This window comes from Paramormyrops kingsleyae, chromosome 21, assembly GCF_048594095.1.
Source record: "Paramormyrops kingsleyae isolate MSU_618 chromosome 21, PKINGS_0.4, whole genome shotgun sequence".
NCBI classification, from domain to species: domain Eukaryota; kingdom Metazoa; phylum Chordata; class Actinopteri; order Osteoglossiformes; family Mormyridae; genus Paramormyrops; species Paramormyrops kingsleyae.
In genome coordinates, this window is record NC_132817.1 from 13,225,637 (window position 1) to 13,293,428 (window position 67,792).

General features: G+C 48.3%; 8 protein-coding genes across 14 annotated transcripts in view; 3 read left to right on the top strand and 5 right to left on the bottom strand.

The window, feature by feature from the left end:
- Positions 1-518: 518 nt before the first annotated feature.
- On the bottom strand, positions 519-2,420 carry ndufa11 (NADH:ubiquinone oxidoreductase subunit A11). Its single transcript, XM_023818969.2, has 4 exons — positions 2,242-2,420; positions 1,513-1,605; positions 803-925; positions 519-717 (listed from the first exon to the last, which is right to left on the bottom strand). The coding sequence occupies exons 1-4, from the start codon at positions 2,318-2,320 to the stop codon at positions 605-607; spliced, it is 408 nt and encodes a 135-aa protein (XP_023674737.1). The 5' UTR covers positions 2,321-2,420; the 3' UTR covers positions 519-604.
- Positions 2,421-2,765: 345 nt separating this feature from the next.
- larp6b (La ribonucleoprotein 6, translational regulator b) lies at positions 2,766-5,585 on the bottom strand. Its single transcript, XM_023818914.2, has 4 exons — positions 4,619-5,585; positions 4,402-4,512; positions 4,107-4,320; positions 2,766-4,009 (listed from the first exon to the last, which is right to left on the bottom strand). The coding sequence occupies exons 1-4, from the start codon at positions 4,651-4,653 to the stop codon at positions 2,921-2,923; spliced, it is 1,449 nt and encodes a 482-aa protein (XP_023674682.1). The 5' UTR covers positions 4,654-5,585; the 3' UTR covers positions 2,766-2,920.
- A 301-nt stretch (positions 5,586-5,886) lies between these two features.
- lonp1 (lon peptidase 1, mitochondrial) lies at positions 5,887-13,610 on the top strand. The gene is made up of 18 exons (XM_023818856.2): positions 5,887-6,498; positions 7,006-7,094; positions 7,235-7,354; positions 7,439-7,691; positions 7,814-7,875; positions 8,015-8,144; positions 8,243-8,326; positions 9,685-9,905; positions 10,002-10,140; positions 10,241-10,419; positions 10,493-10,580; positions 10,658-10,780; positions 10,861-10,977; positions 11,079-11,219; positions 11,668-11,833; positions 11,932-12,152; positions 12,853-13,017; positions 13,097-13,610. The coding sequence occupies exons 1-18, from the start codon at positions 5,944-5,946 to the stop codon at positions 13,244-13,246; spliced, it is 3,003 nt and encodes a 1,000-aa protein (XP_023674624.2). The 5' UTR covers positions 5,887-5,943; the 3' UTR covers positions 13,247-13,610.
- A 677-nt stretch (positions 13,611-14,287) lies between these two features.
- LOC111847589 (protein ABHD8-like) lies at positions 14,288-19,019 on the bottom strand. Of its 6 annotated transcripts, none has more exons than XM_023818924.2 (7): positions 18,628-19,019; positions 17,980-18,079; positions 17,733-17,825; positions 16,808-17,517; positions 16,550-16,720; positions 16,240-16,456; positions 14,288-15,679 (listed from the first exon to the last, which is right to left on the bottom strand). In XM_023818924.2, exons 4-7 carry the CDS (start codon positions 17,506-17,508, stop codon positions 15,482-15,484), a joined length of 1,287 nt encoding a protein of 428 aa, XP_023674692.1. In that variant the 5' UTR covers positions 17,509-17,517; positions 17,733-17,825; positions 17,980-18,079; positions 18,628-19,019; the 3' UTR covers positions 14,288-15,481. The 6 variants fall into 6 exon arrangements, with proteins under 6 accessions (XP_023674692.1, XP_023674690.1, XP_023674691.1 ...); XM_023818922.2 differs by having other exon boundaries at positions 17,743-17,825; positions 17,957-18,079; XM_023818923.2 differs by having other exon boundaries at positions 17,957-18,079.
- A 2,871-nt stretch (positions 19,020-21,890) lies between these two features.
- On the top strand, positions 21,891-24,277 carry LOC111847617 (DET1- and DDB1-associated protein 1). Its single transcript, XM_023818972.2, has 5 exons — positions 21,891-22,259; positions 23,064-23,144; positions 23,331-23,382; positions 23,582-23,643; positions 23,734-24,277. The coding sequence occupies exons 1-5, from the start codon at positions 22,251-22,253 to the stop codon at positions 23,836-23,838; spliced, it is 309 nt and encodes a 102-aa protein (XP_023674740.1). The 5' UTR covers positions 21,891-22,250; the 3' UTR covers positions 23,839-24,277.
- Positions 24,278-34,081: 9,804 nt separating this feature from the next.
- LOC111847586 (uncharacterized) lies at positions 34,082-36,412 on the bottom strand. The gene is made up of 5 exons (XM_023818916.2): positions 35,912-36,412; positions 35,457-35,532; positions 34,549-35,301; positions 34,418-34,467; positions 34,082-34,317 (listed from the first exon to the last, which is right to left on the bottom strand). The coding sequence occupies exons 1-4, from the start codon at positions 36,293-36,295 to the stop codon at positions 34,418-34,420; spliced, it is 1,263 nt and encodes a 420-aa protein (XP_023674684.1). The 5' UTR covers positions 36,296-36,412; the 3' UTR covers positions 34,082-34,317.
- Positions 36,413-42,538: 6,126 nt separating this feature from the next.
- On the top strand, positions 42,539-48,445 carry LOC111847591 (nuclear receptor subfamily 2 group F member 6-like). 2 transcript variants are annotated; one of them, XM_023818929.2, is made up of 4 exons: positions 42,539-44,241; positions 44,336-44,430; positions 45,566-46,117; positions 47,144-48,445. In XM_023818929.2, the coding sequence occupies exons 1-4, from the start codon at positions 43,973-43,975 to the stop codon at positions 47,416-47,418; spliced, it is 1,191 nt and encodes a 396-aa protein (XP_023674697.1). In that variant the 5' UTR covers positions 42,539-43,972; the 3' UTR covers positions 47,419-48,445. The 2 variants fall into 2 exon arrangements, with proteins under 2 accessions (XP_023674697.1, XP_023674695.1); XM_023818927.2 differs by having other exon boundaries at positions 42,540-44,241; positions 45,563-46,117.
- Positions 48,446-53,186: 4,741 nt separating this feature from the next.
- The window catches only part of LOC111847687 (uncharacterized), a 16,918-nt gene continuing 2,312 nt past the window's right edge, over positions 53,187-67,792 (bottom strand). The window contains exons 3-13 of the mRNA XM_023819096.2: positions 67,076-67,290; positions 66,759-66,930; positions 66,074-66,124; positions 65,673-65,774; positions 60,083-60,808; positions 59,535-59,696; positions 57,446-57,582; positions 57,091-57,288; positions 56,784-56,955; positions 56,340-56,381; positions 53,187-56,180 (exon numbers count right to left, since the gene is read on the bottom strand). Of these exons, the coding sequence (XP_023674864.2) occupies positions 56,082-56,180; positions 56,340-56,381; positions 56,784-56,955; positions 57,091-57,288; positions 57,446-57,582; positions 59,535-59,696; positions 60,083-60,808; positions 65,673-65,774; positions 66,074-66,124; positions 66,759-66,930; positions 67,076-67,290 (2,076 nt within the window). The 3' untranslated portion in view covers positions 53,187-56,081. The remainder of the gene's footprint in view (positions 56,181-56,339; positions 56,382-56,783; positions 56,956-57,090; positions 57,289-57,445; positions 57,583-59,534; positions 59,697-60,082; positions 60,809-65,672; positions 65,775-66,073; positions 66,125-66,758; positions 66,931-67,075; positions 67,291-67,792) is intronic.

Below are 67,792 nucleotides of genomic sequence, written 5' to 3' on the forward strand. Positions count from 1 at the left end.
GCAGGAAAGAGGATCTTTCCTCTATTTACACTCAACAAGACACTGAAAGGCACATGATCAAGCATGGATGAATCAATGTCATGGTTTGGGATACTTTTCTGGTGACAGATTGTGATCTTTGCCGAATTCATAGCAATGGCAGCAAGGGCACAGTAGCCCTTTGGGATTATGACAGATTGGACAGCCCTTTATTATTCAAAATGATAACAACCCAAAACAATGCAAAATTGTTCCAGAACTATGTGGTGAACCTCTGCAGAAGAGCCTGGAAAACACGGCAAAAGATTTCCCGGTGAAACTCTTTAGCCTTTTTATGCTTTGTGATTGTATTTATGGAAAACAGTGGCTATTTTTAGGAACACGACATATGGAAACCATTTTCAGTTTTCGCGAACGCCGATTTAGTTTTTGTGCATATGTGGTTTCACTTAAGTATTTACAGAAAAAAACATTATGAATAAACCATTTAGGTAGCACTGTATTTGTGTGGTTAGTAAGAACCACGCGGAACGCAGCCATTAACACAATATGTATTTAAATATGTTTATTATTCTACATTGTACAAGTAGCGCTGTGGTCCAGGACATCAGCAAGTCACAGGGGGTCACAGCTTGGGGGCGCCGGAGAATCTCCATCCTTCCTTCTTGCCCACCTTGGTAAGCATGGCCACGGTGCCAAGCCCCAGGCAGGCCGTCGTCCCCGTCATGGCGCTATGAGCTACGTGGCAAACACGGGGCAGTCAAGACAGGCGATACCGGGCCGAGCTTTAATGGGAACCCCTCCCCCCGGCGGCCAGACTCACTGCGAGCTCCCAGAAAGACTCCTGAGGCACAGCCGCCGATGAAGTAGTTCAGGGGATCGTCAGGGGCCTCCCTCAACTGGGCGCTCAGGCAGGTGGTCATGCCGAAGATGGCCCCTAGGGATGCTGGGAAAACGGACAGCAGAGTTTTAGACCCAACAGTAATGCTGTCTTAACAGTGAAGAAAGGCATATCACTTCCAGTTAGTGACTGAGGCCTTTATTCAAAGAGACTGATGGGCTTTACCTGCTTATACCATAAAGCTGCTTCTTTTACCAGGTTAGTCAAGGTGATCTAGGGCAGTGGTTCTCAACTGGCCCACTAGGGGGCTTCAGTGAGGAACGGGGGGGGGGGGGGGGGGCGCACAATATATTTGAAAAGTGTGTAAAAAACGATGACACTGCTTTAGGGCTGGGCAGTATCCTTTATCGAATTTTGCTGTATATGGATATATTTTTGAAAGAGACATCGGATGTCAGTATAGCTTACGTTGATATACTTTCATTGCGTGTTCAAGCTAAGGTTTTATTAAAGATTTTTAATAGCAACCAACAGTATTTCTTCTAGGTTGTAAACAGCACGACAGTTTCAGTCGTAATGTTACACAGAATCCCTGAATTCACAGCTAAAATCAAATCATTCAGTTAGTGTCCCTGCTGGAGGGGAAAAGTGAGGAAACACGGGTTCCTGCAGGCAGATGAGTGCCCACTCACCCATGGTCACTGTACCGGCTGTGGCTCTCTGAATGGCCTGCATGGCAGAATCTGGCTGAAAGGCCACAATGTGGTAGGCTGAACCCACCAGACCTGCAGGAAGAAATCAGTGTGTGTAAAACAGTAAGGAGATGGAAGAAAACACTATTTAAATGCATTTATAGACTATATTCAACATCTCTAAAGGTGTGATGGCTTTGACATCTGGACCACACAGAAGATGGTACCATCAATTAAAGCAGAACTTATGTAGGAATCATGTGTTTCGGCAAATAGGGTTATTGGTATTATTTCCTTTGAAGGGAAGACGCACGTGAGTTAGTAACGATATTAAACGCAAAACCTCCACTAGATTTCAGTGCATACGTGTTAGGTATACAAGTTTAGGGTTGTATAGGGCCACTTATCTGCACCGCACAGCCTACTGAAACAGCCTTTGCTGTGTTTATGTTGTCCTGTTTATGTTGCGGAAACCTTGCACTGATAGCTTCTCCTTTCCGGCTTCAGTGCTACTCCTGCTCAGCCTCCGCTAGCTTCTATTTATCTTCCTTAATGTTATTTAGCAAGCACAGCGGTTTTAAAGAAACCCACGTAGCTGGGTAAAACACAGACACCGGTGCGAATAGGCGCTTGAGACGGCAAACAGGAGGGTACTGTATGTACAGATGTCGGACGTGTGCCCGGGTCCGATGGCGAAATTAAAATGAAAAGAGAGATGTCCTGACCCACCAAGCGCGGTGCCCAGTTTCGTGGTAATCCATGTCTTTTCTATGCAGTCCTTCCCTTCTTCTAAATCCCAATAACCCATCTTGAGTCCGACAGCAAGGGCAAAGAAATCCGAATTATCGCGCGATTGTGCGAGAACAAGAGCTCTTCTTCTGTGCGTTTGAGCAGTTTGCCATAGAAAGGTGAACATCGCCCCCTGTTGCGCTGGAGTGGGAAAAAATGGTGTTTATATAAAAGACAAGGTCGTCGTACCCGTATGTGGAATTTAATGTAATTAACAATTCGGCAGTGTTAACAAGGAGCTACTCTCGCGGGCACAAGGGTCCATTTGCAAAGCACTTACTTGACTGTATGGCCCTCTGCTATGGCGCAGAACAAACCATTTAAACTAGCAGTTAAGCAAACTGTTGCCGTCCATGAATGGTAGAAGCAAAAAAAATATGCGTAGCAGTGTGAAAAGATGGTTTGAGGTATTAAGTATGGTTGGCCTGATGGGGGGGGGGGGGGGGGGAAGCACAGAAACTCAATTTTGGAGTACAAAAGTTTATTATTTTTTTAAATTTTCATTACAATGCTCTTTGAAATTTCACACATCTTATTCCAAGATTTACACCACTGAGTGCCTGAAGTGCCACCTGGCTTCCGGCATGCCGCAGGCTGATGGACAGTCACCCAGTGTCCCTCATGGGCGCAGCTGCAGCTTCCCCCTCCCCAGGCAGTTGTAGAAGCCCTTCGTACCATCTGGACCCTGGGGCTGGCGCAGCACCACCACCCCTGGCCACTGCTTCCTGGGCTGGCCGCCCACCACAGAGGGAGATCCCTCCATCAGGCAGGGGGTCTGGGCGGCTGCCGTCCTGCGGCGCTGCACCCAAGGACTGCCGCCGCCATCCTGGCTGCAGTCTCCCATGCATCTGCTCCTGACCGCGCTGCCAGCCAGCACGGGGCTGCTTCCCAGCTCCGGAACCACCAGCGGGGATGGGGTGTGGCTCCCTACAGAGAAGAGCCTGCGGGGGAGCAGCGGACTGCCTATGGGACTGGTTAAGGGGTTGCTGAATGGGTCGCCGTGGAAGGAGGCGTGGGGGATTCCGAATGGGCTGCCATACAAAGACGGCGGCCGGGTCATGCGACGGACAGGCTTGGGAGACCCCGGGGCGAAGTCAGACTCTGAAGAACTATAGAGGGCGGAGTCTTCCAGTGTGCGTCGGGCCCTACGGATTGGCCTCCTGGGGGCTCCCTGACTGGGTCGGCCCTCCGGCTCGGCCGCGCAGTCTTGGCCATAGCTTGGCTTCCGTGTCCCACGGCTGCCCAGCATCGCCACCCGCGTGTCCCTACCCGGCGCCCCGGGCTGGGCCTCCGCTGCCCGCAGTGCCTCGTAGGCGCGGCGCGCCGCCTCCAGCTGCTCATACTCCACCACGGCGCAGACCTTGCGGCCCAGCTCCGCGTACCTCTTGGCGTACCGCCTCAGCTCCACCGGCAGCTCCTTCCCCGGCCGCAGGATGCGCAAGGAGGCGATGGCACCGTACGAGCCGAACAGCTTCATGGCTCTCTCCATCAGGCCCGGTGGCTCCAGACCCAGCGCTGCTCGCTCCTCCGCCCCCACGTCCCCCAGGAGGTTCCAGGCTAGCAGCAGCTTACTGGTGGGGATGCATAGCAGCCACTCAGGCACCGGGTCCCGTCGCCGCACCTTGGTACCCTCCTCATTCACCTGCAGCAGGCGGGAGCAGTGAGCCGCCGCCAGCGTGGTCCGCCAGTCCCGCGTCAACTCCCGCACCTTCGCCAAGCAATCCAAGATAAGCCACAAAGAAACCATCCGTCACAGCGCCACAAAATGGAGATCTCACCTACGGTCTTGTGAGCCGCTGTATTACCTTCTTAAAAGACGTCAATAACTTGAGGCTAACGTAACCCATCCTGTTCTTCTGGATGTGTTTCAGCAGGAAGGCATCTTCGGTGAGGTTCTCATCAGAGAGGTAGTATTCCAACTGGGCCGCCACCTTCAGACGCAGCTCGAGCAGCGGTGGACTCCACGGCTCACCCTCAAAGAAGTCATCCTCAAAAACGTCAGTCAGCTCAGCGGAGCTCCTGCGGACCCGAACAAGCGCTGCACTCAGAGCCGCATGGGACGGCACAGAGCTGCCCAGCCGTACTGGCCTTCAAGCTTACCCGTCCAGGGTATCATACAGCCCGTCCTCCGTGGACAGAGTGTGCACATCTGAGGACTCCTCTGAGAAGCTCAGCTTGCGGCACAGGAACTCCATTAGGGGAGACGACATGCTGTACAAGAAATTAAAGCACATTCAGAAGGGGGGAACATGGTCAACATGAAATGTGTTGATTTATAAAATTAAAGTTTTAATTTCACGAATGTGTTTAGAATAACCTGAGCGCCCGTGCCGCTTCCTCATAACCCTGCATTAGGCAGCTGGAGCGCGGTAACTTAAAGGTTACGGTTCTGCCTTCCAAGCAAACGGTGAACGAGGTTCAGCTGTTTCTCCTGATGAGCAGGGGAAGCCCCGGCTGACATGGGCTACCCAGGATCAATCACCGTCTCTTGTAGACCCACTGCAGTGCCCCTATTTCTTGTTAACCGATTGAATAGGGATTTAATGTTTCGACTTAAGTTCATAAAAGCATTGCATATTTATTTACTGATAGTAATTCTTACATTTAATATATAAGCCGTAAGTTGAATTTAAGTAGCCTATTGAGAGGCGAAAAATATATATACATTTGCCCCCTCGCACATTTTTTTTATACTCATTTTATACTTTTAGGAATATGTAGGACATAATAGAATGCATATATTTCCAGCAAAACACTCACGCACCAATATAGGGCAGCTTCAGTTGTAACAACGATGTTAAAGATTAAGATCTGTGATATTAAAGATGACAGAGTTCCGCATAAGTGCACGCATATCGAGCAGGTACATTTAACGAGAAGATTAAGAATACTGACTGCGATAAATTAATTTTATGAATTGAGAAAACAACCGAATAAGGAAAAGATAAACTTTCTTGAAACCAGTGCGAAATTCTAGTCCTACAGCAGTAAGGCTGGTAAAGTTCACACAAACAAATTTATTAAGTAAAAAGACAGAATTCACAGCGCAGAATATCATCAAAATATTCCAGAAATTAAAATAAATTAATGGATGGTGCGTGTGCATTTAAGAAACATAATGGATGCTTTCCTGACGCGATACGGCGGGTGGACAACAAACTGCTGAGAACAGCCCTTGAAAATAATTGAAGAGGCTGATCCTAATGGTCAGGGATGAAAGTCACACTCCGCGTTTTGCCAGTAAAATCCCTTCACCGGCGTTTCACGCTGCGGGAAATTCCCTGCGGCGCCGTGTTGCCAAAGTGACAGCGGGGTAGCGCGTCGGGGGCGGGGCTTCGCCTCCGTCATAAGGCTGTCAGAATACATTTTTTTTGGGGGTGATGATTGCATTATAACTGCGCAGATGACTAAATCGCAAATAGTACACCAACAGGGTAAATGTATACCACAAAATGCAGTTTTCAACACATAAGATAACATGCTTCTGATATATCTTATTTAATTTATTACCATGAGTTATACATTTCTGCACACTTCATTTAAGTTAACGGTCCATCCAGAACCTTCGGGATCCAAATGGTTCGCGCAGTTGCGCGCAGACGTGACGCCCCTTTCCCCACAACGGAAAGCTCGAGATTCAATATGGCCGCCTACATGAAAATGTGGGCTGCTTGGAGGCAAAGCAGCAAAATTGAGATCGTTTGTCAGAGAAGTAAAACTCCGACTTTATGTAGGAATTACAAATTTGCTAGACCTTGTGGAAGCTGTCCATTAGCGGCTCAGCGCATGTACTCAACAAATGGCTTTTTTGCTCATTTACCCGTGAGCCAAGCTAGGTCTGGGTTTACTTCAACTTCTTGGGCTGCGAGGTCAGCGCATCTGAGACCGTGGACTAGGGTCGCTGGTGCTTTTAGCGGGGTCTGGAACACTGTTAGTACTCGGGATGCGGTCATCTACACCCAGACACGGAGCCTTTTCGGTAACCGGGGAAGCAGTTTCTCTGGGAACGACGGGGCAGAGAGCAGCGACTCCGGAGTCGGAGATGAGTCTGGGGACGGGGGCGATGGAGGTGCCGCGTACAGCCCCCCGCAGATGACAGCCCTGACACCCATGCTGGTACCTGAAGTTTTCCCAAACGTGCCGCTGATCGCCGTCAGTAGGAACCCGGTCTTCCCCCGGTTCATCAAAATAATCGAGGTAAGCAACTTCTTAACAGCCTTGGGGTGAACTTAATAAAAGTCGCTAAAATGAAAATAGATATTACCGACGTAGAAGTATCAAATGTTAAACATGTTTTATGCTAATCATAGTTTCTACTTCTGCTTTTCTGGAAAAAAAAACGGATTTTATTGATGCTGGTGTAATCTTCATGTCGATTTCATCATGCATCCATTTTAATAACACTGTTGTCCTTGATGGCTCGCTGTTGGTTTTACTCCAACCCAAACACAACCTTGAGGGGCGACTAATCGCAAATGGCTCTTGTTTCATTTTATTTGAAATAACGATGACCTTCTTGTCAGCTTTGACAGGCATCTTGAATTAATTATTTTATCAACGAATGTATTGGCCCGATTTTGATTGGTCATTACAAGTTTGATGATCTGAGCTGTTTTTTTTTTTTAACCAGTATTTTGCCATATACTTTCAGCTCTGGACTGGCCATGATTTAAATTCTGGGTCCTGACTGGATATTTCTTTCAGATAAAAAATAAGCAGCTGGTGGACCTTCTGAGGAGAAAGGTCAGCCTAGCCCAGCCATACGCGGGAGTGTTCCTCAAGAAGGATGACGGGTGAGGTTCGGTGACTAGGAGGCCAGATGTGCTACCCCAATTCTGCCTCAGTGTTGCCCCTGGAGGCCGTAGCTCCGTGCTCTGGGCTTGGAGTGCCGGCGTTCCCTGTTCCCATGTCTTCTGGTTTCCCCTGTGTGCAGCAACGAGTCGGATGTGGTGGAGAATCTGGATGCTGTTTACAGCACCGGGACCTTTGTGCAGATTCATGAGATGCAGGACTTGGGTGACAAGCTGCGTATGATAGTCATGGGACACCGGCGGTAGGCCTCCTTTTTCCCAGCATTCCCAGTTTATTTGCCTCTGAATGTATGCCTGTGATGCTGAAAGGTAATTTTCCCTACCAGGATTCGAATCACCAGGCAGCTGGATGTTGAAACGGAAGGACAGGAAGGCAAGGAAACTCCCAAAGCTCCGGGCCGCAAGCGGAGGGCCACCCGTAAGGAGGGCAACGCGCTGGGCGAGACCATGGAGGAGCGCGTGCAGAAGGCGGATCTCACGGTTGAGCCGGTTACAGTGCCCCCTGCCTCCTCGGAGCTACTCATGGTGGAGGTGGAGAATGTGGTTCACGAGGACTTTCAGGTCACGGAGGAGGTCAAGGTAAACCTGTGCCATCTAATGGTTTATTATTGGTAATGCATAAGCACAGTGTAGAAAAACTGGTCTGTCGTTTAAACATGGTGATTAGTGTCAATGTTAAAGCTTTTTTTATCATCCCAAAGGCCCTGACTGCAGAAATAGTGAAGACCATCCGTGATATCATTGCTCTTAATCCACTCTACAGGTACGGATACAGTTAAATACTCGATATGTCTCACGGTGCAAGCATACCCGATGGGTATAATCGATGACATGACCAATTGCAATATTAGCGCAGTAGGTCCTCCAGGTCACTTGAGGGTGCTGTCTTTTCTGCCTTGTAGAGAGTCTGTTCTCCAGATGATGCAGGCAGGCCAGAGGGTGGTGGACAACCCGATCTACCTGAGTGACATGGGCGCTGCTCTTACCGGAGCAGAGTCACATGAGCTGCAAGACGTCCTGGAGGAGACCAATGTAAGTGGGGTCTGAAGAATTGCTGCATCCTGTGTCTTGTGTACTTTTATACATTTGTGAAGTGGTTGAGTGTTTTGGTCGTTTTGTTACACTTGCAGATTCCCAAGCGTCTGTACAAAGCCCTCTCTTTACTGAAGAAAGAGTTCGAGCTCAGCAAACTGCAGCAGCGTCTTGGAAGGGAGGTAAGAACAGCCCCCAACCTTACCTTGCTGCCAGATAACTGTTATCAGGCTGTTATCTCAGTCTTGGTGCCCTCTGCTGGCCAGTTTTTGCCATGCGCTTATTAATGCAGTACCCAAAAGGGTCCAACTGCAGACCTCACCTGTGAGTAATCCTCCTCGATCAGTAATTCTCTTCTGAGCGTAAGGAAATGATGTAAATGATGTATGTGGAAGAGGAGGAGATTTCATTTTGTTAAATATGTTTTAATTAGCATGATGATGAAAGTGGCACTGATGTGACAAATTATAACTGATATGACCTTAATGTTTGCTAACATTCGATTTTACAATTAGCCGTAGATTCTGTCTATCAGAAACAGGCTTCTTTTTCATCACATGTGTGCCCTGTGCTCAGATGTGGTGTTAAAACAAGTGGGTTTATGTTCATTTTATCGAACAAAGTAAACATACACACATTTTATTAGTATGTTTTACACAAAAAGTATGTACTTAAGTCACATTTAATGTAACTTCTATTTTTCTGAATTTTTAAAATATATTTTTATCTTTTTACCAAAATATTAGTAAAAAAATAACCCAACTATTTACACAATAAAGGGATGATAATCCATACAAATGCAAAATAATATCCATAATCACCATCATCATCAAAATTAAATTACTTCAGACAGAATCAGAGGTGGACAGGTCATTAGATTCAACACTAGAACGTTTAGTAATTTTGTATTTCTACAAAATAGGACCTCAAGGGTTTAATATATTTTGCCCATTTAGACCAGTATTTAACAAATTTAGACACCCTTAGCTGAAGGGAGAATGTTATTTTTTCCATTTACATATATATTGTTTATTGTATTGATCCAATCAAACAACCAATTCTTGTTGGTAGATGAGGGAGGACCCCCTCTTTCGGTGAGGCCTGTGGTCTGTGGTTGCAAACGGGAGAATACCTAGCAGATATCTTGCTATAAAAGATATGAAGGGGTTAAATTCCATTTTGCTATGTCAGCTATGTCAAATTTTTGGGTCCATAATTTATTGCTGATAAGGTTGTAATATCTTTTGGCAAATTGACTCCTAAGTATTTCAATGACTTCTGATTCCATCTTTCAGTCGATTTTGGGACTTAATGATTAAAAGTTATAGCCTGGGATTTTTGAAAGTGGAACTTAAATGGTGGAAAGTTCAGGTCCATAAAGTACAAATCCAGACCACGGTTTTCTTTCCACTCGGACCCTTCTCTCAGTATCTGGGAATGAATGTTAGCTGATATCAGCTTACATAACTGTGATGGCCAGACATCCTCCGATGTCATCACTGGAGTAGGTGTAAGCTTTGCTTGTCGCGTTCTGGCCAAGGTGGAGGAGAAGATCAAGCAGACCCACAGGAAGTACCTCCTCCAGGAGCAGCTGAAGATCATCAAGAAGGAGCTGGGGCTTGAGAAGGAGGACAAGGATGCTATCGAGGAGAAGTTCCGGGAACGTCTGAAGGACCTTACGGTCCCACAGCACGTGATGGATGTCATTGATGAGGAGCTCAACAAGCTCAGCCTGCTGGACAACCACTCCTCTGAATTCAAGTCAGCGTCTCCCGACCCCTGACCCCTGACCTTACCCTTGGCTTGTGTGTCTCCTCTGACTGTGCGTTATTACTCTTGGTTGATCGTTTCATTCAGTGTGACCCGAAACTACCTGGACTGGCTGACCTCAATGCCCTGGGGCAAGAACAGCGAGGAGAATCTTCAGCTGAACCGGGCCAAGGAGGTGCTGGAGGAGGATCATTATGGGATGGACGATGTCAAGAAGAGAATACTGGTGAGCACATTTTGGGTTTGAGGGCTCTTAGTGGTCTCAGTCAGATTAATAGTGCTTCACCCTCTCACCAAATCCTTTGCTGCATTTGCCCCCCCCCCAGGAGTTCATTGCAGTGAGTCAGCTGCGAAGCTCCACTCAGGGCAAGATACTGTGTTTCTACGGCCCCCCTGGTGTGGGCAAAACCAGCATAGCCCGCTCCATTGCCCGCGCGCTCAACCGCGAGTATTTCCGGTTCAGCGTGGGCGGGATGACGGACGTGGCCGAGATTAAGGGCCACAGGTACGCCCCTGTCCGGATCCGAGCGCCCCCCCCCCTCACCATGTCCCTCACCATGTGCCTTTGTGTCACACAGGCGGACGTACGTGGGGGCCATGCCTGGCAAGATCATTCAGTGTCTGAAGAAGACGAAGAGTGAGAATCCCTTGGTTCTGATTGATGAGGTACTCAGTCATAAGGCATTGTGGGTAACCAGGTGGCTAATGTGTTTGTGACTTTTTAACATACTTTCTTTTTAAAGGTTGATAAGATTGGCAGAGGTTACCAGGGCGACCCATCCTCGGCTCTGCTGGAGCTTCTGGACCCAGAGCAGAACTCTAACTTCCTGGATCACTACCTGGATGTGCCGGTCGACCTGTCCAAGGTTGGTGCTCCTTAACCCTCCCCCTCCACTGGGCTCTGTGGTGTCTCTAAATGGGTTCTGACTGCTCTCTTGCCCTCCAGGTGCTGTTCATCTGCACAGCCAACGTGCTGGACACCATTCCAGAGCCACTGAGGGACCGAATGGAGATGATCAACGTGTCTGGATACGTGGCCCAGGAGAAGCTAGCCATTGCCGAGGTGGGGAGAGGCGTCATTTTGATATAATGATGGCAGGCAGGTTCTGGTGAGTGGGTCATGTGACTCTTCCCCGTGACAGCCTCTCTCTGTGCACCCCGCAGCGGTACCTGGTGCCCCAGCTGCGGGCTCTGTGCGGGCTGGACGAGCAGAAGGCCACCATCTCCTCAGAGGCCCTGAGTGCCCTCATCAGGCAGTACTGCAGGGAGAGCGGAGTCCGGAACCTGCAGAAGCAGGTGGAGAAGGTGAGAATGGGCAGTGCTGGGAGCGTTGGGCAGTGCTGGGAGCGTTGGGCAGTGCTGGGAGCGTTGGGCAGGCTGCTCGGCTCCATACCAGCACGTTCCGCTCCAAGCGACTCTTCCTCAAGACTGACTGACCCTAGTGAAGTTTAATCCAGTCCCTCAGTCATTAAAATATCGAGGTTTCATACGGTGACCACCATCTGGCTCAGTGGGCTAACTGTCTTATGATCAGAAGGTCGCTGGTTCAAGCCCGGCCGTGGCACACTGCAGGTCCTTGAGCGAGGTCCTTAACCCCCAGCCCCAACGTGCGGCTGCCCTTAGTGGCCAGCTTGCTCTCCCCAACAGAGAGCAAGTTGGGGGAGGCGTAAAGTATCAGTTATTTAACCCGACACAAGGGGGCGCTGTAGGGACCGTGGGGTGATGGATGTGGCGATGACTCTTCTGCCCACAGGTGTTCCGGAAGGTGGCGTTTCGCATCGTAAGCGAGGAGGAGAGCTCCGTGCAGATCACCGCTGACAATCTGCAGGATTACGTGGGGAAACCCATTTTCACCGTGGACAGGATGTACGACACCACCCCCCCGGGAGTGGTCATGGGGCTGGCATGGACGGCCATGGGTGAGTTGGGGGGGTCTCTCAAGGGTCATGTGACATACAGCACACACACACACACACCTGATTGTTTTTAGTTCTCACCCGCCCGTGACCTCCCACAGGAGGGTCCACGCTCTTCATTGAGACGTCGCTACGGCGACCGAGGGAGGCACCGAGTAAAGAGGGACCTCGTGAGGGCTCGCTGGAGGTGACGGGCCAGCTGGGTGATGTGATGAAGGAGAGCGCCAGGATCGCCTACACCTTTGCCCGGGCCTTCCTCATGCAGGAGCAACCCCACAGCGACTTTCTGGTGACCTCACACCTCCACCTGCACGTGCCAGAGGTAAGAGGGAGGAGCTGCTGACAGGGGGGCCACTGACTGCTGGATCTGAGGTAGTTGAGCTGCCTGGGCAGGCTGGGTGGGGGGAGTGAAGCACACTGACTGCTGATCTGAGGTAGTTGAGCTGCCTGGGCAGGCTGGGTGGGGGGAGTGAAGCACACTGACTGCTGGATCTGAGGTAGTTGAGCTGCCTGGGCAGGCTGGGTGGGGGGAGTGAAGCACACTGACTGCTGGATCTGAGGTGGTTGAGCTGCCTGGGCAGGCTGGGTGGGGGGAGTGAAGCACACTGACTGCTGGATCTGAGGTAGTTGAGCTGCCTGGGCAGGCTGGGTGGGGGGAGTGAAGCACACTGACTGCTGGATCTGAGGTGGTTGAGCTGCCTGGGCAGGCTGGGTGGGGGGAGTGAAGCACACTGACTGCTGATCTGAGGTAGTTGAGCTGCCTGGGCAGGCTGGGTGGGGGGAGTGAAGCACACTGACTGCTGATCTGAGGTAGTTGAGCTGCCTGGGCAGGCTGGGTGGGGGGAGTGAAGCACACTGACTGCTGATCTGAGGTAGTTGAGCTGCCTGGGCAGGCTGGGTGGGGGGAGTGAAGCACACTGACTGCTGATCTGAGGTAGTTGAGCTGCCTGGGCAGGCTGGGTGGGGGGAGTGAAGCACACTGACTGCTGGATCTGAGGTGGATGGCATCCTGTTGCCCGCAGGGGGCCACGCCCAAGGACGGGCCGAGTGCTGGCTGCACCATCGTTACGGCACTGCTGTCGCTGGCCACTGGCACCCCTGCCCGCCAGAATGTGGCCATGACCGGGGAGGTGTCCCTGACGGGCAAGATCCTGCCCGTGGGCGGCATCAAGGAAAAGACCATCGCCGTGAGTGTCTGTCCGTCCGCGACCTGAAGTCCGTCCCCAGCCTTTCGGTTCTGCCCCCCTGACCCTCTGTCCCCCGCAGGCCAAGCGCGCTGGTGTCACCTGCATCATCCTTCCCTCGGAGAACAGGAAGGATTACTCGGACCTGCCTGACTACATCACTGAGGGCCTGGAGGTGCACTTTGTTGAGCACTACAGGCAGATCTACGACGTCGTCTTCCCCAGGCAGTGACATGCCTCCCCGTCCTGGGAGGACCACCGGTCCTGACTCGAGTCCCAGAGACTCAAACTGAGGCAGTAAGCCCAAGCTAGTTAGCTCTTTAGGCCATGGACCCGCTGAGGTTTGGCCTGTGAAGTGCTTCTGTGAACCGACAGTGAGCGTGGGCTTCGTTTTTTGTGTGGTCGGGATGACCGCCAATCAAAGCAGACCATGGGAGGGGGCGGAGCCAAGGGCCGTCTCTGAAGACTGACCTTCCCCTCCCGCCTTCCGTACAGTCGCTGTTATGATTCCCGTTATAATTTATATGTATGTGCAAAGTGGCACTTTTACACAATGTATTCTGTCAAGACAGAAATAAATATAAATCTTTATGCTAGTCTCTGTTCTATGTGTCATCTCCACCCACAGGATTCAGTAAGACTGTCAGATGCTTATGGTGTAACAAAACAGCCATTTTAGGTGTGAGTCATATAATGAGGTCTGTCATCTAAGGTCATGAACTTGTGTTAAATGTATCTTTAGTTCCTATAACTCAACCAACCATGGAAAGGTCCAACAGGGCTTCACCTGCTCTGGAGGACATCCAGTTAAGTTATACTGCTCATCGTGGGGGAATACACCATTTAGGACCTGCAGATGTAAGCCAGTGTCTCTGTTGTACCTTTGAGTAAGGGAGGGTTAATCTGCGTCTCTAAGATGACTACCATATATTGGGGGTTGCGTGTGACGTTACCTCAGCTGCAGCAGCATATGATTGTCAGTCACTTCCTGTCGGCCTGCTGGACCGACTGGGATTTGGCCATGGGTTCGAGGGGCCCCACAGACACCCTCTGTCACGGCCCCCTGTGGTACCCGGGGCAGCCTTTCTGGGGGAATCGGGGAGTTTCTTCATGCCATCACATGGGCCATCCATGATGCGAGGAAGACTCTTGGCGGTGCAGCGAAAGTCCAGAGGCCTCAGTCAGAACTGGACCCAGCAGGGTGAGGTAAGCAGCCGTACCTGCGTGTGTGTGTGTGGGCTTGCGCACATGGAAAGACAGGCACCTCAGAAGGCAGCATTTAAAAACCACGTTTATTCTTCACGCTGTTTTCACATTCACCATTAAGACAGGGAGACACGGACGTCCAGGGTTTCTCAGCTGCACATCAGACTTAATGGACATTGTGCGGGGTCATTGGTGTTGAGTAATGTGCTGCACAATGTGACATTTACACCAAAACACGGCACAGAGACACACAGTCACGGTGACATGAGGGGGAGGCATCTCCTGTCCTTATTCTCCTCCTGAGCCCAAACCACTAAAGGGACACATACACATGCATCTGCCGGCAGACCATGTGAACATGGCAGGTAGGAAGCAGGGGAGGAGGGAGTCAGAGCAACTGAGGTCGTGTGCACAATGATTTCCCATAATGCACCTGTGAAGGGATGGGCATCCTGAAGTGGACCACATGCCCAAACCTTTGGTCAGATAAATTGCTTTAAGGACAGGAGGCCCCCCCTGTCAGAGGAGCTAAGAACAACACTGCTGAGGCTGTAGCTGAACACAAGGGGGCACTACAGCACAAAGCACACATACAGTGCCTCACAAAAGGAGACGAGATGATTTAAGTCTGTACACGTGGACTTCACTGCTTACAATGTTACACTCAAGCAAGTAATAACATTTCACAAAGTGCTACTGTATTTAACCTGGTAAGTAGACTCAGAGTGGGGTTTCAGGCAGATTGAAATGCCTGCAGTAACGGACACACACACAGCACACGCATGTTCCCCAGCTTCTGGTTCTCTCCCGCAGCTGATTGGCTGGCTCACATGGTCTCTGTCACATATACCCAATCCTGTGACACTAATTCCTCACTGAGAAGCTCCCAGCACTTTTCTGCGCCTCCTTTGCCCTCTCCTCACCAAGGGTGGGGGGGGGGGGGGGGTTCTGGGTGGGATAGGTGGAGTGATCGGTGGGTGGGGTGTGCGGCAGTGATGCACTTCCCTCTCTGAAATATCTAGATTTTCCCCTTATGTGTTCCTTGACATCTTCTACCTCCTCTCCAACTCTCCCCCAGTTTCTCTCCTGCTCTCCCTGTCCTCCCCATCTCTCACATCCTCTCCTCCACTCCATTCTCCTTGGCCCTGGAACAGATATGCTCATATCAGCCTGCTGTGCACAAGCTCACAAATCGCTCTGCTCTCACCAGCATCGAGGACTCTCATTGGTTACACTCTCTGGAATCTCAGATTCCCATTGGTTATTTTCTTTTGGTGTTTCTTGCTGCAGGGGCTGGAGTGGCCTGCTCGGCATCGGGCTTGGTGGGAGGCTGTCTGGCCGCTGTGTCGGGCTCCCAGAGGAAGAATTCGTGCAGGACCGTGTTGACTGTCTCTGGACACTCCATCATCACCATGTGACTGCCCTCCTCGATGACTTTCAGGTAGCCAATCAGCAGGATCTAAGGGATCAAACCACAGGGCTGGTCAGGAACATGGCAGTTGGAGACACTGAGGTTGTGACAGACTAAGGGTGGAGCACTGAGGTCAGGTGACTGTGAGTGACAGACTGTGGTTGGTGTACTGAGGACAGGTGACTGTGAGTGACAGACTGTGACTGGAGTACTGAGGTCAGGTGGCTATGAGGGAGAGACTGAGATTGGAGCACTGAGGTCAAGTGACTGACTGAAAGACTCTCATTGGAGCACTGAGGTCAGGTGGCTGTGAGGGACAGACTGTGGTTGGTGTACTGAGGACAGGTGACTGTGAGTGACAGACTGACTGGAGTACTGAGGTCAGGTGGCTATGAGGGAGAGACTGAGATTGGAGCACTGAGGTCAAGTGACTGACTGAAAGACTCTCATTGGAGAACTGAGGTCAGGTGGCTGTGAGGGACAGACTGTGGTTGGTGTACTGAGGTCAGGTGACAGTGACAGACCGTGATTAGAGGACTGGTGGCTGTGAGTGACAGAATGAGGTTAGAGCACTTGGGTCAGGTGGCTGAGTGAGAGACTCTGGGCACCTCTGCCATGCGCTGGTCCTCCTCGATCGGCACGAACTTGTCACACATGCCATGTAGCAGCAGGGTGGGCACGGTGAGCTCCGCGTGGTACACTTCATCGCCCTCAGGCCAGTACTGGCCGCTCATGGTGGCCCGCAGCACGAAGGGCGACACGTTGAAGGCATTGTTCTCTCTCAGCAGCTGCTTCTCCTTGGCCCCTTGGCGGGCGAAGCCGGCCCTGTGGGGAGCAACAAAGAGCAGGAGTATATCACAGCCAGGGCTCCATTCCGCATCGCGTGTACTTCGGAGGGCCACGGACTGACGGGCTTACTTGAGGAAGCTCCAGGCCAGGAAGGGCGTGAGACAGTGTAGCATGCAGGAGGGCAGGTTGAAGATGGAGCAGAGGCTGGGCTCCAGGGCTGTTGGACCACCGCCGTTGATCATCACCACCTTGTGCACCTGCTCCGGGTATTCATGTGCTAGGAAGGTGCAGAATGATACCCTGCAATGACACAGAGAGCTTCAGGACCATGGAGGCAACCCACGGTCTGGGGGTGGCGACGGCAGACTCGTGGACGGAGGCTCTGACCCGTAAGAGTGGCCGATGAGGATGTTACGTCGCCGCGCAAATTTCTTGAAGACGGCTCGCAGGTCCTCCGCCAGAGCGTAGAAGGTGTAGGCGGCAGGGAACTCGGGCGCTGAACTGGCCCCGTGGCCCAGCAGGTCAGGGGCGATCACCTCGTAGCCGAGGTGTGAGAAGAAATCGAGCTGATTGGCCCAGATATCTGAGGACCCACCCACCCCGTGGAGGAAGAACAGCGCCACGTCCGCCTGGCTGCCCTTGCAGCTGGAGATTCGCTGCTCCATGTCGATCAGCACCGTGCGTTTGGGCCTGCGTCGCCGGCGGCTTGTGGGAGGTGTAGTCCCAGGCCCTGCAGATAGGGCGGCGCCCATCTCCACCTCCAGCGTGGCGCTAACCTCGGTAGTGTTCCCGTCCTGGCAGTGCAGGATCTCGGAGCGGGGCACTTCGGCCAGGTTCTCAATGAGCAGCTGCCCGCCGCGATACACGACGATCTTCCGCTTGCAGCGAACGCTTACCCCTGGTGGCACATCCACCTCCTCGCCAGCCGGCCGCTCGGGAACGACGTGGCGCACTCGCAGCACCCGGCCCGGCTTCACCTCCACGAACTCGAAGCCGTCGCTGGTGTCTGGGGCTCGGAGACGCACTGGCGCGTTACTGTACTTCGCCGTCAAGCAGCACAGCAGACCCTCTACAATGCCCATCAGCATAGTGCCCGCCTGCAGACACACAGAAATATCACATGCTTAGCCCATGTTTCTGTGACATTCAATTGATTCAGAATCGCTAGCTGACCTAAGGAATACATCCTCACACAGCAGCGAATGAGTGGAGGGCAGCTGGCCCTAGCCTGAATGCCATCATTAGTCTCTTGGAAGCATGACAAGATGATGCTGAATTGCTGACCGAGGTCAACGGTCGGACATGCAGTTACCAAAGCGCACCAGCAGAGGCAGCGCTGAAGCACGACATGCAGCCAATCCCTGCTGGCTTCTCCTCTCACATTCACCTGCTTCCTTTACTCTCTCTAAGGCCAAAACAACAGCACCCTCAATAAGTTATTATGTACTGATGCCACCACATCAGTACTTATTATTATTATTACTACAACAACAACAGTAACTTCAATCCAATAGACTGGGCTCTCCTCTAACTGACCTCTATATAGCACTCAGATTCACCTAGGGATCAGCTACAGCAGGATGCTTCTCTGCAGTAAGTTTTCTGTGCACCCAGTGGCTGTAGCAGATCCTCCCAGTCCCAGTCGTCACCTCAGTGTGGCTGGGACCAGCCCGGTCAGCACGCACAGGCAAACACAGAGATGGAACCCGGGTTACTGGCACTCCAGGACAGTTCCGTGGCTCTACTATTCTACGCCTATCGCATTACGGTTGTGCAGACGGTCTTTGTAAAGGACACGCAGGAAGGTCATTTTTAAGCGTTGGCCCTAAGAGCTACCATACACCGACTTAATCATTATTTTGTGCATCATTAATTGCCCTGATAAAAAGCGCTAAGTCCCAGGATCAACACAAGGTAATACGGTGCCTGTAATGCGGGCATATTGCAATAACAAGACCCGTCCAGCAGGCTGAGGGCTGCACGGCAGTCCGCTTCTGCAGTAGACATCTCACTGCTGCGGCACCCACTTGCCAGCGCTGCCGCAGCATCCCCTTTGCGCAATGGATAGCCTGAACCCGCTGGCCAGAACACAAAACTAAAAACCTCCGATGAAGACACGGCACTAGAAAACCGCGCCGCAAACGCATATTAAAGCCTGATGGAGGGGGACACGTGACAGGTGTCAAAAATCCCGAGGGAGATCTTACCTGATTCACCGACGTTTCCAGCAGAAGTGGAAAAAATGACAGATGACGAACGAAGTTTCCTTTATTTTCTCAAACGCCCACAAAACCGCAGCCAATCCAATACTCAAATTTTACTGGAATCTGCTGCATTTAAACTGGTTCTCAGGTCCCCGTTGGGAGTTTACCTGTTAGTATGGAAATTAGTTGTAAATGGTGGCGAACCGGGGTGCGCAGGTGCCGCTGCGCCATTGACCCCCTGCGGAGCCATTGGCAGGATGATCATGCGGTGAATCAAAGCACCCATCAGCCGGGTTGGACAGACCCGGACTGATTCCCCCTCTTTCATCGCCTCTACACGCCGCATCGGCGAAGCCCCGCCGCTCCTTGTGATTTACAGCGGTGTTGGCCAATCAGTTGCCGCTATCAGTACAGAGTCTGCCAATGAGGCGTCTGCAGTCTCTGTTACCGAGGCAGGTGGAGGGACGACCGGGCACAGCGAGACTCTTCCACTCGGAATGTACCATCCCCAGGCTGACCCAGATTAGTCGCCTACGCGCATCGATTGTTCTATATCTTACTTGCAGTTCTTATGCAAATCTGTTTCTGTACGACCCGTCCTACGGTTATTCGTGTTTCTTTGCACTGTTTAGAAACAAAATTTATCATTCACGCCGGTTTATCCAAATATTCTTAATTTTTTTTAATTAATAACATTTATACTTATGTATATTGTTGAATCAAAATACATTTTCTGTACCACAACCGCAGTGAGTGCTCTAGTTGCTAAGCAACTGTCTCCAAGAGATTTTGTTAGACTATGTTTACGTCTTGCATACACAACACAAATAAATTTAATAATGTTGTATAACCATGCATATGCAAAAAGAAAAAAAAAAAAAAAAAACCATGCATATGCAACATTTTATCATTAAATAAACGGCCTTGTAAATGAGCATCATGTCCATTTTTATTTGAAAACAATCATGTTTGACATAATTAAACAATAATATATTTAGTCGATGACTATGGTTCTTTTTAGAACGATAGTCACAGGCGACAACAGTGTTTCACCAGTGGTACAGAAACCATTTCCACAAACACCACAAGCAAATATGCCGCACCACCTTCTATAATAGAACACCGTTTTACGCATGCGCAGATACACTCGGACGGCTCTGTTCTAGGACCAGTTTTCTCTGCTAGCAATCCTCAATTAACCTTGCTACGAGGAGCCACGACTGATCCCAGATCGGTGGTAAATTTCGACCTTGGTGGCGGAAGGACGTCCGTGACTAACTTCCTGTTCTTATTGCCCTGATCGAGATACAGCCGTAGCTGCAAGCGTAAGGAATAGAATAACAGAAATAGTCATGAAAGTAGAATGAGCAAGTTAGCCACTGTCCAATAATAAAAACGAAGTTAAACAAAAATGAATGTACTAAGACCAGCAGCCCGCCTGCTGTCTGGAATTGGATGGACGCCAATCAGGTACATTTACTTTAGTTTAGTAGATGGCCCACCATGGCGTGGACCTGGGAGTGTGTATCTTTAGTTTTCTGTATAAATCAGTGTTTATTGGTCTTGGGTGAATTGTCGTGTAAAGGGACCGGTCTTTTTTTTTTTCTACAGGACCCCGCTTATGCAGTTGCTTGATTCCGGCGCTTCACATACTCGGGCAGTTAGCAGCTGGGTACCATTCGGGACTGCAGCTCAGCGTCTAGGTGGCGTGTTCCAGTCTCTGCCTTGGGCTTGCCAGCAGGTACGGACAGTCAAGCGCGGCACCGAGTACCAGCCCAAGAACATCAAACGAAAGAGAACCCATGGCTGGCTGAAGAGGATCAGCACTCGTGGCGGCATCGAGGTGATTCTAAGAAGAATGCTCAAAGGACGGAAATCTTTGACGCACTGATCAGGCCCTGTTGTGTGTCAGACTATGTGGGACATCTTATCTGTGGGTTTGGACCTGCAGATGTGAAGTAACTCCGCGGAAAAGCAACCCTCCGAGACATTATTAACTTAATGGAGTGAGGCTTGCCCTGGGACTCATTCTTCATATTGTGTCGATAAATAAAGTTAAGCTCAATCCAGATGAATGGTTTTCGAGTTTGTCTATATTTCTCAGTTTGGTAAACATTTATAACTGGTTTGGCGTAACTGGTTTACTGTTGCCTATGTATACTAAATTGCCAGTATTAAGATGTCCTGTATAAGTATTAGGACAGTGTTGGCTAGGTAAGTAAACACAAACACAAAAATGGAGGTGGTAGGTTTAGGTACTCAACATGTACACAAGTTTCTTATACGCTTACATCTCGCTCATGTCATTTTGAAAAGCATTTATAGAATTAACATCTGTATTCGGTGCAGATATGTTGCCTTTGATAAAACATCTGTATGCATGTTGGATTACAACGACACCTATAGGTGCGGTAAAACGAACTTTAAAAATGTAGAAAGTATGAAGGTATAATATGTTCTGTCATTCACACCAAGGAAAACGGTAATGATATTTATAATATTTGGGTGTGACCCAATAGGATATTATATACAGTGCTTGGTATACGAACTTTGTTTGAAATACGACTTGCGTGCTAGAATTTCTATGGGTCAAAATGACTCACGGCACCGCGCGCTACCCTTGTTTACCTCAATCGAGACAAAGCCACGACTGCCCACGAGCGTTAGTACGCCAGTTGCTACCATTCAGTGAACCCGTGCTATAACTCTTTTCATTTATTTAATCTAATTGCTTTTGTATTTTAGTATTAAGCAGTGTTTGATCTGGAACGGATTAAGGACGTATACCGAGGTACCACTGTAATTGCAAAAAGATATTATTGGACCCGATGTGAGTTAACCAGTATTTAATTTACTAAAAGAAACTTTCATAATACTCATCAAGTACAGTTGCAGCCGACAAGGAATCTAATAAAAGTTAGCAGGATCAAATCCGAAGCTTAACTCGGCAAATATATTCATAATATAAATACTCAGAGGCAACCTTTATATAGGGAGCTCTCAGAGACTCGTTTCATTGCCTGCAACTACTGCCGAATGCGGTACTGTTGTGCATTTGATAAACTTTGATTTGATTTGGACTTCACAAGTTAATCAACACGTTAATCAACTAGTGCCGAACTTCCGCACACGTGACTCATAGATATCTCAACCTATGTTAATTTTCTTAGCGGTGGTTTATGATTGGTAGTGAGTCACAACGCAACGTCTGAAACGACGGTTGGTAGCCAATCAAAATTAAGTCTGGGTACCAGGAAAAATGACGTAAAGGTGCTTCCACGGCTATTGGGCGTAAAGAATCAAAGATGGCAGGTTCTAGCTAGGTGGTTGCTATAGTGCGAAAAATACATTTAATTTTCGTGTAAATACATACATATTCACGGTCTTATGTACTAAAGCACGTTGTCGTGTTTTCTTTTGTTTCTCACCGTTCAAGCGTGTTGTTCATACGGTGTATGGTTTCATAGCTGTAGTCTGCTTCTTTTTTTATCGCTAGTTAGCTAGCAGTCCGCTAGCAGAACGACGGCACGGCAGCTGCCTAGCAGCTTATAATAGTGGCGTCGCCCGGATATTTCGCAGTTAAACCCCCGAACTGCTTTACTTTGACCGTCGCAGCCCAGGAAAACATGGACAAGGTGAGGTTCTACATATTGTTCTGCCTGTCAGCTGGACACTTTTGTCTTTTAGCCGTGTATCGCCCGCTTCTGCGTTAGCATGTCCCCCTGCTGGTTTGGTAGCTAGTAAGCCTGTCCGGTATTTGGTCATCGGTTGTGTGATAAGAGACCGTTTTGGTCCGTACGGCCTATTTTACCCAGTTACATGAGGCTTTGACATGTCCTCGGTATTTTATCTGGCGGTGCGGTCCCGGCTGGTAGTGCTTTGAACGGTGCAAAGTAGATTGGCTAAAGTATAAGCCGCAAATCAATAAGACGGTACCATGAAGCGGCGATTTGGGGAGAGAGTCGCGATTTTACGTTTGTAATCGTTTAAAGCGGAGTAGGCAGTGCTACGTTGTTTATGGATGCAGCCAGCTGATCATAGGCCAACGCCCCTAATCCTCCCTATGCTCCTAATAGGAGCTGTGTGTTTATGGCCTTCTCGTTATATTAAAATCAGTGTTAAGAATTATAGCATTCCGGGATCCTCGTAATTGTGGCATGCCTGTCATCCCATAACCCACGTCAGTAGGGTATGCTTGTAATCTGATTCTCTTTATGATATCTGACATGTTATGGGAATATGGGTGTATCTGTTGGGTCAGCTAGATTCCGTGTTGATCTCAAATATCAGACCGAGTGCTATGGGGAGCCTGGGCACTGCTTTGCTGTTTGCTGCCGTTACCACTGGCTGCCCGATCTCCTGAAAAGGTTCCAGTTAAGGGTTGCTTTTGTGTTCAGTGGTACTTCAGTGTGGTTGCTAATGGCTGGCTCTCCCTGCAGGCGGACTTCCTGAAAGGGCTCCCCGTCTACAACAAGAGCAACTTCAGCAGGTTTCACGCAGACTCCGTCTGCAAGGCGTCGGTGAGCGCTCCCTTTCCTGGCAGGCGGTGGGGGTGGGGTTATGCAGCTGCACTCTGGACGGGGTTTGACAGCTGCGGGTTCTGTTGGGCTGTAGTGGGTGGTGCTGAGGGCTTCTAACTGCATGTCTTTGGGAAAGTGAGGATCAGGCTTTTTCTGCTGTTAAATGCCTGTGAATGTTTATTACAGAACAGGAGGCCATCGGTTTACCTTCCGACGAGAGAGTACCCTTCCGAGCAGAGTGAGTGTTTCTCTGCCTCCCTGTCTGCCCGTCTGCCCACCCCCACCTGTCTCCCCCCTGAGCCCCACTCTTATTTCTGCCCCAGTGTAAATTCCTAATATTAATCTTGCTGTAATCATTCTCTCCTTAACCGCTGATGTTTTGACCAGACGCTTGCATCACATTTAGGTAAAATGTGTTCATTTTCTCCCCCTTGCAGTCATTGTCACAGAGAAGACAAACATTCTCCTGCGATACCTTCATCAGCAGTGGGACAAAAAGGTTGGCCCTCTTTATACCTTGATGCTTGTGCCTATAGATGTTGGGAGATCTCAGCTTATCGGATGCCATGTTTTTTTCTCTCTCTGACAGAATGCCGCCAAAAAGCGGGAACAGGAACATGTGGAGGGGGAGAGTCCCGCCCCTCCTCGGAAAATTGCTCGGACAGACAGCCAGGAGATGACCGAGGACACTTAAAAGTTGCAGTGCACTGCATTCAGACACACGCACACCATCATACATGGTAGCTCACGCATTTGGCCAGCGAGATGAGCAGCTCATGGACTGTTTTTCTGAATGTGGGAATGATGCCTGTATAAAATGTAGTCATGTTTGTATTCAGTTTGTTTTTTAATATTTTACTTCTAGCTGAGTTTCCACTGTGCTTCTACAGTGCTCTTCTGATGCAGTGCCTGGCTTGAACCACAAGTGGCCGCCATGCAGCCCTTTGTTCCATCTCCTGTCTGACCATGAATGAGGTTTTAGATGAAGAGTTTCTTCTCCTGTACTCAAACTTAATGTGATTATATGTTGTTGAAGTTATGAAGAATTTGTGCCAGGTCTTGCGGTTTAGGTCTCCTCCGATTCCCGGCTTACTCGTATACTTTGGGCTTAGAATAAAATATGTTGTTTTTCAGGGTTGGGTCCTTTCTCTTTACAACAGCTTTAAAAAAAAAAAAAATAGTTGCCAAACCATTATTTATACATACATGTTTTCCAAATATAAAGATTAAAGCTGGTCTATCCGAGTGTGATCCTTAGCGCCCCCTCAGTTATGTGTGGGCAGTGTAATTAACCTGCGGCAGCTTCCCTGCCATCCACCACACCAAGCTGATGTGTAAACCCTGCAAACGTACCAGCAACTGACCCCAGCCATTTTGGATTTGTGTTTCACTTTATACCCCCCATCCATTTTGTTGGATGACAAAAACCCTTTTTATTTAAATTCCGCATTTGGTACCAGCTACAGGTAGGTACATGTTAGTGATGGCTAAAATGAACCATTTGCTGTACTTGCTGACCCCACTAGGTGGTGCTCTCTTTTCGAAACAGTACTGAAGGCATGCCCCAAAGCAAACCACGTGCACCATCTAGTGCGGCCAGAAAATACAGCCAATGGTTCGTGAAGCATCCTTTTTGTCAACACTAGTACATGTTGATCATCCATGTCATTAATAAACTCCACTGGTTTTAGTCTGTGGCAGTTCAGAATGGCACCAACACCGCTGTGATTAGTAAGGGTGTGAATTCCTGAATTTTCTTTTCAGTCTGTCATTTTGCTGCTCCTGTCTTACAGATCTAGTAGTTGTGAGTCCCCTTTTTCTGTTTAGGCGTAAAGAGTGGAATGGTAGTGTTCTTTTGTACCTCAGTGCCTTTGTTCCGGGTAGTAAAATGGGTTAATGATGCTTATTTTGGCTGTGAATGTGTGTCATTGAGCTGCAGTGAAAACGTGGGGCTTGTAAACAGCATTTACAGGGGCCTTAGAGCATTTGGCAGGTTCTGTTATCAGAAGATGGTGAGAGACTGTGTCTGCTATGCAGACTTCCTGTGAATGAGGCTGCTGTGGCTGCTTCAGGTGGGATGGGGATTCCTTATAGGGATGATTCTTTGAACGTAAAGCCCCTGTTTGCTTCTGAATATGTCAATCCTGTGAACTGGATTTCTCTCACCTACCTGTCCTTTCTGAAAGCCATGGCCTTTCCAGTATGTGGAGCAGAACGTTCGAGAAGGTCCCCTGTGAGATAGCAGGCGACGCCTTAGTCCTGTTAGTATGGGCCTTCGCATGGAAGGGGAACTGGCTCCTATTACACAGTGAATGCTTGCTTTTAGGAGTGAGAGTGTGAGTGGTGGTGGTTACAATCTGTCTCAGTCTTTGCTGGGTGTGTACAGCCTGGTCTGTGCTGTTATAAATAAACGTGTAGGAATTTGGGCAGAAGTGTTGTTTATAAGCAGCTAAGCTGGAATTGTCCCAGGGTCCTTGTTAATACAACTCTGAAAATAACAGATCTGTTGTGGGCAATCTTGAAGGGTGATCTGTTGTAGCGGATATATCAGTATGAACAGCATAACAGGGAAAAGTTTTCTTTTTAGTAATGTTTATTTCCAGGTTTTACAGAAATAACCAGGAAGTCAGAATGTTTAAATTAGGATTTTTTTGTGGACTGGGGACTGACACGTGAGCAGGAGCCCCTCTCAGCGACTGGGGGCATCACGCTGGTGCGGTTAGACTTTGGACCTGTATTCTCTCTGCCGGCAGAGTGATCATTCCCTTCATCGTCCCCCCAGAAGATGATTTTTTTTCCAGCCGCTGTGTGGAAGTTTGAGCTGGCCAGCCGCTTCCACAGCTCCCAGGAGGAGCGGCCTGTTAATCCGGTTGCGGAGACCCCAAAGTTGAGGCCCCCGGAGGGGCTGGCTTCCTCTACAGTTGGGGGTGATGTTGGCTGCATGTCAGGGTGGGTGGGACCGAGCTTCCTTCCCACACCCCCCCCCCCTCTGTCACTCAGTTTCTTTTCTCCTCTGCTGCTCCTGTCTCTGGGACAGGCTTGCGCAGAAAGTCACTAGGGATTGCAGTGGTTGCTGTGAGCTAGATTTTCTGTAACCCTGGCCGGCTGGTCACAGGACCTACCCTTAGAGCAGGGGTCTCCAACTCCGGTCCTGGAGAGCTACTATCCAGTCGGTTTTCAATCCTACCTGGCTTCTGATGAGCCACACCTGTTCTCCGGTAAATACCAGGGCCAGGTGTGGCTCATCAGAAGCCAAGTAGGATAGAAAATCTACTGGATAGTAGCTCTCCAGGACCGGAGTTGGAGACCCCTGCCTTAGAGCCTCTCTATATGGATACTCCAGCTTGGCCTTCTCCTCCACCACCCAGGCAGGGACATCCTGGACGGCCACCTAGGTCAGGTACATGAGCAGGAGTGCCAGGTGCTGCGTAAGAGAAAAGTCATTCAGGAGACTTGTGGTGGGGATGACGGGGAAGAGACAGATTGCATCCTTTGGCAATTATTCAGATTGCATCTCCCACCTAGTGATGGGCAAAATGACAACTCCAATTTCGAACCATTTGCTGTATTTTTTGGTCCCCACTAGATGGTGCTCTTGGCTTGAGGTATGCTTTGAGCCCTTTTTTGAACAGATGCCATACCTCAAGCCAAGAGCACCATCTAGTGGGGTCAAAAAATACTGCACATGGTTCATGAGGCGTACTTTTGGCCATCGTTACTTGAAACTCTACGATGACAACTCGCATGATGGCGGTCTCCAGGGTCAGCTGTGGCGGATCTTGGGCTGCACAGGGCGGTCGTTGCCCGAGGGCGCAGTTGTTAGCCACCCGCTTGTCAGCTAGCACTGCGGAAATGGACTGGGCCACATGGGTGAAGTGTGAAGCGTAAAGGCCTATATCAGCATTTGAGCGTCTTATGGGTGCGTGACCCTAGTGTCAAGCTGCCTGTCCTCCCTACACACTGGCTTCATGAACAGTGCTCCCAACGCCAAAGGGCACGTTTAATTTTCATGCATTTATTTAAAAACAATTTTTTGTCCCACACTCAAAGGGTAAGAAACACTACAGATACAGTGCATTCACAAAGTATAGATCCCTTCACTTTTTCACATCTTATGTTTTTATGCTAAAACATTTAAACTCGTGTTTTTCCTCATAAATCTGTAATCAATATGCTATAATGACAGTGAAAATAGGATTTTAGAAATTTTGGCAAATTAAAAATAAATCACTGATTGACCTATGTATTCAGACCCTTTGCTAAGACACTTTAAATTTGGCTCAGGTGCATCTCATTAATATTGATAATCTGTGAGCTATTTCTAGCTATTTCTTTTTTGCAGTTCACCTGTGGTTTATTCAAATGATTGGACACAAGCTGGAAAGGCGCATAACTATTCATAAAACAGGGGTGGCCAATCTTGTCCACAAAGGACCGGTGTGTATGTGGGTTTTTTCTGCAACTGCCTAATTAGTTTACTAATTAGAGGACTGATTGGCTGAAGAGTCCTCACACCTGGGTTTGATCAGCTGATCTACAGGTTATCCCAAAAACCTGCACACACACCGGCCCTTTGCGGATAAAATTGGCCACCCCTGTCATAAAAGGTTGCACAGTTGCCGATGTCTTTCAGAGCAACACCAAGCCATGAGATGGAAGGAATTGTCTGCAGAGCTCTGAGACAGGATTGTGTTGAGGTACAGATCTGGGGTAGGCACCCAAAATATTTACAGCATTGACAGTTCCTAAGACTACATAATTCTTAAAATGGAGGAAGCTTGTAAAAACCAAGACCCTTCCTAGAGCTGTCAGGAGAGGAGGGTCTTGGTAAAAGGTGATCAGGAACCCGAGGTCACTGATTTTTGGAGATGCAGTATGGAGCCTCAGGTCTAAGTGTCATGGGAGTTTTACTTACACAAGAATGTTCTGAGGGCAGAAGGAAAAATTATTGGTTCAGAGAGGTAACCAATCAGATGTCTTGGGCTCACCTCCTCTAAATCTGATTGGTAATCTCTCTGAACCAGTCATTTCATTCTGCCCTCAGAACTTTTTTTGTGTAATCTAGAATTAGGTGATTAGGGGTCATTGTTGACACACCACAGCACACAGTGCACAACGTACTGTGTCCTCTGCATTTAACCCATATGTGACATTGTGACAGCAGGGGGCAGCTGATTCAGTGCCTGGGGAGCAGTGCTTGGGGGCGGTACCTTGCTCAGGGTACCTCAGTGGTGCCTTGCTGGTTGGGGATTTGAACCAGCAATCTTTCAGTTACAAGTGGGCCTCCCTAACCATTAAGACACTACCTATTAAAATTCCACAAATGAGGAAATCAGGCTCCGCTCATTACAGTGAATCATGGTAGCAACAGCATCATTCAGTGGCAGAGACCTGAGAGACTAGAGAGAATCGAAAAGGAAAGCTGAACGGAACAAAGTACAGAGACTTCCTTAATGAAACCCTCTGGAACTTAGGTTAAGGTTTGCCTTCCGACAGGACAATGACCTCAAGCACAAACAAAAGACAAAGCAGGGGTGATTTAGGGACAACTCCGAATGACCTTAAGTGGCCCAGGCAGAGCCCGGACTTGAACCCAATCAAACATCTCTGGAGAGACCAGAAGATGGCTGTTCATCCGCAGTCTCCGTCCGGCCTCACAGAACTCGAGAGGACCTGCAGAGAATAATGGCAGAAACTCCCAAAATCAGAGTGTTCATACCCAGCAAAACTTAAGTCTGTAATTGCTGGCAAAGGTGCTTCAGCTATGTACTGAGTGAAGGGTCCGAATGCTACTATATTCTACTACTATAGTACATACTATGTCAATGGGACGTTTCAGTTTTTTTTTTTTTTTTTATAAATTTGCAAAAAAACATTTAAATCCTGTTTTTCTTTGTCATAATGGGATCTCGAGTGTAGATTGAGAGGAAGAAAGAGCTTAAACATTTTTAACATAAGGTGGCAGCATAGCAAAATGCGACGTTCTGAATGCACTGCAAATCCACAGTGGGATGTGACCCAGAGTCTTTCTGGTTATAAAGTCACCAGATACCAGTGGTTCTCCTCCCTGGCTTATGCCAGCCCTGTTTGCAAAATGCTGTTTATTTCCTATGTCCTTGAGTTAAGATGATGAATCATCTTGAGCTCATCATAGAATTTGAGGCTCAACCCCTCCCTCCCTCCCTCCATCCCTCCATCCCACCTCTTTCCTCTCTTCCTTCACTTCCCAGCCTGTCTTTATCCTGCCTGGTGAAAGAGGCAGGTAATGCTGGCAGCAATACTGCATTCATACAGTGAATAGCCGTGTCGGTCCAGAATCTACTCACGCATATGCCCAGGAGGAGCCTTCTGCTCCGTCCGTCCCTGTTGCTGTTTCCTGTGTCCATGTTGACTCACACACCTCGTCAGTCACGTTTCAAATACATTGTCTGTGTTGCCTGTTTCTGACTTTACAGGCTTAGGATCATATGTTTATGACTAATCTGTCAGTGCTGAGACATACTTATTTACATTTTTGAGTCTGGAGGTAAATTTTAATGCAACTCTGTTGTACTGGTTATGGGGTTTAAATGTACTAATTGTTGTTTTGTGATGTGAATTGACAACTTTGTAAAATTTCTAAAATGTAATATTTATGTGGACTGTGTTTCACCACTAGGGGGCGCAATAGCTTAAGCTTCATGAGTGATTTGCTGTAATGTACAATGTACACTATATGGACAAAAGTATTGGGACACGTGGCCATTATACCTATAGGAACTTCTATGACATCCCTTTCTAAATCCATAGGCATCAATATGGAGTTAGTCCCTCCTGTACAGCTATAACAGCTGCCACTCTTCTGAGAAGGCTTTCCATAAGGTTTTGGAGTGTGTCTGTGGGAATGTTTGCCCATTTACCCAGAAGAGCATTTGTGAAATCAGACGCTGATGTAGTATGTGAAGGCCTGGCTCCCAATCTCTGATCTAGTTCATCCAAATGCTGTTTGACAGGGTTGTGTTCAGGGCTCTCGGGGAGCTCTTAAGTTCTTCCACTCAAATCTCACCCAACCATGTCTTTATGGACCTTGCTTTGTGCACGGGGCACAGTCATGCTGGAACAGAAAAGGACCTTCCCCAAACTGTTCTTTACATAGCTGGAAGCATAGAATTGTCAAAGAAGTCTTTGTTTCCTGAAGTATTACCAGATTCTCATCACTGGAACTAAAGGGTCCAACCCCTGAAAAACAGTCCAATACCATTATCCCTCCTCCACCAAACTTTACAATTGGCACAATGCAGTCAGGCAGGTAAAGTTCTCCTGGCATCCATCCAACCCAGACTCGTCCATCAGATTGCCAGACAGAGAAGCGTGATTCATTACTCCACACAACTCGCTTCCACTCCTCCACAGTCCAGTGGCGGTGTGCTGTACACCACTGCATCCAACACGTGGCTTTCTGTTTGGTGACATGAGGCTTGCATGCAGCTGCTCGGCCATGGAAGCCCATTCCATGAAGCTCCCAGCTCACAGTTTTCATGCTCAGGTTATTGCCAGAGGAAGTTTGGAATGCTGCAGTTACTGAGTAAACAGAGCAGTGGTGACTTTTACACACCATGAGCCTCAGCACTCGGAGACCCCCCTCTGTCACTCTACATGGTCTGCCTCTTCATGGCTGAGTTTCTGTTGTTCCTAGATGCTTCCACTTTACAATAATACCACTTACAGTTGACTGTGGAATATCGCCGGGGCATTTGTGGAGAGGGTCCCGGTGTTCAGGTTCCTGGGTATTGAGTTGAAGGATGACCGGACCTGCAGTGCTAACACCAAGGAGCTGCTGAAGAAGGCGCAGCAGAGACTGTATTTTCTGAGAATCCTCAGGAAGAACCGTCTCCCAAAAAATCTGCCCCTTGCCTTTTTACCACTGTTCCATGGAGAGCGTACTTACGTACGGACTCTGCGTGTGGTACGGCAGCTGCATTTCTTCAGATTTGAAAGCTCTCCACAGGGTCATCAAGGCAGCGGAGAAAACATTTGGCTGCCCTCTCCCCACCCTGGAACCCTAACCCTAACCCTAACCCCTAACCCTAACCCTAACCTACCGATGCCGGAAAAAAGCCATGGACATTTCACAGGATTCATCACATCCCGGTCACTGTCTCTTTCAGCTTTTGCCATCAGGCAAGAGATACAGAGCCATGAAATCCAGGACAAATCGCCTGAAAAACAGTTTTTATCCCAAAGCAATCATGGCTTTAAATGCAAAACAGAACAGTTAATTTTTTATATTTCATCAGTGCAGTCTGAATATTCAGTGCGATCTGTATAGTCAATGCAGTATTCAATGCAATTTGTAATTCAGTGCAATATTCAGTGCAATATGTATATTTTTTATATATTTCATCACTCGTTTTATGCCTCACATTGAGTCGAATTGCATTTTCAATTTCGTTGTTCAAGTGATAATGACAATATAGATTATCTTTATCTTTCATTTTTATCTAGCAGGGAGGAAATTTCATTAACCGACTCATGGCAATGGTGACATCCTGTGACCAGGGCCATAGCCAGCTATGAGGTCGCTGAGGTCTGGACCTTGGTGATTTTTTAAGAGCTAAAAATGAAATTTGAAGCTAAATATTCACCTGAATAAACATGGGCTTGATTAGGCTAACTAACATTTCACATAAGGAATTAATTAGAAATAAAATAAGCTAAACACCTTGGGGGCAGTACGGTGGAGCAGTGGTTAGCCCTGTTGCCTCACACCTCTGAGACCTGGGTTCGAGTGTGTGAGTGTGTGCCCTGGATGGGTTGGTGCCTCATCCTGGGTTGTTCCCTGCCTCGTACCCGTAGCCTCTGGGATACGCTCCAGACCCCCATGACTTCAAACAGGATAAGCAGTTTTAGAAGATGGATGGAATAAACAGCTTATTAAGGATAAGATGTCTATAATGTAACTGATAAACCTCGTTCCTGCACATCACTATTTTTTAATTGATTCCAAAACAACTTCTATTTTGTTTCCTTTTTTGTTGAGTTTCATGAGTTTAATTAATTTTATGAGTTTTTGACCGTTTTTATTTGTTTGTACTTTTGTCTGAGCTCGATAATTTAATTTTCGTTTTTGTCTTTAAAAAGAAAGAAGCCCACAAATGAAAAGATGCAGTATTATTGTATTATTAATAAGGGCACAGCTTTAATTAACCCTGTAACCCCTTCTCACCTATTTATAAACACGCTTGTTGTAGCAGGTTAGGTGCATCTTTACAGTAGCTGGGCTCTTTCCAATAAACTTCCCTCCCCAAAACTCCATCGGTCACATCCACGCTGGGCCGGTGAGCACTGAGCATGGCCCAGGGAGAGAACCGTTTGAGCACGTCATGATGACACAGCACCACCTGCCCTATATCACCTATAAGATTGACCGGCCCTCCGTCTACAACACATCTGCTCTTATTTTGTTTCTGTCATACTCAAAATGGTTCCACACTGTGCTTTCATCTGAATGTCCAGCTTTCTGCATGAACGTGTTTAACTTCTTGAAACATTAGTTAAATTTGGGTGTGCCTATATAATTTTGCCAGTTTGATACGCTTATCATATGTTTGCAGTCAATTATTTACTGTAGAGGAGGAACATTTGACAAGTCAATATAGACTGATAAGCTCTAAGCAGGCTGTTAAATTCAAAAATAGAAGCTAAAAAATGTATGTCTACTCATTTTAATTTTATTTCTGTTAGTTTTCGAGTTTGTTATTTTAATTTCACTTAGTTTTCTTTTTATTCTGATTAACAGGAGGCTTGTGTTACCCCCGAGTGATTGCAGCTGTGAGAGGTGCCCCCTCCGTTGGGGCGCACGGTTGCTGATCCTTGGGCTTGGCCTACAGCCAGGCTGCCACCCCATCCTTCCCATGTCCAAACTGGTCACCAGTCACCCTGACCAGCGCATCAGGGCCCGTGACTGGAACCTGCACCCAGAGGAAGTGCAATCAGGACCGGCTCCAGGCAGCTGGAGGCAGGAAGAATGTTATATAAATGAACAGCCATCCCTCCGGTTCACTGGGGGCTATACGGACTGTCTGGGGGGGCCAGTTGGCAAGTCTGCAAGAATTCAGTCCGCACCCCTTTGTTTATTCCCCCGGACTCAGTCCCATGGGCTCTTGTTGAAATGGCCCCTCGGTCTCATGCTCTGGACCCAGGTCAGATGCTCTTAGCATATGGCTGTGAGTCTCTGTTGGGTCTGCAGGCCCGTTTCAGGGGCCCGGGTCCTGGTACATCAAGGCCGCCCTGAGGGTGGTTCCTCAGCCTCGTTTGTGGTCGGTCGCCCCTGGTCTGTGAAACACAATGATGTGATCATCATGTGATGTTGAATACCGTCCCCCCCCCCCCATCCACATGTACATATTCTGGCCGCTCCGCACTAAGCGGGATATCCTGAGTACAGCGGAGATGCCTCCATCACCGGGCAGTCAGAGCCGTCCCACTGGACCCCCAGCTCTCCGTCCCAGCAGGAAGCCCCCAATTAGCATTAGCATTGTCGCCGCGGCTCGAAAGGAGACAGCGCTATTTGGATGATGATGTTTTCATCCCGAGTGACCCTCCCCGGTAGGTGCTCCCCCCTCCCCCAAGTCCTTTGAGGTAGATGTGTGAATGTGTCATGTCTTGCTCCCCCCCCCGGGTGACTTGTGAACCAGGTGGCCGTGTGCGTGCCGCCTAGGACAGATGACACTTGTTTGTCGTCCCCGGGAGCCGGGTTTGTTTATGCGCTGTGTGTTCTCAGCGCCGATGCCGGGCCGGACCCCATGGCAGCGTTTCTGTAAACACTGGTGCACCTCTCCTTCTGCCCCTCCCCACCCGGCTCTCTTCTTCGGTACATGGGCTGACCGACGGCTTGAACCCTTGTATTGTCCCCTTGACAGAAGTGGAGCGATTTGGCAAAAGTAACAAGCGTTCACTTTATGCACAAAGGGTACTTTATTGAATTATTTACATCATGTGAATTATTTTCGTGAATACTTATGCATTAAGCAACAGGTATGCAGTCAGGATTCCCCCCCCCCGCCCCCCCCACACACACACAAGCTCTATATTTATTGATGAATGACAAACAGGATTGCCTTGGTGATGTGTCTTCAAATGGTCACCAGAGTGTTCTTCTTTCTCCTGCTCGATGTGCATCCTGTACTCAGGTCTGAAACAGGATGGGAAGCACAAGCGAACAGAAGGTCAGCCCAGCGGTGTCGCCCAGCGAGCCCCAGGCGCGATTAAGCTTCACGGCCTCGCGTACTCACTCAGCGGCCCACGGCGTACTTCTGCAGCTCCTTCATGTGGCTCATCGTATCTGGGGAGGGAAGGAGGAGTCATCAGTATGAAGCCCACAGAGGCTGCATGCTCACCGCCTCCCTTGAGTTACGTGTCTTACCTCCGAACTCCGACCGTCCGGGTGGGACCAAACTGCCCCCTCCCCCGGTCATCCTAATGCAGGAGAGCAGGGAGGCATTCAGCCTCTGCTTCTCGCTATTGATGTGGTTCAACTCCAAGAACCTCAGCTTGAGCTGCTGCTCCTGGAGCTCCTTATCACTCTCCAGCTTCTTCTTGTCCTTGAGCATCTGCTCCTTTTCGCGGCCGTGCCTCTCCTGCTCCTCATGCAGGCGCCGGCTGCCCTCCTCCACCCTCGCCAACGAAGACTGCCGGCACTCCTGCAGTTCCTTCATCAGTTCTTCGTTTTGCGCCATCAGGTCGGTGTTGTTCTTCCGGATGTTGGACATGATGTGGCCCACGTGGTTCAGGTAGCTCTGGAACTTGGATTCCATTTCTCGAGACAGGCCGGTGCAGTTGGTATGAACTTGCTCCAGGTACATTGATCGTTTTTCACACGTGATGAAGAAGGTGCTGGCACAGCTGAAGAAGTTCTCGATCTTATCCAGGAAGGCCTTAGTGACGGTGCTGATGCCCCCTAATGCATTCACATAGTCCTGTTTACACTCCCGACTGAACATGGCGTGCGACTTCTCCATGGATGTCTTTTGCCGCCGAAGATCAGCATTGGACTGTTCGAGGCCGATGATCTTCTTTTTTGCTGTTTCTTGAGCTGTGTTTAGCTCCTGGCAAGTCTGGCTGAAGTTGAACTTTTCCCGAAGCAGCTGCTGGACCTGTAGGTTCGCCTTCGTCAATTCTGGCAGAGAGAAGAGAGACAGAGATGTTGAGGTCAGCAAGCGGCAAGCCAGGAAAAGATGTTCGTCTGTTTCCCAACATGGGAATGGGGGAGTGAACGACAGGCATCAGATGGCTGGTCAGAACTGGTCAGTGAACAGCAACAGAAACTGGTACCTCTTTGACAGTTATCAGGGACTGGGCCAGGAAACTGTCGTTTCTTGTGAGCTTGCATTTCGTCTTCACATGAATTCTGCAAATGGGAAGAAAATACACAGAACGTCAGATGGTCTCAATGACATGAACGTTAGAGATGATTGTTTAATTAGTGACATCGTATCTTTCACCACAAAAAGAAAGATAATATTCCTTTAAACGGATGGTTAGCTGTTGCTTTCCCTAACTCCTAATGTTTCCATTTATTTGCAAGAAGGACTCGAGTTACATAAAATTTTCAAATGGAACAACAAAATATTTGCTTTGAGCAAATGTATACGTCTTAATATTCATGCCAGTTTTGTCTATGCAGGACTCAGGATGGATTCCCCTATAAATATTCAGTCAAATGCCAGGCAGTCTCAGGCACAGTGGTGCGTCTCACTCGCAGGTGAGCATAGCTGAGCGGGTCTTACCAGCCTCTTCTGTAAGCCCTGAAAGTGAAAGTAGGAGTGATTGGCCATCGACCGCAGGCTGATCAGCTCCTTGTCTTTTTTGCCGATGGTGATGCTCGTCTCATTCAGCTTCTTGTACAGCATCACGCTCTGCTGCTGCAGGCTCTTCTTCTCCTCCATGAGCTTGTTGCAGCTCTTCTCCAGCTCCTGCACTCTCTTCTCCTCGCCCGAGTTCCCCGACTGGCCGTACACCAGGAAGAGCACCAGGCTGACGATGATGAGTGACTGAATCAGTGAAGAGAAAAATAAGACGATCTTCAGGTAGTAGCCACAACTTCTCTCCTTGGTCTTGTGAAGTTTTTTGGTATCCATAGGCAACTTGGCCTGCGTGTAACTCCTGTACATGGCTGCTGTTTGGCGTTTCAGACTTTTGGGATGGTTTCCAGGGGTGACCAGCTGACCTTGTAAGGTCCTGCACACTGTCCCCAGCAGTAATGTGTGGAGAGCATCGGTGGGGGGGGGTATATTTATAAACACTGATCCATAGCTCACACACAGAGACTCCACCCAGTTTCTTCGCATTAGTCGGGGGCTGATAATAACGCCCCACACCGACCTCAGCTGGTCCCCACCCCCACTTACAGTAAAACCCCCAGATGTCTGTGAGCACCTCAGATAACTGTCAGGTCTGCCTACTTCATTTTTATGATCTGCATGGAAATAAAAAGCAGTTCATAAAAAGCTGTAACAATTAGTAATATCTAAATTATTGTTATTGTTCTTCTGGTTATTATGATTAACAACAACGACAATAACAACAACAATAATAATAATAATCTTATATAATCTTCACCATCATCATCATATAATATTAGGAAATATGTACAAATTAGGATTTTTTTTTGGTTCAAATATTTGGTCCCTTGGTCTGGATGTCATTCAGGGTGAAGTGTTCAGATCTAATGCTTATAACTCAAATGCTTCTCTATTTGTTCTTATCTCAGTCAAGCCCGTCCCGACGGGCCTCTGCTCCAGCTCAATCCATCACATCCAGAACGTTCCGCAGTTTGCAGGGCTCGTCCAGGACTTTCCTGCCGTTATGTCGTCTCAGCCTTCGCAGGAAGCCGTAAATCAGGGAGGCATTTTGACCCATCGAGCTGCCAACCCCGATCTGAGATAAACTCCAGAACAAAAGACGGAAACGGCACACAGATGCTGATACTGCTCACCTGCCCAGATTTCCCAGGGGCTTCTCTGTACCCACAGTAGAGGGGAAAATAACTGCTAAAAAGACACAGAACATCCTAAGTGCAGGGTTTTTGTTCTTAAAGCTGGTTGGCATGATCCTGTACTGGGCGAGCAGCTGTGTAAGGCTTTATCCATCCAGATGGCTCACTTGGAGCTGCTGGTCGTGCCCCAGAGCCCTCTGATTTGTCACATGCATCAGGTGACCACTAGGGGGCAGAAACACCTGACAGGACATTAATTTCCCTGGCTGATTCCCTGTGATGCAGTTGATCTGTGGTAACCGCTGCCCCCCCCTCCTACCCCTGGCCATCCACCGTTTCCTCCCCGCCTGTTTCTCTGGATGTTTACGTTTTCTCTTCTTCCTGTGCCCAGAACAATGGCTACCTCTTCAAAACACAGGTCCCCTGGACTTATCAGTCAAGTGCCTTGTTTACGGCACATTTTGCCCTGTTATGACACTAATAAGTGCCTCCGGTTTTCAGATAAGACTGTCATCTGTGCTTTGTTTTTATCGTTGCGATTTTTCCATGGATTGATACCGAAAACAGTCATGCAAGCGCTCACTGAATTTCGATGTGTCATTTTTGGGAGCCTTGCCTTTCTAATCTGCTCTGCTGCCCCTGTAATAACGCCTCTGTGCTTCTAGGTTGACGTGAGCAATGCCACGAGTTCGGGCGGCACCCCCACACATCCTAAACTGCGACAGACATCCTGAGTGATCACCAGGCCCCCTTGACTGTCCCCCCCCCCCCCCCCCACACCGCATGTGTAGCAATATAGATAGGAGTGTTGGAACGTCGCCTGAGTCGATGTGCCAGATCAGCCAGGGCGCTGCACTGAAGCTGCGTCAGTCCTTCTGATGACTTCACACTAGCCACGTTCGTGTTACTAACTGGTTTCTGCAAGGCAAATGATGTCATCACGAGGGCACCCTTCACGCTCAGGGATTCCCCTTAATGGTGCTGCCTGACACTTGATTGCCACTTGTACTCTGTTCTCATTCCCTGAACCCACCACTCCTGGCACCACGGGGGGGAAGATCCCCTCATTCAGACAAGTGGACCCCCCTCAAACCAATGCCCCACATCACCACCTAATTGGTAGTGCCACTTGTGCCCCCCGCCATGAAAATCTTCAGCCCACCTGTCAGGTTTGTTCTCGTACCAACTGTGGCCCAACGGGACCTTGGAACACACCGTACCGCATCGGCGTTTCTGTTATGGGTCTTCTAGGTCGGCCCTTTAACCGCTGCTGATCTACTCTGGTTATGTTTTAAGCTTTAAGGGTTTCCTCTTAACGGCGAACATGCCGTCCGTTTCGCTGTCTCTTTGTCTGCGGGATGTTTATGTTCACACAGGGTAGGATGACGCCTAGGACGTGCCGAGAGCTTTTTGTGAAAACGGCCTGTCCTATTGAGTAATCACAGGAAATCTTGGTCAGCACTGGCCACGCATTTATGGAGGACCCCCCTCCCTCTCAAACACACACACACACACACACACACTGTGTCACTGGAGACCATCAAATTGCCTTGACTCCTCCCTCAAAGCTTCCAATTTTCCTTTCACCTTTTTCAGTCTGGAACGGCCAGTTCTCTTAGGCACTGTATGTTTGCACGGCATGTTCATGAGGGTTCTGGGCTGGAATACACCTCCTGTGATGTGTGTGTTGTTAGCCACCCGCTACGTGTCCCTCAGCTGCCTGCAGGCTTCCTGGAGTGATGTAATAACTTAGGCCTGGAGGAGCGGAGACCATTTCCCCCTCAGGCCACCAGGGGGCAGCAAAGCACCTCTGTCCTTCATGGTTAAGGTGGCTGCATACTTCAAACGAATTCGACAGAATCAATGTTGTTTTCGCAATATGACATTGTACAAGTGATGACTAGTGCACCGCCTGTGATGAGCACCAGAAACAAACTTATTTGTTTGTTCTGATCCTACCCGCTGTCCACGATTGGCTGATGAATAATGTGATGCCTCAGGGTTGGTTAGCAGGACTAATTATGCAGTTACCAGCATGCTTTGCACCACACTGCACTATCTATAAATAGTATAAATTAATATGTGAATTTGTATACTTATATACATGTAATTAGTTATGTAAATAGTTAATGTCATAACCGTGTAATGTTCACCACGGAACGCTTCTGTTTCGTTAGAGCGTGACCATGAGTGTCGTGTAAATCGCTGCCTTCCCTGTCTGTGCTGCTGCTAGTATTAGGCCAATAGTGGCCGTTAATAAAGAGCTACTTCTTTAAAAAGGATGTCATCCCATCCCCTTTATTAAAATGGCTCACACACTCCCCACAATATGTTTATCTGCCCTCTGTATGTGGGTCTGCTGCAGGTAAAACATTCTGTGCCCTCTAGGGTTGTGGAGTGACATCAACAGGGTAGCCGCATCATTTCAGGTATGCACCACATTGATCTCTCCAACATGTTTGATTTGTCTAGATGTCGTGTGCAGTGCGCAGCCGCCTGTACTCTCCATATCAGGGCTGCTGTACCTCAGGGAGACAGGCCTAAACCTCACTGATAGTAATTGACGTTATCCTGATAGCGACTGAGAGCAGGCTCTGGACGTTTGCTGCGTACGTACCGGCCTTGGTTTGGACTGTCCCCTGTGGGTGCCTGTACCCCCTTCCTCACCAGATGATCATCTTCTTATGAGTTCTGGAGTCCCATTTATGTTTCGCCACTAACTCGGTGGTCACTGGTCAATTATAGAATAGAATAGAATAGAATAGTGATATTAATCCCGGTGGGGAAATTCCCGTTTGCTGTCCATGAGACACCTATACAGGCCAAAGAAAACTTGGGGGTCACAGCGCAGGGAGTCACAGCACAGCGAGTCACAGCACAGGGCCAGCTAGTGTGCAGTGTTCCTGTGCCCAGGGGCCTTGCTCAAAGGCCCGCAGATATTTGACTGTTCTCTCCTACACTGTTGTCCATGTCTCACAAAACCCTGGTTTCCTTCTGGATCAGCGGTTGTCCCAGGAGGAGGGGGAATGAGTGGCAGTCACGATTAAACATTCTCAGAGTTTCATCGCACCTGAAACCATGATCCTTCCATTTCCCTCCGGAAGCCCGACTCACCAACCAGCTGTCACACCCCAACCGCTGCATGCGAGTGGCACCGGTGCCAACCATCCACGCAGCTCAGGGCCAAAGCTACCAGAGGCTAAAATCTCTCAAACTGAGCTGATGGGAGCGCCAGGTACCACCTTTACAGTGTTGCTGCCTGGAAGGGCGAATGTCCTCATTGGTCAATTCCCTGGACCAGTGACCTGATTGGTTTGTTCATATACGTGTCACAACACATAAACATTCAGCAAAGATCTTTTAAATGGGGAGGAAACCTTGGTGTTTCAGGATGAATTAGCCTGAGAATTCAGAATGGGTCAAACCTTAAGCTTTCCCCCAGCTTGTGAGATGTGCGCGCGTGTGCGTGTGTGCGTGTGTCAGATATACATTACGTTGTGCCGACCAAATGTCCCCACAATGTGATAAAAACCTGTTATTTTGACATTGTGGGGACTATTTTTTCAGTCCCGGCAAGGGGAAAATCAATTTTATAAAAATCTATGAATGCAATCAAAAAACTAAAAATGCCAAAAATCTTGTACTTTGCTTTGTTACTTATGGTTAAGGTTATGGCTGGGTAGGGGTTAAGGTTGTCATAGCTGCGATTAGGGTTTTTGCCATATAAATGAATGGATGGTCCCCACAGAGATATGAATATGAACATTGTGTGTGTGTGTGTGTGTGCATGTGCCTGTGCGTATGTATGTGTGTGGGGCTATCAATGCCGGCGTTTTATTGGCTCAGGCTTGTGGGCGTCACATGTTCGTGGGTTAGTGTCTGCTGGGCTGCTTGCTGATTGCAGGTTCAAAGGTCTCACACACGCCCACACACACTGCGAATCGGCGGCTTGCCCTCGCACACGTCCTCTGAAACCGAAATGTTATAAAGTCTCCTAAGCGGAAACTCTGCCGAGAGCGTGAGAGATTAAACGGCGGCTTTAACGGTGTTTGCTGGTCACAGCTTATTCCATTCATATGACTGGGGATTTCTAGGGTTAAAGTTTTCAGTGAATGGATCCAAATACCAAGGCCCCTATGACCTCCCCCACCGTTGATTTAATGCACACACCCCCCCCCCCTTAATCCCAAAGAAATCCTCTCTGGCCTTAGTGGGGGTAAGTGGTGCCCCACAGATGAGTAGAACGGGGAGGTCTTCTCTCCACCATAGTGTTCCTCTTTCCTGACCCGTGACCGCAGTAACCGATGTTGTTAGGTGACCCATTTTGTAAGGTTACTCCGTCCTGCTTCCGGTGGTTTGACATTTCAGGTCCAAAAAGTAAAAATGCAGAGCAAGATTTTGTCTCAACCAATCGGTTGAGTATATAGATTTACTCAGTACGCAACTGGTTGGTTGAAATAAAATCTTGTTCTGGATTTTTACTTTCTGGACCTGAAATGTCGACCTCTGCCCACTTCAGATGGCGAGCCGCTAGCTCTGTAGTTGGGAATTCCTTTTTTCGTGGGGGCTGGAAATGTTTTTAGACACAGTGGGTCGCTATTGTCTGAGCCCCACCCCCCACTGTGACACATACACAGAGGGAGAGCTTTATCAGCGGAGCTTATCTGTGTCAACAATGCAGGCGAGCTGGGCCACCTTGGCTGACTCTGCTAGAGGAATTGTGTGTGCTGTGGGTGATTCCTGGTCACGCTTAACTGTGTGTGTCCTTCATACCAAAATGCAGCTTGTTTGGCGAAAACTCAGGCATGAACAAAAGAGGTTTCACAAAGTTTAACTTAAGTAAAGTATGTGGGATGTTGATGTGGCATTTCTTTTTCACATGCCAGCAAATTAAAATTATAATCTAATAAAAAATAGTCATTTTAGGTCTGCCATGGCTTGCCTGTTCTGCTCACTAGCTCCTGCTAGTGGCTGGTGGGGGAACTATAAGCAAAACAGGCTCATTCGGTCCACTAGAGTCCAGTTTTGTGACGTTTTCAGCTGCTTTACTGAGGTTCACCACCAAGTTCTTAAAATACACACCAGTATGCTGTATAATTTGTTACATAAATCAAGTAATAAAACATTGTGGCAGGGGGCTTCCTGAGAAAGGGGGTGATTGTCGAGGGGTGGGTGGGTAAACAGGGGCTGGTCGGTATGTGGCTGAGCAGGCCCATCTCGTTTGGTGCTGGTGGGGTTAACCTTCCCAGCATGCTCTGGGCTGGCCCGGGGTCACCAGCCCCAGCGGCACATTCTTCATGTGTGAGCCACCTGGCTGCCGACTCGCCGCTCTTTGGCTCCAATGTCCATATAAGGCAAGGAGCGCCATGGCAACCAGAGGGCTTGAATAGCAGTGTCAAATCCCTGAGCACACAGGCGCGCGCGCACACACATTCACACACACACACACACACACACACACGCAGGGAGAGCGAGTGAGCGAGCGAGCGAGGGAGGGAGGAGAGGGGGAGGGAGAGACAGAGGCAGCGGAGAGAAGTGCTGGAAGCGGCTCCTGGCTTTTCACAACGGGCTGCCTGGCCACGGCCTCCATGCTGGTTGGGTTCCCCTCTCCCGGAGGCAGAGACACGGAGCATTTCCCACCCAGGAGATCTGCACTGGGAGGGCCCAGGCCTCCGGACACCGCCGGCGCCGCCACCACTGACAAAGGGCCAGCTGTGTGTAAGGAGCGATTCGCGAGGAGACTCCCCCCCCTCCTCCTCCTCCTCGCTTCCCGTCCTCCGTTCTTGTTTTGTTTTCCGTCGAGAGGCGCGGAAAGCGGCGAGGTGCTGACGCCGGCTGTTCTCCCCGGGCGAGTTGGAGATCGGCCCCTTCCTTGAACTTTGATCTCGTCTCCTGGGGGAAGGAGTGGATGATTAAAGGAGACAGGGACCTTTTTTCCATTGTGCCGCGCTTTCGGGGGGAAACGATCAGGGAAGGGGCAGCCTGCAGAGGACGCCGAGGGCCCGATCCGTGGGCTGCACCTCTGCACGCCGGGATCTGACTCACCTGGGAGGTGGAACTAAGAACCAGAGCAGAACCACGGCCCCAAGAGAGTCTGCAGAAGCTACATGCCGACTGTCTGATGAAGGTGCAGGTCCTGCAAGAAAGTGATTGATTCTTTTTTGGGAACTTTGTCAGAAACTAGATTCTGCCTGAGCACCGAGAGAAAATCTGGTGTTTCTCCTGCCATTTTCTGCCTGAGAGCCAAATTGTTTGCCAGTTAGCCGTTCTGTTCTTGCATAAATAACCAGTTACAGATACTTATATCGCTTTAAGGTTGATAGGGACTCGTCCTTCTACGCCGTGAGAACCGGTGCGACCTGTTTCCAAACGCCTGGATCGCGTTCCCTTATCTCGCTCGCTCTGAAGGTCACTTGGCCGTTTTTCTGCCTGCTTGCGAGATTCCGACCAGCGGAAGGGGTTGCGCAATCGAGCGAGTCCTTCCCTCGAGCGTGGTTTGCATCCCGAGAGGAGGTCAGGAGGAGCTGAGCCGCGTGCCCGGGCGTCTGCGAAGACGTGCGACGTCACGCTGTGACTGAAGGAGTGAAACAGGAGGGAGCTGCTGGGAACAGGAGGGAGGAGATACCAGGAGACACGTGAGAGCTGTGGTGTGGGGGACAAACCCCTTTTCGACCGTGTTTGTGTTACTAATTCCCCACATCCTTGCCAATCACTGATCAAGAACATCAGTACGGGTGTTTTCCTTAAGCGAGCAGGCAGATGGCGCTGTAACGAGGCCCAACTGCCACACTAACCTGAGCCAGCTGGAGAGGAGGCCCCCTGGCCACACGGAGCAAGGCTTGGCCTCCTGGGTATGGCCATGGTGAGCGGGACTTGGGGGAACCCCAATGGGGACTCGAACGGCCTGGGGGAGAAGGGCTTCCTGCGGGGGGGCCGAGGGGACGGCTCGCCCCACGCGGGAGCCAGCGACCCGGAGGCCAGCGAGGATGACCGGGCCTGCGTGGTGGACTGCGCAGTGTGCGGGGACAAGTCCAGCGGCAAACATTATGGCGTCTTCACCTGCGAGGGCTGCAAGAGCTTCTTCAAGAGGAGCATCCGCCGCAGCCTGAGCTACACCTGCAGGTGAGAGTGCCCTCCAGGTGGCGGTATTGAGCAGATTCCCCCTGCCCCCCCCGGCCTGATCTCACTGTACCTGTTCCACTCTCCTGTGCCACAGGTCCAATCGGGACTGCCAAATTGACCAGCACCATCGGAACCAGTGCCAGTTCTGCCGGCTGAAGAAGTGTTTCAGGGTGGGGATGCGCAAAGAAGGTACCTGTCTGTCCTTATCCATCTGGTGGGGGGGGGGGAGGGTCATAAGGTTGGTTGCATGCTTTATAGTAGAGGATGGGGATTGTTGAGAGGTTCCTGTCTGCCCCACCCTTTACCCACCCATACGCACACACACACACACACACACACACACACACACACACACACACACACACAGGTTTGTAGTTATATCTTTGTGGGGACTCTCCATTTATTTCTATGGGGAGAACCCCAACATGGCAACCTTAACTCCTACCCAGCGCTAACCTTAACCATAAGTAACCAAATGAAAGACTGAGACTTTTGGCATTTTTAGTTTTTTGATTGCATTCAGAGATCTTTGTGGGGACCTGAAAAATGGTCCTGACAACTTCAAAATGACAGGTTTATATTACATTAAGGGGAACATTTGGTCCCCACAATGCAACATAAACCTAATCCACACACACACACACACACACACGTGTTTGTATTGATGTCTTTGCGGCGACCGTCCATTAATTTTTGTGGGAAAAACCCTAATTCCAACAATGATGACCTTAACCTCTACCCAGCCCTAACCTTAACCATAAGTAACCAAACTAAATACAAGACTTTCAGCAATTGAAAGATTTTGATTGCAGTAACAATCATAAAATTCAGTTTCCCTTTGTAGGGATTGAAAAAATGGACCCACAACATCAAAATTACAGGTTTTTATCACATTGTGGTGACATTTGGTCTCCATAATGTAATATATACAGAAGCCCCCACACACACACACCAGGAATTTCCCCACATCAACAGGAAGGGTGACTCCAGTAGGACACAGTTCGAAGAAACTGTTTTGTGTGGAGCAGTGGATGGACCTGGGTGACATCAGATGGCCATCAGTGTTCCGTGTGGACCGCCAGGCATTAACCTTAGGCTCTGCATGGTCAGCTTCCAGGCAAACGTGCCGGTGAATTCTGGGAAGCCTGCAGATCGTAAACAGAGACATGATTTAATGCTGCTGCTGCTCTGTGAGAGTTTCCTCTGGCCTGATCTTGATGTCCTGCTTTGGACTCTCCCTGTTGACCTGGCCTCGTCCGGCGACGGTGTGCGTCTGCGTAACTGAGCTCCTCTATCTTTCCCCCCCCCCACCTCCCCTTAGCAGTTCAGCGTGGGCGAATCCCACCCTCACAGTCAGCGTTGAGCCCCACACCCGTGCCAACAGGGGGCACCGTTGGCGGAGCGAGGGCCACGGACGAGGGCTTCGACGGGCAGCCTGTGTCTGAGCTGGTCTCGCGGCTCCTGCGGGCCGAGCCGTACCCCGGGGGGCGCTACGCCCCGGCATTCGGCCAGGGCTCCGACACCATGGGCATCGACAGCATCTGCGAGCTGGCGGCCCGCCTGCTCTTCAGCACCATCGAGTGGACACGCGGCATCCCCTACTTCCCCGAGTTGCCCGTCTCGGACCAGGTGGCGCTGTTGAGGCTCAGCTGGAGCGAGCTCTTCATCCTGAATGCGGCTCAGTCCGGCCTGCCGCTGCACGCGGCTCCACTGCTGGCCGCCGCCGGTTTCCATTCCGCCCCCATGTCGGCTGAGCGCGTTGTGTCCTTCATGGACCAGGTTCGCCTCCTCCAGGACCAGGTAGAGAAGCTCACGCGCCTGCAAGTGGATGCCGCTGAGTACAGCTGCCTCAAGGCCATAGCCCTCCTCTCACCAGGTGCGCCCGCTCCTCCCCATACTTCACCTTTGACCTTTCACCTCCCGAGTGTCCTGCAGTATCTGTATCTGTGTGTTTGTCCAGTTTGTGCAGATCGGTGTCTACCTCCGGGTAAAAAGCACTTGGCTCGGTTTCTGTCTCGCAAGAGAGATGCTCCATGCACCGTCTGGCACAGATTAGAAAAATTAACAGACTTAATCATCACCCTCGATCCATCACATGGCAATTTTGTTAAACTGCAGGAGCCAAAAACCGGAACGCTGAGGTTTGGCTCCCTCTTCAGGGGCAAACGTGAAATTTCACGCTGTCATCGACACTCTGTTTACTTGTTAGCCCATTGTGAGGTTGGCTCAGTATCCAGATCCACGCAGCTTCTTCCTGGACGGTTGACAGAAGGCCTTTGCGAGCACAATGATTAATGTAACTGGTCTCTGGGACTGAAAACCGTAAAAGAAAAAGCCCCTTAGACCCAGGTGATGTAGATCAGTCTTTCTCACATTTTTGCTCTCTCCCAACTCCCCGGGGAGAATGTGGAGCGTCTGGGCGACCCCGACGACTCTTTTGAGAAACACTGATGTAAATGACAAGGGAATCACCTTTACTAGACTCGCAACCAGAAACGATTTTCGGAGGTGGGTGTCCGGCAAATTTCAAGGGAGGCTCGTACTCATTATTTTGCTATTTGGCTACGTGCCTGGTTGGGAGCAAACAATTTCAAAATGGGTGGGTGGGTTCAGACCAGTAACCCTTTACTATGTGGCTACCAGAGGTGGAGATTTCAGGTCCAGAGAGTACAAATCCAGACCAAGATTTTGTTTCAACCAACCAGTTGAGTATAAAGAGTCATAGTCACAGGATACTCAACTGGTTGGTTGAAACAAAATCTTGGTCTGGATTTGCACTCTCTGGACCTGAAATCTCTTCCTCTGGTAGCGATGTGCCTGCCATTACAGAGTATTTTATGAAACTGGTAATCGGGTCTATCTGCCCCACCATGTTAAGCGGCCTCCTTTTACCCCCCCACAGATGCGTGCGGCCTGACGGACCCCGCACAGGTGGAGGCCCTGCAGGAGAAGGCCCAGGTGGCGCTGACGGAGTACGAGCGGGCCCAGTACCCCAGCCAGCCGCAGCGGTTCGGCCGCCTGCTCCTGCGCCTTCCCGCTCTGCGCGCCGTCCCCGCCGCCCTCATCTCCCAACTCTTCTTCATGCGGCTGGTGGGCAAGACGCCCATCGAGACGCTGATCCGTGACATGCAGCTCTCCGGCAGCTCCATCAGCTGGCCCTATGCTTCTGGCCAGTGAGCTGCGAGCATGTGGGTGCAGCACTGCCACCTGCTGGAGGACAAGGCACTACACCGGCAGCTCCTGGACAGCAGTCATCTTGCCACGCTCCTCAGAGAAGAATGCTTGGAAGAGTATTCCTAGTGGACCTTTCTGGGCCGAGGGTCCTGCCTGGATTCCTGGAGTGTTCAGGCCTAACCTCACACCTAGTCCTTGTGAACAGAGTGCCCACATTCACGTGAGGCACTGAACAAATGACCTCTTGTGCTTCACGCCACCATATACCTGGAGTCATTATTGTCCAGATTCCATGACTAAAAAAAAAAAAATCACCAAAATCAAATATGAAGAAGTAGATTTCCTTCTACAGGTATATAAGGCTTTACTCTGTTGTGAGTTTTAACTCGTTGTAAACATATTTTTGCTTCTTTCAAAGGAACATACTGCTCAAATGAGATCTTTTGTTTTAAATGTCTGATCCCAAGGTGGCCGCTTATCCAGCCACTGCTGGTGATCATTGCTGTTTTATGTAGGTCTCTGTAACATGTAAACGTTCCACTCTTGGACGTATCATTCCTCTCCGACCCCCGTGGCTCTTTGCGCACACATTGCGGGGCGCAGCTATACATCCTTTGAACAGCAACCTCATGCCAAGCATCAGAATATGAAATCCTACAGCTCAGAGTGTCTGCTGGGACCTGAATGATGCTGGCGTGTTCTTACGGCCAGACTACAGGTGGCAGTAGTGAGCAGGTATCGGGTCTGAATGTAACAATGTTAAAGTGGAATGCAGTTATGACCAAATCATCATTTACTACGTCTGTAAATTAATGATACGTTGTCTGATAAGCAATAAAGGTCTTTCACATGTTAGCTAACATGTCACCAATTTATTGTAACATCAGAAAATCATACGATACAGCTTATACATTTTTTTTGATTGTATTTGGTGCAAAGCATTGAATGGAATGATATGTTAACGAACATACCTGGTCCCTGATTAAGAAATAAATACACCAATGTAGGATTAAAAAGAACGTGACAAACAGTTCTGTCCTGGTGTGCTTCCTCCTTTGGATACATATAAACACAACAGCCCATGCAGAGCAATTGCAGAGCGATCCCAAGGCTGAAGATTGTTACATACACTGTTCTTCCCAGCCGAAGTTTAATTCCACTCAGTGAAGCCCAACACCAAGTAGGAATCTGAAATCTTGTTTGGTGTGTGCTCTGGTTCCTGGATATGTCAGACTCCAAGAGTACTGTGGAGCTGAAGCACGTTTCCTCACACTTTGTGGTGGTTGAGCATCTCGCTGTGTGTTTTGCAGCTGAGACACAGCACCATCCTTACATGAACATGTTGGTGTTGTGTAACAGACGTGGTGTCCCCAGCTTGCATCTTTCTAAAATTATGATATGGAGCCACAAACTTACCTGGAGCGCGCATTTTTAAAAATCGCATTAGGAAAGTGACGTACCTCTGTTGAGATTTTTGTTTTTAAAAGTTGCAAGTCCAAGCCCTTTATTTTTGTGTTACAAGGTTTGATGCATTTTATTGTCTTTTCCAGTTTACATGCCAATATGAAAACATACGTATAATGAATGTATAGTGTACATAGTGTCATGCAGTTCACATGCAATTGAAAGAACGCATTTTTATTGCATTGGCTCACTGTGTATTTTTAAAGTTTGGTTATGTCGATGAGCTAGTCCCAGAATGCCTTTGTTGCGTTATAGAGTTGTGACTGTCCAGAGGTCCAGAGAGTTGTGACATGTGACTGTTTTGCAGTAGTATTCACATGTTGTGCATGCAGGCTCTAAGAACATCTAAAAACATTAAACTACGCATTTCCCAGAGCATGCATGTTTTCTATTGTGTTACGGAGTTGACATGCCAGTAGAAGAAAGTCTTTTTGGATTGTTATGGAATTGACAAACTGGCCCAAGCAAGTGTTTTTTAAATTGGATTTATACAATTATTACGTTGATGCTTTTTCGAATATTAAAAAGTGTCCCACAGTTGACCCTAAAGTTTTAGCATTGTTTTTGTGTTATGGAATTGACATGTCACTGAAAACCATTTCATTTTACTTCATGTTGATGCCAAAGTCCAAACAAGTATATTTAAATTGGATTAATGGTGTGATTATAAATGATGTGGGTTTTAAAAATAATTGCCAGACTTTTTGGGGCAGGTCTGGGCTTCTAAAGAGAGATGATCTTCACTCTTTGTGGGCGGGTACCGGTCTCTTCTCTAAAAACATAGCAGAATGTCTTTGGTCAAAGTGTAGACTTCGCAGAGCCAAATCCAGGCAGCAGACAGACCAGCTTAACCATCTGTCTGTTAGCGGCCTAGAGATGTCACCTAGGGTGCAGAAAATAAAATAAAATTGAAACTTTGTATGTTTCTCAGACAAACAAGCATAGAGCAGCAGTTTGCCATAAAACATGCTTTGAAAACTGAATACATACTCAATTGGGGCCCATAACACATGACATTAGTAATATTAAAATAAAGTTGGGTTTGTTGAATGTAAGGTCATTAGCTACTAAAGCCTTACTTACAAATGATCTCATTACTGATCACGGTGTAGACATTTTGTGCTTGACAGAAACTTGCCTTAAGCAAGACAACACCATTCCTTTAAATGAGTCTGATCTTTCTTAGGTACGCTTATAAACAATCTCAAAGTGGTGGTGTTGCTATTATCTTTGATCGCAAACTAGGTATCACAGAGAGATTAGGGTATGAGTTTCACACATTTGAATTAATTTTTTTTAATGTACGTGGCATAGCGACATACAACCCCCCACAAATGTCACTATGGTCGTTGTTTATTGGCCTCCTGGCCCCTACAGTGACTTCATAAAGGAATTCACTGATTTCTTAATGAGTTACTGCTAGACCATACATGTAGATGAGGTCGTCATTGTTGGAGATTAAATATCCATATGGAAAATGACAGGATCCTGTCAGAAAAGCCTCTAAACTCGATTCTGTTGGTTCTACGCAGAATGTAGTAGGACCTATTCATTTGTTTAACCATATTTTACATTTGGTTCTTAGCTGTGGTATGTCTGTGGAACATGTGGAACTTCTCCCACTATTTGAGATTCAAATAAGGACTGCGACATCGTTGGTTCTGGAGCACTACTTTAATCGTTTGATCAGTCCATCGACAGCTCTTGCCTACAAAATTCTGCACACTTTACACACATTAGATGAGGCCACTATTGAGGCTGAACTGGAACTTGAATTCCAAATGGTTGAGCAGGCATTTTGTAGCAGTCTTGACTATGTGGCTCCACTAAAACAAAAATGACTGATAGACAAGAAACACATACCTTACAGATAAAGCATGTGAGCTTAAGCAAGCACACTTAAGCTTGAATGTAAGTGGTTTATCACTAAGCTAGAGGTTTTCCAAATTCCCTGAAAAGAAAGTGCTTTAACATACAGACATGCCCTAACTTGGGCCAGGTCTGCATACCTGTCCAGGCGGATAGAAAACCACAAAAACAATCCCAGATTCCTATTTGGCGCCACGTCATGTCTGACAGGGGATCATGCATCATTGGACTTGCAAGGTCCAGTGATAATTAGCAGCAATGATTTTATTGCATTTAAGAAAATTATTAACATTTAGGGAGACGATTTGGAGTGCTACATTGGCGGCTCATGATATTCAGACATCTGACTCTGCGATGACTAAATAAGGTATTCAAATTCTCTATGATAAGTCAACCTGATGTACTAAAACTATACTACAACCTCAATGAAACCCACAACCTGTTTGTTAGATGACACGCCTGATATCACAGCTGTTAAAAGACACTGCACCACTAATAATCAGCACACTACTTAGTATGATAGACTCATCTTTAAGCCTGGGGTATCCGCTCACGATTGCTGTTGTCAGATCTGTCCTCAAGAAGCCAAATCTGGATCCAAATGATTTGGATAATTACAGACCTATTTCTAACCTATCTATTGATGAGATGTTCCGGTCAGGGTCTGGAACTACACTAGTGAGAGTCACGAATGAATTGCTTATGGCTGCTGATGGTTATGTATCCCCGTTGGTTCTGCTGGATCTAAGTGCAATATTTGATACTGTTGACCATGACATTTTACATTTTATTGGCAAGGCTGAAGTCTATGGTTGGGGTTAATGGGCAGGCATTGTCCTGCTTCTGCTTATGTCTAACTAACCGTCAGCAGTTTGTTCATGCGAGCAATGAATCCTCCGAATCCAACAGAATGAGGTATGGTGTCCCACAAGGTTCTGTCCTGGGTCTAATACTGTTCACCTTGTACATGCTGTCTCTTGGTTATTTTATTAGGAAACATAATTTATGCAGGTGACACAGACCTGTACGTATCTGTTAAAACAGGTGAGCTTCCGCAGTTTTCGAAGACTGAGAAATGCGTGGCTCAAGTTAGGGGTTGGGTGGCCAGTAACTTCTTTCTGTTAAATCCTGACAAAACAGAAGTATTACTACTGAGCCCCAGGGCAGCCCAGGGTGTTGCTGATATCATAAAGCTTGACAGCTGCCTAGACAATCTAAGCCCGTTGCTTAAAAGCCTTGGTGTCACTATTGACTCGGCCTTGTCTCCGCATGCTCATAGAAATAAAGTGGTGAGAACAGCTTTCTTCCATTTGAGCAGTATTGCAAAACTTCACTTCAGCATGCAGAAAAGTTAGTACACACCTTTATAACTTCTACGTTGTACTAATGCAACACCCTATTGGTTGGGTGTGCCTCTGCATTATTAAATAAACTTCAGTTGGTGCAGAGTGCTTCAGTAAGTGTTCTAACAAGGACTCTGAAATGTGAGCATATTAGCCCTGCATTGGTATCGCTCCATTGGCTTCCGGTTAGGTTCACGCATAGACTACAGGGTGCTATGGCTAACATATAAAGCAATGAATGGTCTAGCATCAGAGTACATTAGTAGTTTACTGATTTCCAAATAACCCCCCCCCCCCCCGCCCCCTTCACCGTCTGCTTCATTCTCAAGGGGCTACCTAGCGGTGCCTGAAGTGGAACGATCGTCATGTGGTTTCAAAGCATTTTGTTACTGTGCTTCATGTTATAGAATAGTCAACCAGCAAAGGTCCGAGACTGAGACTCCCTACTGATGTTTAAGTCAAGGCTAATAAGTCACTTGTTTAGTCTAAGTCACTTGTTTAGTCTAGCATATGGTGACAAAGCTGACAGCTAATTTTCACCCTCAGCTACAGTTATAGTGTGGGGTGTGGAGCTGGATGGGGATCAGTGTCGTTGATTTTAGATGAACTGGGTGTCCATGCTGTCACTCTGGCTTCACGTGCCACATGTGCTGTTGGGGTGCTGGTGCTCAGGGACTCCTCATGCCTGTGCTCCCTCCCACCTCTTATCTCCATACTGTGCTACAAAATACCTCATAAATTGAACTATTTGTCACACAGTTTTATCAATGCACTGTTCAGATCTCCGTCTTGGAGCTCCAGTTGGTGGGCAGCTCCCTGCACATATGCCACCCTCACCCGCTTGCTGCTGGATGGCACCACCCCCCCATCCCGCCCTTCCTCACCCCCCTGCCCAGATGGCAGCATTTATACCCGGTATTCTGGTTTATAAATTGAGACTTTGCTTATTTCGGACTTCCTTTGTCGGCCCCTGGAGGATGGGCTCCCACTTTGGGTCTGGTTCCTTAAAAGGCTTCTTCCTTCTAGGGAGTTTTTCCTTGTTTTCTCCTAATGGCATTGGACATGAACAATGTACGACACTTGTAATGCAGTCAATATGAGCCATACGATTTTATATTAAGCATTTTCCATTTTTGACATGCAACATCAAGCAGTCACACTTTAAAAAAATTGCATGATGGGTTAGCATGCCACACAAATCACAGATTTTTACTTTATTACGTTATGGAGTTGATGTGCCAAAGTAATATATGCAGTTTGATTTTATCATGCTACAGAATTTATGTGCCACTGAATGCATGCGATTTTATTTTATCCTGTTACCGAACTGATGTTGCACACCCAGCATGCAATTTCATTGCCTAACAGATTTGACATGCTATTCACAGCCTGAAATGTAATAATATTACAGTTGACATGCCTCACAAAGAATGCATGTTACCTAGTTGACATGGCACACCAAATGTGTATTCCTATGTCATCACATTATGCAGTTGATGTATCACATTAAGCATGCATTTAATTTTTTTGTGTTATGGAGTTGACATGTTTCACAAAGCATGCATTTTTATTGCATTAGAGTTGACACCTTGCAAAGCATGCATTTTTATCGGCATGTGTTTAAGCATACTTCTTTGTGTTAGGAACTCCATAACACATAAAAATGCTGTGACATGGTAAAAATAAATTGTATATTTTGTGAAGCAACTCAACATACAATATGATCGAATAAAAATGCACGCTTTGCATAGCATGTCAATTCTGTAATGTGACAAAATTTCAAGCATGGTAGCCCCCTAATGTAATAAAATAAAAATACACATTTTGTGATGGTGTGTTAATTCTGAAATGTGATTAAATAAAAATGCATGCTTGGTGGAGCACGTCAGCTCACAATAATAAAATTAAAAAGCACACTTTGCATAGTGCAACAACTTTGTAAAGTGATGATACAAATGCATGCTTGGTGTGGCACATTAATTCTCTAATGGAATAAAATGCATGCTGTTAGGCATATCAACTTAATAATGTGATTAAATAAAAATTTATGCTTTACACATCAATTGTGTAACATAAAAAATTGCATGTTAGGTGTGGTATGTCAGCTCCATAGCATGACAAAAATAAAAATGCATGCTTTGCATGACGCATCAACTCAGTTACGTAATTTACTTGCAGGCTTGGTAACGTATGCCAGCTCCGTGATAAAATAAAAATTCACATTTTCTGGTGGAGCATCAACACCGTATTGCAATACTACCAAAAAGCCTGCATGGTATGGCATGTCAACTCCATAACATCATGAAATAAAAATGAACACTTTGCATATTGCATCAACTGTGTAATGTGAAAAAATTTAAATGCACACTTGTTGTGGCCATCAGTTTTATAATGGAATAAAACACAATGCATGCTTTATGTGGCACTTCAACTCTGTAATTTGATAAAATTGTATGTTTTGCATAGGGCGTCGACTTTGTAATGCAATAAAATGCATGCTTCATGCTGTGTGTTTGACAGAATAAAATAAATTGCAAGCTTTGAGAAGTATGTCAACTCTGTAACGTAATACAATAAAAACGCATGATTTTCATGGCGCATCATTTCATAACGCAAAACAAAAATGCGCTCTTTGTGCATCAACTCTATAACATGGTCAAATAAAAATGCAATATTGGTGTGGCATGTCAATTTTGTAATAAAATAAAATGCATACTTTGAAAGCCATGATGGCTCTTTTACACAAATTTAAAAATTGTGCTCAAACTGGTGTGTCAACTTCATAGCAGATCTTTATATTTTAAAATGCTTTAAAAATGCTTCTAGTATGTCAAATAAAAATGCATGCTGAGAATTGTGGATCCGTTCCATGATACAATGGAAACACAGAAATTCATTTAAATTCAAAATAACATCTACTATAAAACACAAAAATATGCATGCTTGGGGTCAATGCATTAATGTAAAATGCAATTTTAGTTACAATTTTGACGGTGTACCAACTCCATAATATACATTAAATTTGGGGATAAACCAGCTCTGTAATTCGATACATTAAAATAAAGATGTAAGCTAAGCTATTTTTCACATCACCTTTAAAACACATTAATGCTGTTTGCGCCCTGATAAGAAAAAAAAATCTCCCTCAGAAGATGCCACCCTAACCCTAACTGCCCATCTTACCCTTGCCAGGATCCACCACTGCATCAACTCCATGTTGAACTTGACAAAACGTGGCTGCTTGGGTTGCCGAGTGAACCTAGAATGACGTGTCAAGCCTACAGTGCCCCGCTCCGCCAAACACTTCTAAGAGGTGCTTCAACTTTACAGCACAGGCATAAAGATGCAGGCTTGATCAGGGACATGGCCTCTGTTACATGTGTGACTGGAAGGGAGTGCAGCTCCATAACACAAATGCACATGTCAACTCCATTTATCCAATAACAGAAACACACAACAACATCGGCTCCATAAGGCAATCAGTAACAGCACAAACGCCATATGTGCCAGACTCACAATGCGTTGGAAACCAGGCACAGGCTCCGTGACATATTCAGAAATATTGAGGTGTAAAAGAGCTCAGAATGAGCACTGTATAAAAAAAACAGCCCCATAACACACTGATAACAATACTTCAGCTCCAGATAACAACCATTATGGTGCATTTGGACCATAAGTGAGACACTCAACTGGATTCAACTCCTGGAAGAAGAGGAAAAGGCTTCCGCCCATCTTGTTTACTAGAAAATGGGGATGAGGGACTTTGGCACTAGAGCAACACCTAACAGCATTACTGCAGCGTTGTGCAAGGCGCTGCACATTTCCCACAACAACAACAACAATGCAGGCAGCCTCAGAGCTGCAGGTAAACCCCAGAGTGCAGGACATGGCGTCATGCTGGACGGGCCCCGGTGGTCTGGGGGCATGCTGGCCATCTTAGAGGGGGGGGCCATGGAGGACTCCTGTCTGATATCTGCGGGGGAGTCGGTCTCAGAGGCACGCATCAAAATTCTTCACTTGGCGCTTGATGTGGATGAGTTTGCAGCGCAGCTCCCGGCACTGACGCTTCTGGGTCAGATACTCTGGTGCCTGAGGGGGTCAAAGGCCATCCATGGGGCAGCTGTGTCCAGATGTCTTTAACCAAGACCCACTAAATTGGGTACAACTGCTTTTGTCCTTTTATGACTCATTGTGTAGCCCACCTAATTGTGGAATGCTTTCTGAAAACATATACCTGCCTGTACTCACCATTTTCAGCTCCTGCAGCCTATTGTACTCTTCTTCCAGGGCCTGGATGGATACACAGACAGTTTAAATTTTGTATCTAAGTTTGTATTTTGGTGCCACCTGTGGCTGGAGGCCAGTATTGCAGGTCACGTATATATATCCCAGCCTAATGATGTCACTACTTTTGGAGAATCTGTTCAGCTACGAAAAATAAATAAAAACAACATTGCATGTGGACCTGGAATGAGAGCCGGCACACGTGCGGCCTCGGATTTAGATCCCCTTGCTGATCTGTACTGAAGCAGGAGTGTAAAACGTCACCCCACCTGCTGTTTTTCCCCCAGCCTGGTTTGGGACTCTGAGGAGGGCCTTCATCGGACCCGTCACACTGCCCACTTACGCCATTTGTGATTTAGTGCCCATAGAAATGTGGCTATTTGTCAAGATTGCGATTGGCGGCCTCACCTGGTGCTGGGAGGCCCCATCCGACAGCAGGTCCAGCTCAATGGCCAGTTGGCTCATTGGGCCGTTGATGTGGTCCAACTGGGCGCACAGCTGCTGGTAAGTCCGCAAGTCTGAGTCGAACACCTTCTTATACTCCTGGCGCTGGCTGGCGGACGTGATCTCCGGGTACATGCTGCTCAAGATTAATGTGCACACTCAGACCAGTGTAGGATTTCACCCAATCAGAGAGGCCGGTTAAAGGGCCCATCATTTGGTAAACCCAGAAGCCCCCCCTTCCTGTCCACTTAGTGAGAAACAGAGACCTCACCTGTGCCACAGCGGAGTGTCCGCTTCTGGGCCGCTGTCCCCCCCGCTGGCGTAGCCAGTTTCGTATTGTGACTCACTAGGCCCTGGGGTGTGGACCGGGGTCCTCTGTGGGGGAGGTGCCCCGGACTCCTCGAAGGGGATGGAGCTGGCCCAGTTCCCACCGGCCTGGACAATTAGCTTGGTGGGAGGGGTCACCTCTCTGGGGACACGACATCATATCAGCTTAGAGTTCCTGCAGGGGCAGGTTCTTTGGTTGCATGGCATAATCTAAGGGCGTGGCTACCAACTGGCAGCAATGCCAGTGCCTGAGTGATGATACAGATGCCCCACCCATGGTGAGCGACCGCCCCACTCACACACAGCCGTCCTTGGGATTGTTACGCCCGCTGGAGACACTGTCAGGCCCGGCGACGAGCTGGGGGGTGGGGGGCTTCTCGGACAGCAGCACGGTCGGGCCCGTTCGCACGCTGGGCTCCCCTTCAATGTTGTTGACCTGAAGCACAGTAGTCATCACACCTTCACCTTTGCAGCATGCTGGTCCAAAACCAGGTTATTATGAACGCATTATGAAAAGAGCCAGTCAGTCACGTTGATGTGAAACAAAACCTATTACGTACTGTCTAGCCAAAACGACGGCAGACTGGAAAGGCCTGGTTCTAAGGAGACACAACCGCCAAGCACAAACTGCCGTTTTCTGCTATGACTACTATGAAATCTGAGAACCTCAAAGTCAATAATGCAATTTACAATCATTCACAGACCATACATACAGTACATGGATTTACTATAACCCTAAACATATCCTAAATACATCATACAGACTGAAACACCATACAGAATTACACACCCCCTAAATATATCTCCATGCGTCATTTAGTCCAAACAAGACAGGCTCCTGAGCACCAGCCTGTGAGGCAGACGGACCACGAGAGACATCGCAGTCCTCTCATAGTTGTAGTCACGCCCTTCCCGTGCCTATCACATGACGGGTCTCCTTCCTGCTGTATAAACTGCGGACAGGAAAGGTTCACAGGGCCGGCGGAAAAGCGGAGAGGCGTGTGTCGACCCACGTGACGCAAGCAGCACTCTGGAACTGCCACAGGAGACGGACATGCAGTATCCTTCACTGATTGAGCAACATGCATGTGCTTCTGTGTACGATGTCTGAGAAAACAGGGCAGAGATTTCACCCCCCCACACTGCTTTGGCAGCTCAAGGTGGAGTAAGCCATGAAGGAATGTGTGGATCTTGGAGGGGGGGGCAAGATTTCATAGGACTCTCCATGGAAACAATAAACACACTTTGACGGCTGGATTAAGGACTTGAGTGAGTCTGCAAAAATACTCACAGCTTAATACTTACAGCTCAAAACTAAAGTTTCCCCAAAAAGAAAAACAACAAAGTCTTGGTGCAGAAACGCCTGAAAGGGAAAGACCGGTCTGGGAGAGAGTGTGTCTGTTTGGCTACCTGGGGGTGTTTGTGCTGTTGCAGTCTGCAAAGACAGGGTGCCCTGAAAATGAGATTAATCTCCACCTTACAGATTCTCAGCCCGTCACATAAACATTATCGCGATACTCCAAGAAAACGGCACCGTATCTCAGCCGGTCAAAGATCACTCCAAGTGAAACCAGGTGTGACCGAAACAAACAGCCAGTAGCTGTTGGCAGCTGGCTCCAGTGACAGGCAGGGTATCAGCAGACACAGTGTTCGGGCTGACAGAACTGCGCAGGCCAACCTATTTGTACAGTGACAGCTACTTTATAAAGACAATATTCTGGCATGCTACCAAACTGTGATGGTATATTTTACTGGTGACTGGGACGGGGGGGGGGTCCGATTGTGGTTGACTGGTTGGCCACCAATGAAGCATTGCCCATTAATCATCTCACGATCGACCTGGAAACACACTGGGATCAATGGGTTAGGCTCCGCAGTCGTAGAATAAGGACATTTGGCAGCCGAAGTCCACCTGGCAGCGGGCGAACCACAGTGAAACAGTCTCGTTTACAGCTATTTACAGGCTAACTGTAGGAGAAACCTTCCAGACAGCATAAACAAAACAATATGAGGCGGCCCCTTTAATTCAGCTGTATATCAGAGCATATCACACACAGACTGATGGACTCTGAACTGCCCTGAACACTGTTTCAAAGAGGAAATAAAAACATGAAAAGCAGACTCAGTCATAGTTTCTGAGGAAGTTATTTAAACAAGCAACTGATATGAAATTTTAATATGAAACTGACTTTGACATGACCTTGTAGATTTGGTATCGGTTACTGCTGGTCATTTTCAAACTGTTAGTAGATGCCTCCATTAAAACCCTACTCATCCATCCATCCTGGTCACTTTTTAACCATCCGCCCAGGATCTATCTGCCCATCTTGTTCAATCCTATCCACCTATCCCAGGTCTATCCCGCCAGTCCATCCAGTGCCTACGCACCCAGTCTTCAACATCCCGGGCCCCGGAGCCCTTGCTACGGGGCCGGTCCCAGTAGATGTTATGCTTTCCGTGGCGCCAGATCTTTCCGCGTGTCTTCTGGGCAAAGCAGGCAGCGATGGTCAACGCCACGACTGCCAGGAAGCCGCAGACAGTGGCCACCACCTGCGGAGGGTCCATGGGTCAGGGCAGATCGTATTCGTCATGAAAGGAGACAGAGGGTGTTTCTCAATAGCAAGAACGCAAAGGTTGCACTTGTGGTCTTGGCAAGACCGGTCTTGCTAACTTGCCTCCCAAGAATGAACTTGGGCCTCATTGAATCATGGGATTGGTCTCCTTTGGCGAGGATGTAATCCATGTATCTGTGATATTTGGGGGCGCGTGCGACAATGACATCCGGGGATTTTTACTGTTCTCTCTACTTCTGTGCTTAGTATTGGAACCGGTCTTCAGCAATGGAAGATGATGTAAAACGGCTATGCGAGAACACAAGTACGGTGAAGTACGCATATTGAGAAACACCCAGAGAGAATGTGGGCAGGGCAGCTCACCTCTTGTGGGTCTATGAAGCAGTAGTGGTAGAGGTGCTGGTTATTGACAGGAAAGGCCCCAACGGCTCCCGCAGAGTTTCCGGAGTACAAGCTGTTGCACATCATCACAATAGGGTTATAGAGTATGCTCTGGGAGCTCTGCGACATCGGGTTGATGCTGATGACATAGATGATGCTGATGACGCCCTGGAGGAAGGCCAGCACCGAATCCACGACCACCACCAGCAGGTAGAAGCAGCGCCCCCGGAAGTTGGACGCTCGGACGTAGCTGAACACCAGGATGCCGATGGACACCAGGAAGTTCAAGGCGGCCGTGGTCATCATGGTCACCTTAGCAGCGTTGGGGCTTGGGTAGGCGCCAAACTGAGTATGGGCGCTGCTGTAGTATCCCGTCCCGAGCCCCCCACCATAGGTCCCCGTCGCGGGGACACTAAAATTGATGTCCCACACCAGTGTGGAAGCCACGCAGATGAAGATGATGAAGCAGAGGGTGGCCACCACGCATTCCATGGCTCTGACTATCCCAGGGGGCGACAGCCAGTAGTAGAAATACTGCGGCCTCTCGTGCGCATAGTACGACCCGGGACCCCCCCCACTCCTAGGTGCCAGAAACTCCCAAGAAGGGCTCAGGATTCCGAAGTCCATGTATGGGGACCTGTACCCAGTGTGGGTGGTGTAATGCTTTGTGTCATAGAAATACATCATTCGCAGAAGTTTGGGCACCACCTGCGCAAAGAAAACAGACAGAAACACGCAAAGTGCGCATCAGTAGCGCTGGGCTGGGCTGTGCGTCCACGGTGACACACGAACGTAGCTGACGCCATTTGTTGCCGTGGATGACACATGGCGTCACCCACAACAATAACACAACATTATCGAATGTATAGCAGAGGACTTTGACTCATCGTTAAGCAAAGCAGAGCAGATATTACCATGAGCTCACTGTCTGACGTCCCCGACACGAGGAAAATCTCATATAACATCGGATAAATGATGTACGAAATGATATTCCTGAAGTGAAAAACTGCAGCTACGAGTGCCAGAAAGTTATTTGTGGAATAAGAGCTCACTTTCGAGATGCTTTCCTCGACCAAAGCACTATTCGCTGAATTGTCTGGAAAGAATTCTGCGCAAAGCGATCTTTAAGACCGACTCCCTTTTCTCAGCTACACATATGAACACGAAGCTGCGATTTTGCAATGAGCTGCCGTTTCCAGATGTGGCACGAGGCCAGGGAACCATTTGTGTGCAGGGGCAGGAAATAAGTGGAGATGGGAAAATGAGATAGCGAACGGATTCATAGATAAACGAAGACAGGAAAAGCCAGATAAACAAATGCTGAGACTAACCCAGCCTGGGCCGGTCGCTCTTAGCTTTCTCTGCCCACAAAACCCCACCTAACCATTATCTGCTGTCTTCCTGTAGCGTGATGGAAAAATCAGGGGCTGTTAGGGGAAGTTCGTAGTCTTAATGCCGTGCATCAAATCCCACACTCGAGTTGCTGTTGAACCATTGAACCCCTGGCTGAACCTAAAGAGCCTTCTTTGAATCACCAAAGCATCCTGCAATCAAACCACACTAAACTCACGTCGGGATTGCATTTCCTGGTGTTTCAGCGCATGTAACGGATATGCCTTCTAGACATTACGGCCTATATATCTGCCGCTCGGCCGCCGGTGTGGCCCCGGTGCACTGCGATGCCGGACGCGGTCACTGTCCTATGCAGAATGTCCCCCCCCCCCCGGCTCACTGTGACTCCTTCCAGGGGACTTTAATAATTCAGACAGACATTCGAGACCAGATACGGAGGATAAATAATTAAAGCGTAAAGCTGCCCTAATTCTCAGAAAGCAGCAGGATGAACAGCGAATCCATTCAGGCCGTCGATTCCAAGCTCTGTGTGAGAATTAAGACGAGGCTTGTGGGAAAAAAATACCGATGCTGACCAGTCATAGCTGTTTTACTCGCGAAGCAGGGACACGTTACAGACCGGGTGTCATTCTGACACAGGACAGGCGTTACTTACAGCCACTGAGGGCAAGGACGTGGATCTCATTTCACTTTTACTGAATAATTCTTTTAATTGCGCTACACTTGACATATTTACCAATAAATCTGCCCTAATCACAAATGCTTTTTCTGTCATTTGCCATACGTATTTAATGGAGCCATGCCCTAGTTTATTCGTTAAGACTAATTCATTAATTATCATTAGAAGAAATTCACAAGCGCCATGGATCTATGCTCTTGTCACAGACAAATGAGAAATTTTGTAAAGTAGGCAGGGTTTACGACTGTGGACTGTCATTGTCAGTAAAACCAGACCATGGTCAGACCACGGTCAGTAAAGTCAGAGCGGCGGCAGATCACGCTTCCACGTACCTGCGGGCAGTGCCAGGTGAATCCGCGAAAGAGGGTTTAAGCTGAGGCAGCGCCGTGAAAACACTCCTGTCGCCCTCAGGCCTCCATCGGCTGCGCTGTTGCCACTCTGCTCCTCTCAGCTCATATTCCTCCACTGGCTGAAGGCTGGCCTTGGCTCCTCATTCTTACTCTCACCTGCCTCCCCCGCCCCCCTCTACCCCCCCCCCCCCCCCCCCCCCGGCGCGCAGTGCCTTCTGCTCCACATAACCCACAGGGGGTGATATTCCAATGCGGGACGTTTCCTAAATGAAGGGAACAGACACTTCAGATCAGGGCAACGTGGCGAATGGCTCTCCAGGTGCATAGCGAAGCCCATCAGGATTACGCGGCAGAATCACCTGATGCAAACCACATCTGGCTTGGATACTAAAACAGCTGCATTCTGAAGAAATATAGTATAAGGTAAATATGGCGGTATTACCATGTTTCTGCTTCGGGGCAGATTCTGTGAGAATGCTGCTCCGCTCAGAAGCACTGTTAAATAGCACAGGCTTGTCTTTCTTGTTATAAACATTGCCGCAAACCCATCAATTAGTCATCATCATCTTCACAGCACTTCTCCATGCTTTGTGGGTCAGACCAGACTTCATTTTCCCGGCCCATGGACTCTCTGTCACTCCCAAGCCGCTGTGTCTGCTGTCTGATGGGGCTGCCTGCCAGATGCCTGCATCACCTTAGGTGACTCGCCTCAATCCTCAGACGCCTCTGTTTCGAGTCACAGACAGCGAGCCTGGCAACCTTTGGGCAGAATCCCCAAGCGATACAGTAACAGTGCTGGTGCCCCATATTCCTACAGCGCCTCCCACAGTATGTGGCAGGGAATGCGGTCATATTCCTCCTCAAAATAAATGAAGACTGCGTTAGCATATTCATGTTAACCCTCACACAGATATGAAAGGAAGAAGAGCTGGTCCACTCTTCCAGAGCCAGGCTGAAATCCACATTGTTCCACCTGAATCCTACAGTACCAGTCAAAAGTTTAAACACACCAAGCCACCTACAAAAGGAGAGTGACAGTGTCGCATCACATGACCTGGCCACCTGATATAAACACAGCAGAAATGGTTTTGGAGGAGTTTGACCAGAGGGTGAAGGCAAAGCAGCAGTGACTGCTCAGCATATATGTGGGACCTGGAAAAAGCATCACAGGAGGCCCCCTCATGAGACTGGTGTAGAGAAGACAGTAGAGTAACCCAGTCCATGGAGCAATTGGGGTTTGAGACCTTGCTCAAGGGCCAATAGTGGGATCACTCTGCTGAACCAGGGATTTGAACTGGCAACCTTCTGAGTCCCAACCCACAGAGCTGCCCCCCAAATAAAATTCCTTTTGTTTAATACATTTTTTGTCAGTTCATTATTACATATATGTTATTTTATAGTTTTGATATCTTTGTAATTATTCTAAAATGTAGAGACTAGCACAAACAAACCCTACCAGATCCAGTCATCTTCCTATAGTTGACACACATGTTCCGGTTGCCATTTTAAAAACAGAGACCTCCACCCCTGTTAGCCAATCCAGAGGTACTTTCTCCAGCTTCCATGCAACATTGAAGAGGTGAGTTTACCAGGTTACCACCCTTTGCTATTCAACATCGGGTCGGATTTCATCGACCCCTACAGCCTTTCCACTACAGAGGCCTCTGATCACAAGAACAACTTCGCATGGCGTGATTGACTCTGATCACAAGAACAACTTCACATGGCGTGACTGACTCTGATCACAAGAACAACTTCACATGGAGTGACTGACTCTGATCACAAGAACAACTTCACATGGCGTGACTGACTCTGATCACAAGAACAACTTCACATGGAGTGATTGACTCTGATCACAAGAACAACTTCACATGGCGTGACTGACTCTGATCACAAGAACAACTTCACATGGAGTGATTGACTCTGATCACAAGAACAACTTCACATGGCGTGACTGACTCTGATCACAAGAACAACTTCACATGGAGTGACTGACTCTGATCACAAGCACAACTTCACATGGAGTGATTGACTCTGATCACAAGAACAACTTCACATGGAGTGATTGACTCTGATCACAAGCACAACTTCACATGGAGTGATTGACTCTGATCACAAGAACAACTTCACATGGCGTGACTGACTCTGATCACAAGAACAACTTCACATGGAGTGATTGACTCTGATCACAAGAACAACTTCACATGGAGTGATTGACTCTGATCACAAGAACAACTTCGCATGGCGTGATTGACTCTGATCACAAGAACAACTTCACATGGCGTGACTGACTCTGATCACAAGAACAACTTCACATGGAGTGACTGACTCTGATCACAAGAACAACTTCACATGGCGTGACTGACTCTGATCACAAGAACAACTTCACATGGAGTGATTGACTCTGATCACAAGAACAACTTCACATGGCGTGACTGACTCTGATCACAAGAACAACTTCACATGGAGTGATTGACTCTGATCACAAGAACAACTTCACATGGAGTGATTGACTCTGATCACAAGAACAACTTCACATGGCGTGACTGACTCTGATCACAAGAACAACTTCACATGGAGTGACTGACTCTGATCACAAGCACAACTTCACATGGAGTGATTGACTCTGATCAGAAGTTGCTACCACTGACTCCTGTTGAGGGGAAATATCCACCATCACCTTGTCAGAGAGGCGGAGCCCCGATAACTAACTGGTCCTTTTAATGAAATGAGTAAAAACCACATGTGCAAAATATGTCGATGTTCATAAAGACAAATATACAACTTTAGAGTACAAAGTCAACATTTCAGTCTTTCCTGGTTTTTATTGTATTTTTTACATGAAATACTTCCAAGTGATGGCAAATTTACAATAATCTTATAAATTTACAATAATCATAAATTTACAATAATCTTATAAATCGACAATAATCTTTTAAATTTACAATAAACTGGAATAAAAAAAAAATTATGACACATATGTACACCCATTTTAAACCAAAAAATGTATTGAATGTTAGACATCCTTTGGCTTAGATTCCATACACTGGATGATTATACTGTAAAGGTATCACTTCACTGTCACTGCTGATCTGAGATTAATGAGCAGAGCTATCGGGTATCCTGCAGAGAGAGAGAGGCTGTGCCGTAGGGACAGGATGTGGACAGCAGGAAGAGGCGTTCAGTCGGCCCCGCCCCCCCTCCGGTCAAAATCCTGAATGCGGCCCTTGATATGGTTCAGTTTGGCCTTCAGGTACTCGCATCGTTCCTTTTTCTCCAAAAATGAGGGATCCTGCCAAAGGTACACATGACACAGCTCAGGCCACGCCCACTGTGGGAGGGGCAAACCGTACTGGCCACGCCCATTCTAGGAGGGCGACACAGGCTACTCTACCTTCTAACCACAGTCTGAAAATGTGGTTTAGGTTATACTGGTATCTTTAGACAGCCCATAATCTATGTGCTGTCAGACACGCGGGGGCTCCCCCGCCTTGTGTTTCCTGGGACAGCCCCCAGGGCCCCAGGACCCTGCACCGAGTAACGGATACTTATGGATTTTTAAAATACTATAACCCATCATGTCAGACTTACATATTTTTTCTCCTTGTACTGCTTTATGAGCCGGGAAACTCTCTCCTGATCCTGTTTGACACAGAAAGAATATCAGTGTTTTTATCCTAGGAGCAAAAACATTTCATGCGCAGTCTCTGCGCCTTACTGATGAGACCACACCACATAACTGCTCAACCGATTGGCAGTGGTTACAAGCATTGGCATCCGTGAGAGGGAGTGTTTAATCTGTGAAGTCGCTGTCATCTCTCGAAGGGCATCAGACCAACCAGGAGGCCCCTCTCTCCAGCACAAAATGCTCAGAGATATCCACACACACACACACACACACACACACACACACACACACAGGTTTGGAATTATATCTTTGTGGGGACCCTCCATTCACTTCTATGGTGAAAACTCTAATCCCAACATGACAACCTTAACCCCTACTCAGCCGTAACCTTAACCATAAGTAACCAAACTAAATACAAGAATTTTGCCATATGTAGTTTTTTTAATTGCATTCACAGATTTTTATAAAAAAAATAAAAAATCCCCTTGTCAGAAACTGTGGTCCTCACAACATCAAAATAACAAGCTTTTAATCACACAGTGTAATATATACATGATCCCCACACACACACACTCACACACTGAGGAGGTGACCTTCTCAGTCGCATCGCCATACCTCCTTCCTGAGCCCTCGAGCGGCCCGTCTTACCTCGGGGGTCCTGATGTCAGTGAGGAGTCTGCCCATGGTTCGGTCCAGTTCACTGAACTTGCTCAGCGTGGAGTTGACCTCCCCGTGCAGCTGCTTGTACTCTGTGTACTGGTCATTGAAGACGGCCTTGTACTGTTCACGGTCCTCCAGGGAGCGGATAGTGGGATACTTTCTATGGGGGGGGGGGGGGGGGGGGGGACATGAAGCACCAGTCTCACCTGTCACCAGCACCGGATTCTGCATCTGCAACCTGACACTGAATTATGGGATGGAATGACGCTGTAGGGTCATGTGACTGGGACACGCTTGTCACTCACATGATGTAGTCGGCCACCACTCGGGGCTTGGGGACGTGTCCCGTGGGAATGGCCCGGCTCAGCTTGCCCGGGTCCTCCCCTTCCTCGGCGAAATGGATCCTCTTGCTGACCCTCAGAGAGCCCCCTCTGTGCCCCCCCTGCCGGGACGTGGCCACCCTTAGCTGGCTCCGGTCCTGGACGAGGTGGGGCGCCTCATAAGGGGGGGCAGGGAGGGGCTGCACGTTTCAGAAAAAGCAGAAGACGGTGATGTTCAACATACACTCTACTAGCAGAGCTACACCAGTGTGGTGGAGGGGACACAGTGTGACAGTGTCCCCATCCCCATTGCCTGTGTCACCTCTGTGTTTCATTCCTGTTTACCAGGTGCCACAGCACCGAATGCCTCCCTCTGCCCCAAACACTTCATCTTCCTCAACAGCCACACTAAATATTTAAGTTACTCCGTACCGGCTCCACTGTGAACACCGATAAGAGTTCACAATAAGCACACTAGGCTCTGAGACTTCACTGCTGGCTCTGTGACCTCTGGCCGCAGGTCAATTAAGCTCAAGAATACTAATCGGACCATTTTTACTTCAAGTGCCGTTTGGGGCAGGGTCACATCCATCATATAGACAGAAAGCTTACATTGAGTCGTCCGGTTGATTTTTAATTAAATTCATAGACAGATATTATACTGGCTCAGTTTGGTGTGAGATTCTTCTTAGAGGCAGAACA

Coding starts and splice junctions, on each gene's coding strand:
- ndufa11 (XM_023818969.2), bottom strand. CDS start 2,320: ATGGGTTATTGGGATTTAGAAGAAGGGAAGGACTGCATAGAAAAGACA. Junction 1,606..2,241: donor GAAACTGGGCACCGCGCTTG/GTGGGTCAGGAC, acceptor TTCTTCCTGCAG/GTCTGGTGGGTTCAGCCTAC. Junction 926..1,512: donor AGCCGGTACAGTGACCATGG/GTGAGTGGGCAC, acceptor CCGTTTTCCCAG/CATCCCTAGGGGCCATCTTC.
- larp6b (XM_023818914.2), bottom strand. CDS start 4,653: ATGCAGGGTTATGAGGAAGCGGCACGGGCGCTCAG. Junction 4,513..4,618: donor GAAGCGGCACGGGCGCTCAG/GTTATTCTAAAC, acceptor TTTCTTGTACAG/CATGTCGTCTCCCCTAATGG. Junction 4,010..4,106: donor TATTGACGTCTTTTAAGAAG/GTAATACAGCGG, acceptor TGCTTGGCGAAG/GTGCGGGAGTTGACGCGGGA.
- lonp1 (XM_023818856.2), top strand. CDS start 5,944: ATGGCCGCCTACATGAAAATGTGGGCTGCTTGGAGGCAAAGCAGCAAA. Junction 6,499..7,005: donor GGTTCATCAAAATAATCGAG/GTAAGCAACTTC, acceptor TATTTCTTTCAG/ATAAAAAATAAGCAGCTGGT. Junction 9,906..10,001: donor AACCACTCCTCTGAATTCAA/GTCAGCGTCTCC, acceptor CGTTTCATTCAG/TGTGACCCGAAACTACCTGG.
- LOC111847589 (XM_023818925.2), bottom strand. CDS start 17,508: ATGCTGATGGGCATTGTAGAGGGTCTGCTGTGCTGCTTGACGGCGAAG. Junction 16,721..16,807: donor CTCATCGGCCACTCTTACGG/GTCAGAGCCTCC, acceptor GTGTCATTGCAG/GGTATCATTCTGCACCTTCC. Junction 16,457..16,549: donor CTGGCCTGGAGCTTCCTCAA/GTAAGCCCGTCA, acceptor TGCTCCCCACAG/GGCCGGCTTCGCCCGCCAAG.
- LOC111847617 (XM_023818972.2), top strand. Junction 23,383..23,581: donor AGAGTACCCTTCCGAGCAGA/GTGAGTGTTTCT, acceptor TCCCCCTTGCAG/TCATTGTCACAGAGAAGACA. Junction 23,644..23,733: donor ATCAGCAGTGGGACAAAAAG/GTTGGCCCTCTT, acceptor TCTCTCTGACAG/AATGCCGCCAAAAAGCGGGA.
- LOC111847586 (XM_023818916.2), bottom strand. CDS start 36,295: ATGTACAGGAGTTACACGCAGGCCAAGTTGCCTATGGATACCAAAAAA. Junction 35,533..35,911: donor AGGGCTTACAGAAGAGGCTG/GTAAGACCCGCT, acceptor TCCCATTTGCAG/AATTCATGTGAAGACGAAAT. Junction 34,468..34,548: donor CGGACGGTCGGAGTTCGGAG/GTAAGACACGTA, acceptor TTCCCTCCCCAG/ATACGATGAGCCACATGAAG.
- LOC111847591 (XM_023818927.2), top strand. CDS start 43,973: ATGGCCATGGTGAGCGGGACTTGGGGGAACCCCAATGGGGACTCGAAC. Junction 44,242..44,335: donor AGCCTGAGCTACACCTGCAG/GTGAGAGTGCCC, acceptor CCTGTGCCACAG/GTCCAATCGGGACTGCCAAA. Junction 44,431..45,562: donor GGTGGGGATGCGCAAAGAAG/GTACCTGTCTGT, acceptor ACCTCCCCTTAG/CAGTTCAGCGTGGGCGAATC.